Source organism: Lygodium microphyllum, chromosome 10 (genome assembly GCF_053477565.2).
Source record: "Lygodium microphyllum isolate KBCC chromosome 10, Lygodium_microphyllum_v1.1.10, whole genome shotgun sequence".
NCBI classification, from domain to species: Eukaryota; Viridiplantae; Streptophyta; class Polypodiopsida; order Schizaeales; family Lygodiaceae; genus Lygodium; species Lygodium microphyllum.
In genome coordinates this window covers 13,018,834-13,090,922 of record NC_141144.1, presented here as the reverse complement: position 1 = coordinate 13,090,922, position 72,089 = coordinate 13,018,834, and the positions used below count along the sequence as shown (strand labels likewise).

Below are 72,089 nucleotides of genomic sequence, written 5' to 3'. Positions count from 1 at the left end.
ATTTTTGCATATCCACTTGAGGTTTTGCTAGTGGCATTTGTGAGAGGCAATATCACATGCCTACACTACTTCATGAACTGTGTGTAGAACGCTATCGATCCTGATTGCACACCTCTATGGTGCATCTTTAGAACAAGGCCACTTGTGACTCCATGATCACCTTGACCTTCTCACAATCCCTATTTTTCACCTTTAACAAAATAATGCCCAAACAAAAGATAGACACCATAATTCACACTTCTCTCGTTCCTTTTTTTTTTTTGGGCAGAAGTTGAAGCACTATTTATAGATGTTTATTGTGAGGGTTTGATATTGTACATGGACTAAACTTCATAACAAATGCTGGTGATCTATATGATAAAGCGGAAAGGAAAACGGGGATGAAAATGAATAAACCAGCACAAGATTGCAACATCTGGGGAATAAGAACCTGAATGAGATCAGGAACTACAAGTGACATGTCCACTGCCCACCAAATAAAAGTACAATCCTGGTGGTACAACCAAACAGTACAAAAAATAGCCCAAGACTGCTAACAAGTAGTATGTGTGTGTTTGTGTACATGTGTATATATACATATATCTTCCATCCAGATTGCCAAGTACACACTTTTTGCGGCAGTTCTTTCTTTCCATTTGAACATACTCAGTTCTTACACTGGGCTGGATATTGGAAGTTGTTAATGATCCATTTGACCCACAATCATTCCATTTCTAGCATAGCCATTTGCAATTTGCAATCTACAATTTCCTAGAGATCCAATCTACGCTCCCTCCAAGACTTTTATGCTCTTGGAGATGTTCTGTACTCCTGGGTTGATGTATTTATCAGTGCTGTAACCACCTAACCAGTATTGGCCAATGTGCCTTAAAATTCTAGATCAATACAGTGCTCCCACAAACAAAGAGTGCAAGTGTGTGTGAGGACTGAGCTAAGTGTTGTAGAGTCTTAAAATGGTCACGTCACCACCTATCTCTAACGGGAGAAAGACTTCTGAAGAGTATGCAGTCGGTCATACAGCATGTTTGCACTATTTAGCATCATAAGCAGTCCAACCTTAGAATCCAAGGGTTCAATGGATGCATGTGCCCCCAAGTTTGTCTCGAATGAGAGGATGGCTCCCATGGAACTCAGCATATGCCTTCGTCCACATAAATGGCAGGTCATAGCTTTCTCCTCAAGTTGCACCCTTGGCTCACACTCAAAGGTGGAATGCCCATCTGCTCCCAATGTATTATGCACCTGCCAGTAGAAATACCTGTCAGCTAAACCCGGAGCTGCAATTTCGTCAGGGAAAATAAATGGACACAAGCCTGATTCTTAGAACATGAAATGCACTGCCATAAACAGACAATGTGGATGAGAAAAGGCAAGCGGCCACACTTGAAATCAAATCAAAAGACATATTGCCACGCTTTCAAGTTTCAAATGAAAATAATTCGACTGAAATGGTGCCATACAGGACAGTCTGAGACCTAATAATCCAATTGTGGTAAGCTAACCAGCAAAGGGCAAGCAATCACAGTTGACCCGAGATCAAATCAATCGAAACATCACCTGAATCGAGGAAATCAACGGCATCCTGACTCCTGTGAAAGGGTGCCCAACGCGATAATGAATGCCATTGATAGCGGAAACTTCTTCTGCGACCAGAAAGACGCGGTAGAGTTTTGACAGCGCGAGCTAGCGATGAAGACAACAGGGAGTAAAGCAACAGGCGCAAACCTGGGAACTTTCGGTGATGTTGGGTTGTATGCAGACTGGTATGAAAGCAGAGCATCGCAGCCATGGGGTTTCTGAATAACAAAGCAATCTTTTTGTCTGTGATAAAATCACGATAGCACGCGAAAATAGTTTGTGTTAATAAGGAAATACCTTCTGTTACAAAACCTTAGGGCCTTACAAAATATTTTGACCACATCATGAATACTAAGAATCCTAAGATTGCCACATCTTGAATACTACGAATCCTAAGATTGCCAATCAGCTCCCATATACCACTAACTTTAGAGACTATTGCCGTCTAGGAAGGCAAGTTAAAGATGCCCTAGAAGACCATTAGATTTCTAGCAAACCAAATGAGGCCCAAGACCACCAACATGATCGATTATGCAACAAGATGTATGTGCTCCTAGTAGAGTCAAAGAGTCCCAACACGCATGCTTGCAAGTTTTTCTCCCCATCTCTAATTTGGGGAAAGTGACTAAGTACTAGAAACTAGATTTGTTTGGATAGACAACCATCCCAAAAAACATGTTAAAGGGATTCCTCCATTCCATAGATGCAAAGACCATTAGATATGCCTCTCTTTTTCACTCTCCTCCTTCAATGGGAATCTTAAGGCCCACATGTTACCAAGGCACTCTCTGACCTCGTCCACTAGAACTTGATGCCCCAAGCTTCATACAACATGTTGCAGGGCTTGTCATCATTCTTCAAATCTTCACCTTGATGACCCTTATATTAAGTGAATTAGATAGGTCTTTCCCCTTTACCCTTGGGTAGCAAAAAATGGCATTCTTTGCCGAAGTCAACTTTAGATTGCTACTGACTTGGATAGGGCCCCTTGGTTTAATCCCCCAATGCATGCGGGCAACTAGTCCCCCCTCCCCAATCTAATGCTTGAATTTGAGTAGCCCCTTTCTAATCAAATACAAGGCTTTGCACCCTAGAGTAGAGATCAAGGGGGGATTATATCTTCTTGATCAATAAATATTGTCTTCACTATCCACCTCAAGTGAAGTGGTTGATGTCGGCCATGTTAAGGATAAGTTTCCATGACTTTATGATATCCAATATGAGTCCGTAAGCTTTAGTTAAGTGATAGTCCACTTAGCCTTGATATCTTGCTTTTCAAGAAAGAAGAGTTTATTTTTAAAAATTAAAGAAAATGAGCTCTCTCTCTCTCTCTCTCTCTCTCTCTCTCTCTCTCTCTCTCTCTCTCTCTCTCTCTCTCTCTCTCTCTCTCTCTCTCTCTCTCTCTCTCTCTCTCTCTCTCTCTCTCTCTCTCTCTCTCTCTCTCTCTCTCTCTCTCTCTCTCTCTCTCTCTCTCTCTCTCTCTAATAGATAATGCTCTTGCGCACAATTTATTCAATCTCTACAAATGAAGGAGGCTAGGCAACCATGCCTCTCGAGTGAGGACCCCCCTAAGGTGACACATGATTGTGTATATACATTAGCAAACAAGCATTCTTAACATGACATTCCTTTTCTTTAAAATGAAATGTATGTAAATTTGTATTCAAGTAATATATGGAGTATTTACAACATTGGGATGTTGCCCATTCTTCTAGTATTTGATACTTTCATCTACTCCTCAGCTCCTACCATTGTCCAAAAGAGGACTGAAGACAATAGGAAGAGGAATTACAAAAAGGTATTCTTATTACAAAGGAACCCCAAAAGGGAGGGCCCAACTTAGGCTTAGTTTTACTCAAGGTTCCATGGGGGTTCGCTTTAGACCATCACAACTTGAATACGAGCTAATCAATCTCTCCTCTAGGTGCTAAGAAGAGAGCATAGAAAGTATGGAGTGTTTAGGACACAGCTTTTGATCACAAATCACCTTATATCTAGTAGCTTTGGAACTCGATTGTCAAGAGCATGTCATGTATGTGAATTGACATCATGTTGCTCATACCATCTTGAGCCTTTCAAGTATTCGGCCTTATTCAAGAGACGTGATGTTGCCTTCCCCACAATTCAAACCAATCAATTTTGAGAAGAGCCTGAATGAAGAGAAGGACATTGTTTTTGTGGGGTGCACTATTGGGCTTCCCATAATTGAAGACATCATTGACAGAGTACAAACACGTAGGCAAAATAAAAACCTGAACCGTGCCAAGCAAATCTATGTGCACATGTGTGATCATGGTCTTGAACATTATGAAATAGTTGGGAATAGTGTTGTACTTATGTTTCTAGAGTGCAATAGCTTGTTTGATGCCCAAAAGGCCTTCAAAAGGTTGAGCCATCAAATTGAGCATTAATGGATTTCTCTCATACATGGCTATATTGAATGTGACAAGTTGCAGAACACCATGAGGGTCCTACATAAAATGTAAAATGATAGTGGTTTCTTCTCAGGCTTGACATTTATGGGAAATCTGAAATCTTGTACTCTTCTTAGATGCGGTAGCATGGGCTAAATAATACACATAGAGATTGCAAAAGTACATTGTGAGAATGAACCTTCCGTTGGTTGTTGCATCATTGAAATGTATGCCAAATGCAGCTTTATTGCTACTGAAATCCAGGAAGTACATTACTTGCACACTTCCTCCACATGTGGTTTCATGGACTTGGTTGATTATATGGTATTTGAAATGGGGGTTTTGTGAGAAAAGCATTGAATTGTTTGCCAACAATGCACCTAGATGGTGTGGTGCTAGATGCTTTTGCATTCTCATCTGGTTTGAATTGCAAAAAAATATGTAGAGGAGATTAGAAGAGCAAAGAGAAGATGTCAAAAAAATAGTTCAAACTTAGTTTAGGTACCCATACCCTACTGCAAAGTTTAAAATGTCTAATTATTTAACAATTCGCTTCCACAAGTCCAATAGTGGTCTTTGCAATATTTTGCTACACTTCAAGCAAAGTCATAATGTTGCACAACCATTGGTGCAAAGATATCTATATAGAGATACATAATCATAGATGCCCCTTACAAATGCATGTGCATGCACAACCTTAGACACATGAGTCCATGTCCATTGTTTGCAACAAATTGGGGCATAGCACTCACACTACACCCTCCATCTCAAGCAACAGCCATATTACTGGGTTGAGAAAAAATCCTCAATTGAAATAACAACATGTTGTAGAAATCTTGACCAACAATTTCAATGGGAGTCCTAGAAAGGGTAATATTGGGGAGTTGAACATACAACCTCATTGTTATGACTTAGTGCACTACCACTTCAAGGACCATGTGCACTTCTTGCTCAATTTCATGTGTAGAAACAAAAATGAAACAGACCTATGCTTTGCATGCATTTATAAATCATGTACAACTACACACACAAATACAACCATATCTATAGGCATGTCTAGCTTTGCTTTTTCTCACCTGACTAAAATATTGATTGCTGCATGTGAAGCTTTTTCACAACTCCACATGTGCCATAAAAGTATAGTAGATTTGCAATCAACTGCAAAAGGGATTCTTCCAGTTAGTTCATTCAGATGTTCTTGTCTGTAGCATGTTGCACAAGCTCAATGATTACCAACTAACCTTATTGTAGAACCACTCTCTCCAACTTGGATTTCGACATAATGGTGATACAAGGATCAAACTAGCAGGTCACTCTCTATATTTAATCTGCATAGGATGATGCTACAAGTCATTTATTGATTGACTTTGAGATTCCAAAGACTTGAGATGCTAGCTCTTTCTCTATGGTGCTTCTATAGAGCTTATCCATGGACACTTACTACAAACAAAGTTAGGATGTAAGCTCTAGTTGTTACTCCCATGCACAATACTTTATACAAGCTTTTGAAACAGAGGCATAAGATTGCAACTTCAGCATATTCACATGCATAATCTAAACATAGCAAGCTATCCTTTACTAGCAAAAAGCATCAGGGCAACTAGAGCCCCAAGAGGAACACCAAGAAAACAGGGAATCTACTACAAGAAAATCTATCTTGTATCATCAACAAGCATGTTCTTCATATTTTAATCAGCCACAAGAAGAAAAATAACACGAATCTTCTCAAATCTTCATGCAGCATCATATAACAATTCTCCCATGAATTTATCACAACAAAACTTTAACACATTCTTCATATTCTTCATCAAATCCATCAAAAGAACAAGGGAACACAAAGGAATACTCCATTTTGAATGGAAATCATCACATAGTATTCATCTTCAATAGCTTCACAGTCTTCATAATCTCTCTCATGTAGATACAATGTTTCTCATAGAAAATTGACTATCTCTCACTCCCTCTCTCACATATTCTTTCTCACAATAGTACATTGGAATAATGAAGAATAATCATCCATAATCCCTCTTTGGTTGTGTGTCACAACTCTATAGAAACAGAATTTATATCCTTTTTCATTAATTTGTCTATATAATGATTTATTAAATTTATTTCCTTTGCAATAATTAGATATAAAGAAAAGTGCATTGGAGCTATCCACTGATGAGTGGTCATAGGTTATGGTGGACCCACGCTGTGGGTTAGAGAGAAGATAGTTCACACTTCCACCTATATGCCCCGATTGGGCGCCTGTGACTAGAACTCACGCATATCAGGGTTAGACTCGCACACAGAAAGGATTGATGCCTTGAAGTGTGGGCTAGATCCACCAGAATAGACAGTTACAATCAACAAGATGGCATGATCATGAAATGCTTGTATAATGTGCATGTGTGGGCTGAAAGCTTGAAATGCACATTTCTTTGCATAGGAAAGTCATATGAAGATTCGGATACCATTTTTTGCGATGTACACGGAAAAAGCTTTCATATGGCACCCATATTGGGGGCGTCCCTAAATTTTAGGAGATCCCTAAATTTTAGGAGGTCCCTAAATTTTAGAAGCCTCGAATTAGCCTAAAAATGCTAGTCCTAAAAAATAGGGATGTCATTCTAAAAATAGTAAGTTCTGTACTCTGACTGTGCTTATAAATTTGGTTGTTTCTATTCTTGACAGTATTCAATCCAAAAAGAAAGGCCATAGAGAAGAGACAAGTGTCAAGACACTTGTCACACAAGTTTCCAAGTGTCCCACCACTTGTCACATCTCATGACATGTGGCTGGACACTTGTCTTGTGCTACTCCACTTTCCCCTTTTGTACTAGCTCTCCCCTCTCCTATAAATAAGAGCTCGTTTTTCTTCATTCAACATCATTTTTCCTTGCTAAAAACTCATGTATAGCACCCACAGATAGCCAGAAACTGGCCCCATCCATCCCATCATCATCCCCCACTTCTCCATTATCAAATTCCTCCATATTCCCTCTTCTATCACTGCTGTTTTACAGGACAGCAAGCCTGTAAATTCATTACAGCACCTCCTTCTCGAGCTCTTTCTTCCATTTTAGCAACAAGAAGCAAGCCCTATCCATGTACTGCAAATCAACGATGGAGAAAGGCTGATTTTCTCTCTTTCTTCTCTCATACTGTAAAGAAATCAGTTCTTATCATTGCATAATGGATAATGCATGTGTGTTTGTACATCTTTGCATGATCTTGTGAGAGTGAGAATTACTTCTTCTCACTCTCAGGTTGATTGTAACTGAGCTCTTCCCTAAGGGACTTGGGTTGAGCAGAAATACATTCCTTCGAGGGGGGGGGGGGGGGGGTTGCCCATCTTCAACCCTCAATCTTGTCTCCATTACTTTTACATTTTCATGGCTGTAATTTTGTGAGTAATTTTCATTTTCAATTTTAAGTGTTCATTCTCTTTTATATTAAATCTCGAAAACAAGCGAATATCATAATTGTTAAGCATGCTACGTTGTTCGGGGCGTTTACAGTGGTATCAGAGCTTTGGTTCGGTCCTCACCCCCCAACACTGGTAGTGCTTACAATTATAAGTTTGTTTGTTTTCAGCCCTTGCATTGAGTGCTTGAGCATATTTTTTTTTCTTAAGAGTCTCAATGGATCAGCCGAGTGCTATCCTTCAAGCCATTAAAAGTCTTAGAGAGGAGAATCAGCAAATTCGTGAGCAACTTCTCAAACTAGAAAAAGTTGAGAATCCCAAAGAATTCAAGGAAAGAAGCCCATCTACTTCAAGGAGACAAAGCCATACCAATGAAAGGAGCCGATCAAGAAGTCCAACTACTTCCAAGAGGCAGTCCCATTCTACTTCATTGAGCCTAGGTAGCTTCCATACACTGTAGGGCCACTGTGAGTCTCATCCAAACATTCCAAGTGTAGGAGATGGCATTGCAGGGACTCGTTATCGCTTAGGCATTCTTTGATAGCCATGTGCAAAGAGCATAGCTCTACCTCAACAAGGAAGATTGCTTATGTACTATACACCAACTGAAAAGGTATCTATCATGTAATAGTCTTATGGGAGGTTATGTACACCCAGAGGGCCTCTGTATCTAAGGGGGTTTTTGATAGCCACGTCGGGAATGTGGACCGAACCCATTGTGAGAGATCTCTCCGTAGAAACGTTTATTCATAGGAGGATGCTCGAGTGGCAATGGGGGTCTGGCTATAAATCCCTTGCCTCCAAGTCCTACTCAGATGGTCTACATAACTCGAAAAGGAATCTCGAGGGCATGTTACTAGTGCAAGGGCAGAAACTTGGAGGAAAATAAGACGCATCCTTATGGATTGCGGGAATCATCCTATGGATGGGATTTGTATCTCAGTTAAATTTTTAATATAAAGTTTATTTTCAAGGAATTTGTCTGCTTTGGTTTCGTGTCAGTGCATAAAATTACGTAAAGGAACATGTGACTAACAGATTAATTAATGAAGCTGCTTGTATGTGTTACCACTAATGTGCCCTTAGGTAAGTAGGAAACTAAAGCTATCAAGGGAAGCGGGTGGGAGGAACACCTAGTGGGGTGGTCCCAGAGAATTAGGAGGCTTCTTAACATTCAAATCGCAATGACGTATTGACCTTAGATAATGTAGGGTAGAACCCTAGCTCATATTGTTTTAGGGGACCGGAATGGGACTTTACCCTACGAGTAGAGAGGTCGAGTGATGTATCCCTCTCGTTTCCCATTCTCTTTGAACCAAGTTCAATATGAGTCCACCTCTGTTTAGATGCTCTACGCAGAGTAGATCATCTGAAGACTGACGCTAGAAGACCGTAGAATGACTAGACCATTAGAAACCTAGAAAGATTCAGATCCTAATAGGATTGACCAATACGTTTCATTGCGAAGTAGACTCGGGATTCGCTAATCGACAAACCCCGTGACATTCAGTGGGAGTGTCAAGCAACGTCTTTTAGATCAGACTCCCGATGGACTACTAAAACGTGTCACAACCCAGGCATGTTACAGCTCCACATTGAATGGAACATCTTTAATAGCTTCATAGTCTTCATAATCTCTCTTATATAGATACAATGTTTCTCATAGAAAATTGACAATGTCTCACTCTCTATCTCTCTCATATATACTCTCTCACAATAGCACATTGAAATAATAAAGAATAATCATCCATAATCCCTCTTTGGTCATGGATACCTCTCCCAAGAGGTATGTTTGATATGAAGGGTCACCAGAGCCACTCTAGTGTCCTTTCGTAGCTCAACAATGTCACTATCACTTCAGTCTTTACTTGATTCTTCAGTAGCTACTTTTTACATTTCTTTGAGCTATTTTGAACTTATATTCATCTCTTCCAAAGATTAGGAAACTTACTCAAGCTATTCATCGCACGGAATACTTTCAGAGGTATATAGAGCAAAAATAGAACAGAGATAGAGGCTCTACAGAAGCTTTAGAGAGGATCTACAGTACCATATAGAAGGTCATTAGAAAGCATTTAGCTCAACTAAAACCATTTGAAACCATAAAAAATCAATCAATAAGCTTCCAATCACTCTTAAACTCCATCAATTGATATTCCAATCTCTCATATAGAAAGAAATCATAATAAAATAGAAGCTAAACAAAACCAATCAAAACCTATCATGCGTTCAATAGAACCTTTCAACACATCATATCTCCACTGAAAAACATCATGAGCTTCTCAAACCTATTCAACCTTACCCAAAACTCTCTCAAACACTTCTAAACCAATTATTCATAATTCAACTCATATAAAAATCACCCAAAAATCCAACAAAAAACAACCAAAAATACAGTTAGGGGTGTAAATCCCTAGGCCTTGAATTCCAATTATGACCTTAGTCTCTTACTTTCATATAAGGATATAATGGTTTGAGATCAACCTATGTGATTGTGCCTTTAAATGTTATAGGACATGATAGCTGTATTTCAGGTGCTGATTTTGATATGCAGGTAGTTGTATTTTCTTGAAAAGAGTCGCATGATTTCAAGATACAAAGAGAGTTAGCACCAAGTCTTCATGGTTTCTGCAGACTGTTCTCAACGTTTTTTTTGTCATGCTCTTTAAGTATTCGAATCTTTGTTTATGTATTTTGGAACCATAAATGATTTCTGGTTATGGGGTCTAAAGTTTATGTAGATCTTGCCAGATTCAAGGAATTAATCTCTTGATTTAGGCACATATCTAGAATTAATCTTTGGGAAATTCGGTGGCAAGATCAGGCGGTAGGAATGCTAATGGCATTGGCAATATATCAGGTGCAAAGGGAGGCATATTGGCACGACCACAACAAGAGGAAGGTTTTTGTAATCTCTGGGAAAGGTGGCAAGATTAGGCAGCAGGAATGCTAATGGCATTGGCAATGTATCAGGTGCCTCCTATGGGTAGCATTTATGTCAAACAATTATCCTTATCTATCCAATCCCATTGTTACCAGGAGTAGATCATGAGAATTAAGGGAGGCATTGGCACGACCACAACAAGAGGAAGGTTTTTGTAATGATGCACATGTAGTTGCACCATTAGGTAGGTTGGATGAAGAACATGGCTATACCTGATAGTCAAGGAGATCAGGATGTGGGTCCCTTTGGGGTTACAACAATTATTTATAATTCTCCTGTTAGTTTTGAAGAGTCTTTTCCAACTCCTTCAATCTCACCTAATGTTTCAGAAGATGAGTAACCATTACTGCCACCTGAAGATCATGAAACTCCTCCTAAGCAGACATTGGAGAGGCTATAGCATATAGTGCTTGGGAGATTAGTTTTACTAAGAAGTACATCATTTCAAGTTAAGAAGTCTTTTAAATTTAAACCATTACCACCGTTGCAAAGGCCTCATAAGCCAAACATAATGAATCCTAATCAGCTTTAACCCAAAGGTCAAAGCTTCGAAGTTTTCGGGAAAGAAAAAAGAAGACCCTGATTGTCATGTAGCCCAGTTTGAAACTAGGTGGACAGCAAGTGGGTTTAACCAGATGTATGGTGATCAGATTAAGAAGCAACGGTTTATAGCCACATTTCAAGGAAAAGCTATGGATTGGTTTAGTAGTTATGGAATGGGAGCATTCAATACATATGATGCACTAAAAATTGCATTTTTAAGCAGGTTTAGAAAGGATAAAACTCCTATAGACATTTTGAGGAAGATCAAGAAGATTAAGAAAAAGAGTATACTGGTTGAGAATTTTGCTCAAAAGTTTAAAAATCTCCTTAATAGGTTGGATGTTGTTGATGTACCATCCATAGAAATGTAGATTACTTACTTTATCAAGGGTCTTAGAAGTCAGGTGAGGAACCCTATAGTCAATTTGGAACTTGGTCAGAATGATACTTTGGATACTATGATTAGAGCTGCTATGAGAGTGGAAAAGAGGTTGGACACTTCTAGGTCAAAGTCCCGAAAAGATGATGATTCTTCAGATATAGACTCAAATTTAGATTTAGATTTGGATTTAGGAGCAGAGAGTGATACGGGAGAAGAGGAAAGCATTTTTAGTTCAAATTTAGGAGATGATTTTAGTGATTCAGAGGATGATGATTATTCAAAGGAGAAGAAGAAGTATAAGAAAAAGAAGAAAAAGAAGTCCCTTTCAGTCAAAAGTAAAGGCAAGAAAATAAAATACAAAATTAAAGCAAAGGTTGTGGAAAGTAAACTGGATAAGAAGATTATATAGAAGCTTACAAGAATTGGGTCTTTCTAATACTAAGAAGAAAGATAAAGTATTGTGATATCTGCTAGATAAACGGCCATGAGACTTGAAATTGCTCGTATAATCCTAATGTCAGGATAGCACATCAAGTTCCAATGATGCAGCCTAGGCCTACATCTATGTAGCCAACTGTTCCAATTATATCTTATATAGTGCCTCCAGACATTTTAGGGGACCCAGAAGAATGCAGGCAAGACAACCTTGGGGGAAATTTCAAGCACAACAACAACCTACAAAAATGGGAGCATGCCATTATTGTGGTGGTCAAGGGCATTTTGTTGGATCCAACTTTGAACTTTGAGCAAGGCATAGAACTGAGAGAGGAATGCCAGTAGTAAGGTCATGCAATGACGGAAGACCTGCAGGAACACCTCATCCACAACAATCACTTGCCTCGTTGTCGCAGTAGTTTGCCATGGGGAGCTCTTGTGTTGTTTTAGAAGAAGAAGGAAGGAATGCTTTGCATCGACTATAGAGGCTTAAATCAAGTAATCATCAAGAATAAATATCCTATCCCAAGGATAGATGAGTTAGTCAATCGCCTACAAGGGGCAAAAATATTCTCAAAATTTGACTTAAGGTCAAGGTATTACCAAATCCACATCAAGGATGAGGATATTCCAAAGACAGCTTTCAACACCATATATGGTCATTTTGAGTTCACAGTAATGTCCTTTCAATTAACCAATGCTCCTGCTACATTCAATAGACTAATGCAAGATATCTTTAGACCATACCTTGACGAGTTTATACTTGTTTTCTTTGATGACACCCTGGTTTACTTCAAGGAAGAAGAAGACCATGAGCCTCAACTTTGCATTATCCTTGAAATCATGAGGACACACAAGCTTTATGCCAAAAAGAAGAATTGTGCCTTCCTCAAACGATAGATTGAGTATTTAGTCTTCATTGTATCAGAAGAGTGAATCTCCACGGATCTTGCAAAGGTTAAAGATGTACAATAATGGCCCCCACCAACCACTATTAAGGAAGTGCGTAGCTTTCTTGGTCTAACAGGATGGTACACCTCACAAATCTACTAAACAAGCAGGTTGCCATAGTGTGGATAGCCACTGAATAAGCAAGCTTCGACCAACTCAAACATAGCTTAGTGATAGCACCAATTCTGAAGCTCCTAGACTTGAGCGAGGAGTTCAAAGTTGTTACAGATTCCAGGTCACTTGCACTAGGATGTGTACTAATGCAAGAAGGTCATTACGTGGCATATTCCTCACAGAAGTTAAAAACCCATGAGAAAAATTATGCTACCCATGACTTGGAACGGTTGGTTATCATTCATGCCCTCAAACTCTGGAGGCACTACTTGCTCAGTAACAAATTCTCCTTGGTTATAGACCACAAGAGCCTCAAATGGATCTTCACCCAGATTGACCTCAACATGAGGCAACGCCGCCAGATTGAGGTGCTATAAGAGTATGACTTTGAGATCAGATATAGACCTGGCAAGGAAAATGTGGTCGATGATGCCTTAAGTTGTAAAGTGTTCCTCAACTCTCTCATTATGGAGGAACCTTCGATGGCCGGGTCACTAGCCACCATGGTGTCAATGCCAGGAAACACTATCCTTGAATTGGCTAGGGAGGACTCTAAACATGACCCACAATATCAAAAAATGATAAAGGAGATCCTAGAAAAGGACCAAAGTCCCAAACTCAAAGTTAAGTACCAAGAGTACTTCGTCTAAGGCCTAGACTACTTCAGGACAAGACTATGTATTCCTTCGAGCCAAAGACTTAAACAACGAATACTCTGGGAAGCACATGATTCCCCTTTCTTTGGTCATCCAGGATATGCCAAGACCCTCAACATGGTCAGGAAGAGCTATCATTGGGAAAGGCTTAAGGGAGGTGTACTCAAATATGTCACGGAATGTTTGTCTTGCCAACGCATCAAGGTAGAGCATGTCAAGATACCTAGAAAGCTACAACCCCTCGACATCCATCAGATGAAGTGGGAATTTATCAACATGGACTTTGTTGTTTGGTTACCTCTAGTTCCAAGTGGGTACAACTCAATTATGGTTGTGGTAGATATGCTCACCAAGGTTGCACATCTCATCCTAGTATAGACAAATTATAAGGCTTCAGATATCGCCAGATTGTTCATTAAGGAGATATTCAAACTCCATGGTCTACCCAAAAGGATCATTAATGATCAAGACTCCCTTTTCACATCTCATTTTTGGAAAGGGATATTTGAAGCTATTGGGACTCAGCTTTGTTTTAGTACGGCATATCATCCTCAAATTGATGGCTAAACAGAAAGGGTCAATCAAGTGATTGAAGATATGCTTAGTTCCTTCCAGCAAAGCATTCAAATGACACCTTCCAAGCATTGTATGGGCATGATTACCATTCTCCGTTAAATTTTTGGGATCCTACTTTAAGGGTAGAGTCTTCCAAGAAGATGCTGGAAGAAATGGATGAACAGGATAAGGCCATTAGGCAAGACATCAAAGTCGCCAAGGATAGGCAGAAGGCTTATGTGGATTTGAATAGGCAAGAGTGGCTCTTCAAGGAGGGGGATATGGTTTTCATTTGTGTACGACCCAAGAAGAGTTCCTTATCCTTGGGAGAATTTAAAAAGCTTAGCCCAAGGTATTGCGGGCCTTACAAGATCCTCAAAAGCCTAGGACCTAATGCTTACAAACTTCAACTCCCTGAAAATGTAAATGTTCACAATGTATTTCATGTTAGTCTACTAAAGAAATATGTACCTAATCCTAGCCATGTACTGAGTGATCAATGCCTAGCCAAGGAGTCCTTGAGTTGCAGCCAAATAAAACCTAGATACTAGGGAGAGACAATTGAGGAGTAGAACCCTTAGAGAATACCTTGTCCTTGAGCTGCAGCCAAATAAAATCCTGATGATATGGATAAAACTGCTTTTAACACTGAATGGGGAGCCTATGTTAGTATAGTGATGAATTTTGGCTTGAAGAATGGTCCTCTCGAATTTCAAGGAGCTGCTCATAAAGATTTTGAGCCTTATTTGACAACTTTTATGAGTGTCTTTATTGATGATTTTTGTGTGTTTGGCCTAAAAAGTGATCATTTGAAGCATCTTCGACAATGTTTTGAAAGATGTAGGAAATTTGGTATGTCTTTGAATCCTTTTAAATTTGTTTTTGTTGCAAAGTGGGGAGTACTTCTAGGGCATATTCTTTCTGAAGAAGGTATGGCTATAGATCCAATGAAAATTGATGTGATTTAGAGAGCAAAAGCTCCAACTAATGTGCAGGAAGTTATGAGATTTGTGGGCCAAGTGAAATGGCATAGTAGATATTTGAGATATTTGTCTCATGTTTGTTTTCCTCTTACTACATTGACTAGGAAGGGTATGCAATTTGTGTGGAGGTTTGATCAAGACAAGGCTTTTAATGTTCTCAAAAAGATGCTTGTAGTGGCTCCAATATTGCAACCCCCAATATGGGATTTGCCTTTTCATATATTTGTGAATGCTTCTAACATTGCAATGGGAGCAGTGCTTATGCAAGATAAAGTATCAAATTGCTTTAGACCAACTTACTATGCTAGCAAGAGGTTGAGTGTTGTTGAACGAAATCACTCAGCTACGGAAAGAGAAGCACTTGGTATGGTTTTTTCTTTGTAGAAATTTCGGTATTATTTGTTGGTAACCAAGTGATTTTTCATGTGGATCATCAGGAATTGTTGTTCTTGACTAAAAAACCTCAGTTAATTGGAAGGTTAGCTAGATGGATGCTACTGTTACAAGACTTTGATTTTAAGGTTATTCATACTCCTGGGCAAAGAGCATGTACTGGCAGATTATTTGAGTAGATTGGATAATGATGATCCTGAAGTTGGGGTCCCTGATCAACTTCCAGATGCTGAACTGTTTGAAATACATGTTCTTAATCCTGATTCATATTATGATCAATTGTTGCATTTCCTGAAGGAAGGAGTTATGCTTGCACACCTTACTGCAAATCAAAGAAGAAGTTGGCATTAAAAAGTCAATCATTTCAGGTTATTATGAATGTTTTGTATAAAAGAGGAGTAGATAATGTTATGAGAAGATGTGTCCTTGAATATGAATAGCCAACAGTTTTGCATAAAGCCCATTCCAGACTATCAGGCGATCATTTTTCAGGGGAAATAACAGGCACAAAAATATTGCAGGTAGGTCTGTGGTAGCCTACTGTGTTGAAGGATGCTCATCAGTATGCTAAAGAATGTTTGCAATGTTTGAAAGAATGTGGGGTTGATTAAGCCAATAGCTAAGAAAACTAGTAACAGATATATTTTGGTTTGCATGGATTACTATACTAAAGGGGGTGGAAGCTCAAGCATTGAAGGGCAATAAAGCAATTAGTGTGGCCAATTTTCTGTATTCTAACATTATGAACAGGTTTAGTCATCATGTTGAGTTGATAAGTGATCGGGGATAACATTTTTTGAATCAAGTTATCACGGAACTGACTATCAGGCACATGATTTTGCATAAGAAGTCTACTCCTTATCATCCTCAGAATGGTCAATCTAAAAGTTCAAATAAGATTTTACTCTGCATCTTGAAGAAGATTGTTGAGGATAATAGGGATGATTGGGATGCAAAACTTGATTCAGCATTGTGGGCTTTTAGGACAGCATACAAGGTTTCAACAGGGCTTACACCTTTTAGGCTTGTTTATGGTTTGGAAGTTGTAATACCTATGGAGTTTGTAGTACCAAGTCTAAGGATTAGAGTAACACATAAGTTGGATCCTCAGGAATCATGAACCACAAATTAGGACAACTCCTGAAGTTAGAGGAGGATAGGGTTCTTGCTACCTATATTTCAAGAATTACCCAGCAATAACAAAGACAAGCTTGGGTGAATAGGCATATCAGAAAGAAAATCTTTCAGGAAGGTGATTGGGTTGTGGTGTATAATTCTGGACTCCGTAAGTTTTTGGGTAAATTAAAACTCTATTATGCATGTCCATTTGCGATAGTTAAGGATGTCAGGCAAGGCATATTTTTGCTCAAAGATTTGCAGGGCAAGGTGCTACAGTCTGCAATCAATGGATTTAGACTTAAAATATTGATTCAACCATATTATGCATAGGTTAATTTAATCTTATCATGGTTTGTTAACTTAACTGTGACATGCAGTGATTGGGTGGAGTGGTTTAAGGTGTGTCATGCTGAAATGAGAATTGGCACGAAAAGCCTCAAAATTATAGAGAACTTGGACTTCAATTTTGAGATGGAGATGAAGAGTTCTTCTTTTGTTTCCTCTTCTTTCTCTCCATGTTCGTCTGTGTGTCACGATCTGCATTGCCAACTATGACATATACTCCGTGTACATCCACCAAGGCATTGTCTAGGAAGAAAAGAGCTCGTGTGGAGGATGATGATGACACCGAGTATGATTCGCATGAGGAGGAGCGCTCGGAGCAGTTGGAAGCGACACTAAGGTCTTCACCTAAGGTACTTGCTTCGAGTGCTATGTCCACACCATTTGTAGATTCTACTTTGGCACTGGATGTTGAGGATGCATCTACCAAGGCATGGTTGGAAAGAATCGAGTTATATCAGTTTGTATGCCTTCCTTGGGATTCTTGGGCCGCCAATATACATGCTTCAGTTCAGTTGGATATCTTGCAACAATCCCAGGGTAAAATTGCAGGTCGCCTTGAACTTACAACAACTGTTGTAAGCCTTGTTTTTGCATTACCAAAATGAATGTAAACCCGACATTATGGAGATGCTCTGATAAGCATTCAAAGATGTCACGGGTCCACACAAGGTGTATGTTATGAAACACATTGATGCTGATCACAGAATGCATCTTCGGTGGTTTATGGAGAAGTTCATGCTTTTTATTAAGATTGTTTCCATAGCTCAAGAGACTTATGGCTTAATTTATTCTATTGAGAATGTGGATATGCTGAATTGGGATGGCGTTTTGTATGATAGGTTAATGATAGAGATCAAAGTGCTGAAGACTAAGAAGGTTTTTCATAAATCCCAAATGGGTTGTTTCTTGGTAGCCCTATATGAGTATGCTTTTAGGCAATATCATGGTTTGACTATGGAGTCCTTATTGACTTGGACACCTGATTCTATGTCTCGAGATACAAGGCATGTTGATGATGTGACAATGGATTCTATGTCTCGAGATACAAGGCATGTTGATGATGTGACAATGGATACTAGTAATGGGAAAGATAGTGCTAATACTTTTGATCTTTTTGGTGGTGATGAAGAGAGATTAGCTCTTTACAAAGATTTGTTGCAAGCAGGTTATTAGAAGCCTTATGCGAGATAGCTTATTATGGATTTTGTAAAGGATCATGGGAAGTCAATGAATGATGAGACGATGGAGCATTTGGATGCAAGGGTCACATGGGATGTATTAAAATTTACAAGTAATATAGGAAAAAAGAAGGAAAAGATAGGTAAATTTTGGCTGAGGGGTAAATGCAATATGGATGAGCATTGAAAACATGTGTTGGCTTATGCTTTTGATGCTGTTAAAAAGACTTTACATAGAGACTTTGAGTTTGTGCATGTACCTCCTACTCCTTTGGTCTCGGGTGACATGGGTACTGATATTTCTCAACTTACTAGTATGACTGATGTCATAAGGATGATGGAGAAAATCATGGTTTATGTGGGGACATCATGATCAAGATCATTTGTGTATATTGCAGCACAGGTTTTAAGTGTTTGGCATCAACTGAATGCCAAGAGGATGAGGGCTAAGGATTTGGATTAGCAGTTAAAGTAAAAAGTAGTAGATTATGATGCTCTATTTGCTAAACATCATGAGTAGGTGTTAGCATTGCAACAACAGATAGAGCATAACAAAAATTCAATCAATGTCTTTGAAAAATGGACTAAAGAATTGAAATCTCAGTGTTTGGATAGTATGCAAAATTTCATGGATATGTATGTACAATTACAAGTTAATCATAAACTTTTATAGGACAGGTTTGCTCCTTTGAAAATGGTTGAGCAGCAAACTCTTCAAAATTTGAATGTGAATGTAGATGGGGCAGTAGTGCTTAAATCAGAGTATGAAGAACTTCATGATGCTTTGCTTTTGGAAGTAAAACAATCATGGCAGAGGGTGGCTCCGCATTGGGTTCTTGGCCTTATGCCATGTTTAAGGATGTGTTTATCCAGTTGAGGTTTATGAGGATGCAAGATTACATGAGAAGGTGTCTATGCTTGAAGAAAAATTTCATGATTTGGAATGTAGACTGCAAGAGGCTTTGGAAGGTAAAAGACATAATGAAGAGTACATTGCTACTTTGTTGCAACAGAAGCATTTTCATGCTGGTGATAGGGGTGATGTGGTGCAGGAGGTTGTGCATGAAGTGCATGAGGAATTCCAGGAGATGAGAGGAGCTGTACCTACTGGACATGATGGTCCATCTTTTGGAATGTAGATGTCCTCCTATAGGGATATCATTGTTTATGTCCCGATTACTTTCTAGTTGCTCATAGTGTTATGTTGTTACTTCTTTTTTGAGTTTGTACTTCATTCATCTTTTTGATTGGCTTAAGAAATACTTATGCAACTGCACAAGAGGATTATGAGTATCTTAGAGGAGCTCTACTCATGATAGCTCGGTGTGGCTTGTTTAGGGGTGCAAAGCCTCTAGCAAGGTATACATATGTTCTTTATGTCATGCAGTCTCTTACTCTATGCTTGTGGGTTCGGGTCATGCATGTGCAAGTCATCAGGCTGCTGTGCCAAGTGTTACGGGCGTAAATCCCTAGGCCTTGAATTCCAATTATGACCTTAGTCTCTTACTTTCATATAATGATATAATGGTTTGAGATGATTGTTCCTTTAAATGCTATAGGATAGGATACCTGTGTTTCAGGCGTTGATTCTGATATGTAGGCAGTTGTATTTTCTTGAAAAGAGTCGCATGATTTCAAGATACAAAGAGATTCAGTGCTTGCCAAGCCTTCATGGTCGCTGCAAGTTGTTCTCAATGTTTTTTTGTCATGCTCTTTAAGTATTTGAATCTCTATTTATATATTCTGGAACCATAAATGATTTCTAGTTATGGGGGCTGAAGTTTATGCAGAGAATATGTCTATGTTTGTGTTCTTGATTCTAGTGCCATGGCGTGTTTATGTATTCTTTGCTTCCTTCTTGCAAATGCCCAAAACAAATACATTCATATTAACCCTCAATAACAACATACTTGAAGTAATCTAAGACATATGCAACTTGCTCCACCATATCATCCAGAGTCAAAGTGGATGGTTAGGAGGTATCATAGATGCTCCCACTTGAGAATCACCAAAGTATCCACTAATTTTCAAGCACTGCAAAACTCCATGATTCAACACAAATCTTGAGAGTACTACCAATAACCTCATGAACAAGGTCATTGATAGAGGCATTGCCTATAAGCATGTGAAGAAGCCTTCAAAATAGAACATATCTAGAGAACAAAACCATGATTGTGAGTCATCAACTATAAGCATAACTGAACATTTTGATCCAAAAATGATAAGATGAAAGCAAGTACATAAGGAGATGGAGAAACTGAGGCCATAGATTCCCTAAAGATTCCAACCAAGAAAACATGTAAGGCCCAATGTACTCTTTCTTATTTAGAGGCACTTTCAAACACTTACTATATGCATGTTAGAATATTGCCATGAAAAATTAACTATAGCTAGAGGAAGAATTGATGCCATACTAAAGGCATAGAATTGAGCTACTACATTGAAGGCATGTAATTACAATGCCACATTAAGACATGTAAATATGGACACTAGCAATGCCAATTTTGGTCAATTAGCCAATCCCCCCTTGATTGCAGGGGTGCTATCCTTGAAGCCTAATTAGTATAACTGATGCTTGGCTGATACATAGGACATGGTGAGTTCTTACTGAAGATCCAACATCTTGTGAAATGTCTCACTTAACCTTTGTAGGAAATTGTTTCCACTTGGAATGTGATCATGTCAATGGTGGCAAGTTGGTAGAGTGTTGCAATCTTGCAAGGCAGTGGGCAAGAACAGGGGATAATGTAGGCATGCCTTGCTGAAAGTAGCCCTCCCATAAACAAAAACAAACACAAAACCAAGGAAACAACACAAAAAATCTATGTGTATGGCTTTGCCATTGATCTCAAAACTGAAAAGAAACCATAAATCTCTCTCTTAATAATGAAGAAATTTGTCATCTTCATCATCTTCATCCATAGCTTCAACCATTATGCACAAAAGAAAGAGCAAAGGAAAAAGAGGAATTTTTGCACAAAAGACAGAGGAGAGACAAGAGAGAAAGATTGACACCATCCAAAAGGAGAATGTGTGAGTCTTGAAAGAAAGGAGAGAAAGAGGCACATAATCAGCCGTGCACTCCACCCCATCTTTTCCCCAAAAGACACACAACCCTTCATATTTTTATTATTTCTTTGAATTTTTGATATATTTGTATTTGTAAGGCTTCAACCTTTACATTTCAATTCTTTCTAACCTTTTACAAATGCATGCACGTACACTTTTGTGCATACCATTTATTAATGATGGATGTGGACGTGGCCCCCTCATGTGTGAGGGTGTATTTTAGTGATTTTGCAACAATGTAAATATTTTTTCCTTTACAAAAGATGAAAGTGTAATATATGCATGGATATTTTTGCACACTATTTTTATGCTTCTTTTGGTGTCATCATTTCCTCCCACATTGAAATGTGAAGCGTCCTCCTGAACCTTGCCAAAGAAGAACCACTATCTAACACAAAGCACTTCCAAAAGTGTTAGCAAATCGATATCAATGATGAGGACAAGTCCTAGGGTATAAGGACTCCAAATCCATGACCACCAAAGTAAGGGAACTCCTGCCTCCATTATACAAATGTTTGAGTACTCCTCAAAGGATAGGGCTCAATCTTCCACAAGGATCACAAAAGAACAACTTCTCCATCCAATGGAGAAAGGAGAATGACTCCATCCATCACGTAGCTCCAAAGGCACTTGAGAAAATAGGGTTTGGTTGTATATCTTCATGTATCTTCCAATGTAGGGATTTATTCATTTACTTCAATTTGAGAACCAAGCTTCAATAAAAGGTTATACCCTTGGTAAAAGGGTTCTTATTTTGAATGTGAATGATAGATGGTGTGAGTTATTAAGCTTTAGGTTATCTTTTGAGTGTTTGTTTCTTTCTTGTTAGTTGATTTTTTTAAAAATAAAACACTTATTTAGCTTTTGCTATGTTTGTTACCACTCGGTGGAGAATGAGAATGAGAAAGAAAGATGATATTAGTGACCACCACATGGAGGATATGGATGGCATGGGTAGATGGTGGTACTGCTCAAGGTGTTCTTTCTTTTGGGAAAGCCTAATTGTCTTATTTGTGATGATATTGCAAAGGTTGTTCACAATAAAAGGGTGGGAATTCTTGGGTAGAAAGTGGTAGTTGGGGGAAGTGTAAGAGAAAAGGCAAGCAACCTAAAGATAGTGGCTTAGGAGGGCAGACCCAAGAACCAATTTCTTGTTGGAATTATAGTCACCCAAGACACATCTCTTCGCATTGCCCCGAGAGGGAGAAAGATAATCGAGATAAGGCTGATCTCAGATGTGCTGAGTGTGGAATCTCCACCTTTTTGCCAATTGCCCTAGGTGGAAGCCATCCTCTATTTTGGCAATTGTACCATCAGTTCCACAGGGGTTGTTCGCCTTCGAAACATGGGACAGGGAGGCCACACCCATCCTGTTGCATGTCATGACCCATGTGTAGACGAAGCAAGCTGGCATATCATTGCTAGGGCCTAGCAACCTAGTTGCAGCCTCAATCGAAAAGAAAATTTGTAGGTGAAGAAATAAGAGAAGCGAGGCAAAGGTCATGTTGAAAACTGAGAGAGCAATGACACTACTTGTCGAAAATAAAGTCACGAACATTGAGGCAGAAACATCCACCCCAAAGATGACTGAAAAAGGGAGTGTTAAGGTAGGGGAGTACCCCAACCCGAAGTTCCAACTCGAAGCCATAGAAAAGGTCAAGGAATGGGTGAGGGAAGCCCAGGAACACCTAAAGAAGGATGATGAGCCCATCTTGGAGAGGACAAAATCAATGATCTCTCTAGTGTGAGCACACCAGTCTCTGCCAGATGTTGCCTTCATAGTATCCTTGGGCTCGCAACAAATCTTTGGGGATCCATCGCGGGGCTTGATTGTGCACCTACGTCGATAGCATCGGGTCGATCTCTTAGGTTTCGAACGATAGTTGTTAGTCTTGTGGGGCTGTGTTTGCTTGCTATGTGTAGCTCGCTTTTGGTGCATTGGCACCCATTTAAGTGTGGGCTTTGTGGCTTTGGGGATGGCCTTAGTTGGCGGTGGTTTTGTAGTCTAGGTGGGTTGTGATGATTCATGACCCCCCTCCTTAGGCTTGGTCCTAGGTAGCTCTATCGGTGGCATAGTAGGCTTTGGTGGAATCTTGTTGCTTTTGCTGAAAGTTGTTACGATTTGAACATTGCCAATGGAAAGGTGAATACATTGCAGATCGTAGTCCACACTGCAATGTGCTTGCTTCTTGAAAGTGTGTCCTAATAGTGATTCTTGACTTGCATCCTTCGTATTTGACAATACATAAATGATGACTGATAGGCTCTCAGACTTGGTAGAGACTGCGATCTTGCACTTCCCTAGGATTGCATATGACATGTCCCCGAATGGTTGGAATGAGTTTAGTGTTGGTGGGATGTAACTATGGCTGACCAATGAGGGTCCAATGATCGTAAGTCAAGACATTGAAGTCAGCTGCCTCATCGATCAAGGCATCAAATGTGTGCGTGCACCGAGCAGTGGCCGTGATGCGCAGGTATGTTGGTGCTACTACCTCCTCATCCTCATCCTTTAGCTCGATGATGCTGGTTATGCGGACGTTGACAAGGGCTTCTAACATAGGGGGCTCATGGAATGGGTGTGTGGGAGGGTAGTACTTCTTTATGTGACTGCCATTAAAGAAGCCTTTTCCCTCACCTTCAAGGGTTTCAAGTTCTACGTTGCCTGTCCTACTAATGGTGCACACTCGAAAAGGTCCTAACCCTCGGAATTTCATTTTCTACTTATGGCCCTTTACTGAGTAGAGCAAAACAAGGTCTCCCTGCTCAAAGTCGCGTTGTTTGATGTGCTTGTCAAACCACATCTTCTGTCGTGCTTTCTCACAAATTAGGGTGTGGATAGCTATGAGCCAAGTCTCAGAGAGTCGTTCTGATTCCATGAGACACGGTCGGGCCCCAAGCTTCCTTACCTTCCCATCTCTCATGTATTGCTATCCTCATGCTAGGGAGAAAGAATTCTAATGGCAATATTGCCTTAGTCCTGTAGGTCAGCATAAGGGGCTTGTGTCCCACAACCGTTTTATAGGCTGTCCGATAAGCCCATAATGATGCCATAAGTTTGTTTTCCCAGTCACTTCGCGAGGTAGAAACTACCTTTGTAAGGACATTGACTAAGATCTTGTTCATGGATTCTACTTGGCCATTAGCTTGAGGGTAGTAGGGTGAGGATTTCCTGTGGATGACTAAGAGGGTTGAGAGCAAGTGGGCAATCACCTCATTGATGAAGTGAGTGCCTTGGTCGCTTACTAATTCGATAAGGCAACCAAATCGTGAGATAACGTACTCCCACAAGAACTTCACTGTGGTCCTAGCATCGTTCTTCCTGGTGGCTCGTGCCTCGACCCATTTCGTAAGATAGTCAGTTGCTAGGATGATGTATCTAGCCTGTGAATATTGTGTTACAAGACTGATGGGTCCAATGAAGTCCATTCTCCATTTCTCAAAGGGTTGTCGTGCAATGACAAGGGTCAACTCCATCTTATCCTTTCGTGCAGGAACTTTAGTCCTTTGGCACTCATTACAATGCTTTATGGACTTAGCAGCATCGCGGAATAGGGTGGGTCACCACAGCTGAGATTGTAGCACCTTGTGGGTGTCGTATTCCCACTAAAGTGCCCTCCAGCAATCCCACCATGTGCTTCACTCCACATGTGCATCTTGTGCTTGCATACGCATTGTCATAGCAACCCATCTTGCCCTAACCAATAAAGTTGGTTGGCTATCAACTGGTAAGGTTGGATTTTCAGAATAAGTCTCCTAATCTTGGCCTTCTCGATAGGTCTCTTAGGTAGACCGTGCTCTAGCACTTGGACTATATCATCCGCCTAGTACGGCGTTAGATCGGCTTTAAACAAATCTTTCTCACTAGATATGCTGAAAAGTTGAGCGTTTGGCAACAAATTGTTAGCTAAGCCATCCATTGGCTTCTCATGTGGTTATTTGGGACAGGTGATCAACCATGTAGTGCTGCTTGCCCTTGCATACCACAACAAAGAAATCAAATTCCATAAGAAGAAGCAACCATCTAGCGATGTGTCCAATACTCCAAGGTTTATCTACAAGAAATAGCAAGACTTGATGGTCTACAAACAAGGTGAAAGGTGTGGCGAGGAGGTAGTGTCAAAACTTCTTTATGGCAAATACCATGGCCAACCCCTCCCTTTCTATGGTGGAGTAATTCATCTTCGTGTTACTGAGCTACCTACTAGCAAAACTCACAAAGTAATCCAAGTTATGTTCACCAGGCAGGCACAAGACAGCTCCAATAGCAAATTTAGGCGCGTCTATATGCACGTGGAACATGATGCTCTAGTCTGGGGCTTGTAAGATTGGTGCAGTTGTGAGAGCCTTTTTCAATTTCTCATATCCCTGCTTGCACTCGCCAGTCCACTCAAACACGATCAACAACTTTTACAATGGTCTTGCAATCAATGCGTAATTCAACACGAAGCATCGATAGTATCCAATGTGACCTAAGAAACATTGAAGTCCATAATAATCCTTGGGTGGCAGTGACCCTGACTTTTGAAAAGTCAATGGCTATCCCATTCTTGGATACCATGTGCCCTAGTATGCATCCATGTTTGACCCAAATTTGGCACTTCAAGGGGTTCAAAGACCGCTCGCAGCTTCTCCAAGTGTTTTGCCCAACTAGAGTGCACGCATAGGTCATCTATAAACACTTCTAGCGGTCTAAGCATATGTTTGAAGATGGTGCACATTAGATGTTGAAAGGTTACAGGTGCGTTCATTAACTTGAAGGGCATTACAATATAAGGGAAGACACCCCACTCAATGGCAAACATAGTCTTGTGCCTATCATCGGGATGTACTTGCACTTGGTTGTATCTTGAGAAGCCATCTAGAAAGCTGCAGGCCTCTTTACTTGCTACCCTTTCGAGCATGTGCTTTGTGTATGGTAATGGGTAATTATCCCTTTTTGTCGCAGCATTAACCTTCTTATAGTTCACACACACTCAGATCTTCCCATTCTTCTTCATGACTATCAAGATCATTGATACGCAGTCTGTGTGCTCTATTTCATAGATGAATCCTGCCCTCATTAGCTTATCAATTTCCTCCTTCATGGCTTGGGGCATGTTTTGGATTCATAGGATCTGGTCGTTGTTTTATAGGCACCACATCAAGGGCCATTGGTATGTTGTGCATCACCACTCTAGGATCCACTCCTTTGAGCTCCAAGCAAACACGTCCATGTACTCTTGCAAGAGCGCAATGAGACTGGCCTCTTCTCCCTCGGTCAGGTTGTTAGCTATAAACACAGGTCGAGGCTTCTTGCCTTCCCTTGCTAGGTTGACTTCCTTGACCTTGGTGGGTCCCTTGATCAGCTCACTTGTCAGTCCTTATCTTTTTGCCCCCAGCAAGATCACTATCTTGTCACCTTTCTTAAACTTCGTAAAGCATTTCGATAGGTCTTGTGGTTTCTTCTATTGTTCTACTTTTGACTTCTTCATTTGTCCTCTCCTTCCTTCCTTCACTCATTTGTGCCTTAGGTGGATTGGTAGGTCCCCCTTGGTGCATTTGGTCCTAGGAGATTGGGGTATCTCTGGGTCACTCTCCGTGTACTGACCTCCGATTCGGAATTAAACTCACAATCCTCACTAGAGGAGGGAGTCTCCCTTGGTGGTCATATCTTGGTGGGTGCGTCCATCCTAAGCAAGGGTGTTGTGGGTGGTTGGGCTATCCCTACTTGTTCCTAATCTATTGCTCCTATGTGCTACCAGGAGTGATCACACTCCATTCTCATGAATCCTCTCTCAATCTTGTAAGCACTCCCTTTCTGAGGCTTGGAGTCCACTCTTATCTGCTTTATCACTCTTCCCTCATTGTCGTACTCTATGGTGTCTATCTCTTCTTTGCTTTCCTTACTAACAAAGAGGCAATCCTCATACTCATTGTTGGAACCGTCACCTTCTGATTGCTCATCATCTCTAGAATCTCATCTCTAGCTTCTCCCTCGTTAGTGACTAAGGCCTGATTATACATTAAGTTCAGGTCATGCACCTTAGTCCATCTCCACACTCATCCAGGAGGTCTCTGAGGGGCTTGAGATTAGCAGTGGGATTAACAGTCAATTTTCCTATCAGATACTCGAGGATCTTGTAAAGTTCTAGCCTGTTGCTAGGAACATGGAAAGAGATAGGCCTTGGTTGTCGACTATTTGAGCTCTTGGCCATCATGCAAAGTGGCATCGTGGGCTCCTTCGACACACTTGTAGTTTTTGCAGCCTATTTGTACGTCTCCTCTTCGTCTGTTGATAATGGGAGATTGATGGTCACTAGGGCATGCATCCAATCTCACTCATCCTCAGGACAAGGGATGTACTTGGTTAATGGCCCGTACGATTTCTTTACTAGCACATCACCCTTGAGCATGGCAGAGATGGCATCTAGGTCAATAGGGGTCGTCTTTCAAGTGTCCATCTCGACTCTTACTGCTTCCATTTGGTTTTCTAAAAAGATTAGATCGTTGCCCCAGTCTTCGACAACTCGAGCGTTCCTCATCCAGGATCAGCCTAGCAGAATGTTGTAGTCCACTCCCTTCACATGACAATGAAGTTCACAGAGAACTAGACACCCACGATCTTCACTAGCCAATTCTTTAAGACTCCAAATGGCCTTACTTTCATTCCGTTAGCTAGAGTGACGTTGAACCTAGCGGTTTCAATAGGTGGATTTTCCCAAGCCTGGAGTATAGTATGGCTCAACATACTCATTCCTACCCCAGTATCTACAATTCTCTTCTGTGTTACGTCTCCTAGGGCTAGGATAGGCAATACTGTGTGCATCTCAATGCCTTTCCAAAAGGCATTGATGTATAGTGACTTTGGCACTAAGTGCAGAGTCAACCTGGGATGCATAACTGCATCATGATCCTGCAAGTCAGCAGTACCATGCTCCATCAGTTCTTCCACCTAGTGTTTCAACTCCTGCCATAGTGTGGGGTGCTGCCTGAGTAGGTCTCCTAAACTTAGAGTCATTAGGGTGGTTACTAATGTCGTGAGGAGGTTGCTGGTTGCCTGCCTCTCTCCTAGGTTTGTGCTTCTTGGCCATTGGTCTTGACTGACTGGCTGGCCCGTAGTATCTAAACTTGACCCCTAGGTGGCATCGCCTATGGCATGGGTGCGTCTCTCTGGTCATGGAGGTGAGACTAGCATGCTCACGCTAGAGAGATCCCCGATCTCATCCTTTAAGATAGGCTTAGCGTCCTTGAGGTGTTCCTAGGCTTCCCTTACCCACTCCTTGACTTTGGCTATTGCCTCGAGTTGGCGCCTAGGGTGAGGATCCTCCCCTACCTTGGCACTCCCTTTCTTTGTTGTCTTTAGGGCAGTGGTCTTTGCCTCTGCATCCGTGACCTTCTTGCCAATTACTAGTGTTTTTACATCCTTAGTCTTAAGCATGACCTTTGAGTTAGTCTTTTTTTTTCTTCTTCTCCAACTCTTTTTTCTATTGAGGCTGTATCTAAATTACTGGGCCCTGGCAGTGATATGCCTGCCTGCTCTAGTCATGACATGCAACGAGATGGGTGTGTCCTCGCCGCGAATGTTTCAACTCCAAACAACCCCAAAGGCACTAATGGCATGATTGCCAAGCTAGAGGATGGCTTCGGTTTAGGACAATCAGTGAAGAGATAAATGGTGCCACATTTGACACATCTAAGGTTGGCTTTCTCCGTATTCTCTTGTTCTCTCTCTTGACATCGTGATGAGATATGGCTTGGGTGACTGCAAGTCCAACAAGAAATTGGATATTGGGTCGGCCCTGTGATTCCCCTGCCCCCTACCTCTACCTAATGCCATCACCCGGTACTGATCGATAGTCCATTAGTACTAAATTGCCCTCATTGTCGAGATGTAAGGGTTCACATTGGCTTCGTCTTCATTAGGCTCCTTTACGTAATGGATTGGAGCATTGCTTGGTGGATGGGTTATTTAGGGTCCTGGTGGCCTAGGTATGCCTATCGAGTTGATCTCCATCCTAGGGACAGTCGGTTTTGCGTAGTTTGGTGCTAGGAGACCAGTTGGGCTCCTCTTCCAAAGAAATTTGGTAGCATGTTCCCTAGCTATGGTGGATTGTACTGCTGCACATAGGGGAATCTCCTAGGCAACCTACAGTGCGTTGCATTATGACCAAACCTACCACAATTTGTGCAAGGCCTAGATTTAGGATCCTGGCATTCGGCTAGGAGATGGTTACCACAATGCACACATTGGACGTGTGGTCGCATTGGTTTCCTCACCAATTCCTGCAGTTGTGCTAGCTCCATTCTCACCTTGGCTAGCTGCTAGCCTTGATCTACACTCTTCCCCTTGTCCTGCGTGCTAGGGGTTAATCCCTCACTAGAGATTGTGTTCCTCTTTGAGGTCCTCTCGCTGGAGTTGTTGCGGTTTGAACTTTGAGAGCTTCTCTCTCTCAGCTGGTCATCCACCCTAATTGCTTTGTCAAAGACCCTAGCTAACACACCTCGCTGTAAGCTAGAGTTACTCGCTAAAGCCTTGTACAACTCCTCGCTGCGGATTTCATTTATCAACACAGTGGAGATAGCTCTTTCATTGGGTGGCTCGTTCGCGGGGATTCTCTTGAAGAGGCTGCGCACATGAGTGATGTAGTCTTTTTATGTCCTCCTTGTCCTTTTAACTAACGTTCATCAGTTGGATTATGAGGTTATTGGAGTACCCTGCTTTCGAGAATCTCTTTATAAAAAGGTCCTTTAGGCGGGTAAAGTTTGCTCGTTCAACTACGTCTAAGTTGGTGTACCATGTCCTACCTTTGTCGCCTAAGTAGAGCCCAAAAGCCTAGGAGTGTTGTGCAAGGTCCGTTAGACCCTTGGCCTCGCAAACTTGCTTGAACTGCTCTATGAAGCTGTATGGGTTGCTACTAGGTTGTTACTTGTCCAACTACTTAGCTATTGCATGGATTTTTGTTTAGCTCTTCACCCCCTGAGAAATTCCTAGGCCTGAGAGTAGCAAGGTCACTAGTGCTGCTGCACTCTGTTCGGTAGCCATGTTGTCCATAAGATGCTTGGTCACAAGCTCACTCAACATGAGGTCTGCCTCTAGCGCTCTCTCTCTCTCCACGTTTGGTCCTGCCTTGCTTTTGTTGGCTAAGGCTAGCATGCGTCGAGTTTCGTGCACATCTATGTCTTGCCTCTAGCGCTCTCTCTCTCTCCACATTTGGTCCTGTCTTGCTTTTGCCGGCTAAGGCTAGCACGTGTCGAGCTTCGTGCACATCTATGTCTTGCTGCACTTCCTAGCTCTCTGCTCATGGTTGTAGGCAGTTATGCCCTACAGTGCTTTCCTAACCACTTTCCTCTCTTCCTCTAGGCTTGCCACTACTTCCTCTACTGGCCACCATCCTGGTTAGCAGGTCATACTCATTGACCATGTCTTGGACCACGACTGGGATTTCACCCAAGTCCAGCTTCCCGGGTTTGTGTTTGCTCCTAACATCGTCTCTACTTCCCACTCCACGAGGTTATCGATCAGTCCAAGTAGCTCTGATAGCACTTTGCCCTCAATCTTGCTGTCCTTTTAGTCATCCTACTGTCTTTAAAGGTCCTATCAATGGGGATCCATAGCACCCAACTATCTTTTGGGGTCTCCTCCTATTGGTGGGTTCCTTCAAGTTATTAAGTATGACTATATTCCTTGTTATTGAAAATAGTCGTCAACTTATGTACGCTCAATGCTGGGTGCTCTGTTGTGCATGGTGCAAAATCAGGCTTTCCATTCTTTTGGTGCACTTGTGTGAAAGAAATCACTCTGGGGTGCGCAAGCAAAATAAAACAACCATACAGGTATGGCTACACCCTTGGCTTGTCTACGACCTAGTATGGCTCTAAGCGCGGTCTCTGCTCACTCCTAAGGATTGTCCGGGGTCTATGCCACTCCCTCTACACTCTATCAAGACCGGGTTACCATATAAAGGTCGGTTTTTGGCTCTAAGTCAGGTTTATCTCTTAGCCAAACTACTAGAGGTCACTTTTAGAATGTACAGTTACAGTTTTCTCTGGTTTTCAACTTCGGCGAGTCGGATTGGGCATCTAAGGATGTTTGAGAATGTGCCCCAATTGGTCCTAACCTAGGGAGGTGGTCCTATTCCTAGTTTTTTGGCTTTTATCCAACTGGTCCGATTCCTAGAATCAAACTGGTGGTCTGCTGACTCTAGGAGTCAGACAGTCCGACTAGAGCGTCCGATCGGATCGAGCTAGTCCGTGACTCAAAGTTTGGTCTGATTTTTCGTGTGGTACGATTGTTCACTGGTCTAATTGATGGGCTGGAGTTGACTGGCAATTGGATGTCTGACTAGACGAGTGGTTCAATTGAGGTGGGTGTCCGATTGGATGCGGGGTCTAGGCCCGATCGAACCACGTGGTAACTGGACCAGTCAAATGGTCCAACTTTGATAATCGAATGGTCCGACTCTCCAATTCTGGGAATCAAACCAGGACACAGTGGTCGAATGGTCCGACTCTCCAATTCTGGGAGTCCGACCAGGACACAATGGTCGACTGCGAGCCAGACGGTGTGGTGCGATGCATTTTGGCTGATTTCTCCACACATTGGTTGTGGCTGCCTACAGGTCTTTCCAAATCGAGCAAATACATAGCAAGGAAAGTTTGCATCTACCTAGGGTGGTTGGAAAACTCTGAATCAATGGGCGGGATCTCTTCTTTGACTTGCAACTCTCTCTCTCCCTCAAGCTCTCTCTTTCACTCTCAGTGTGCAGAAATGAGCTCTTACTTAGTCATTAGGCCTGGAAGCCCATCTTTTTTGAGCTCTTTTCTTGGTTGTGCCCTGTTTACAGCAGCAAAGCCCTACCGTTTTCTCACAATCTTTTGGTCTTATCCTACCTTAATGCAAAAAAAATCACAAGACAATGCTAGGGCTGAATCAACCTACTCGTCTACACTTCAGAAACCCAAAATATTTGCTTGTTTCAAAGATTAACACTCCTAAATCTCCTATCTACCTCAAGCACTGGTTCGGGGATGAAACCCTACTTCAAAGATTAACACACCTAAATCTCCTATCTACCTCAAGCACTTGTTCGGGGATGAAACCCTACTTCCAAAGATTAACACTCCTAAATCTCCTATCTACCTCAAGCACTGGTTCGGGGATGAAACCCTACTTCCATGCTCGATTTGAAGCACGTGGCACTCAAGGCTCGAATCCGTTGGTCCCGACAATGGAACCAAAATGAAGGGAGCTCTCTCGCTCAACCCCTGAGACCTATGAATCGCTTATTGGTCAAGCGTTTCAAGTTGAGCAGTAATGGCTACCACTCACATAGCCGATCTGCTCTCCCTACCTATGGGGTGTAGTGAGCTTACATTAATGCTCAATCAATTACCCTCCTCTTTCTTGCACTCTGGTAGCTCCACGATCCTTGAGACAAGCTCAAGCAACCTCAATCCCTCTCCGTCAAGCTCCATCCTCCATAGTTGTGCGAGACAAGAGAAGAGAAGAGAAGAGAAGAAGATGAAGAGAGAAGATGGGGAGCTTCTTCTCCTCGATCCCTCACTCTCTCACACTCCCTCACTTAAGCACACACAAGACGGCAAGAAGAAGAGAAGAAGAAGAAGAAGCTTTTTGCCACACACCAAGAATGAGAGTTTCCATTAACTTTTTGACTTATATACATGTCCTCTTTCCCTTGGGCAATCATCCCCTTTTTACATGGCCGGCCATGGTCTAGGCCCTTTTACATGGTCGACCATGGTCTTAGGCCCTTTTGTCCATTGTCCTCCTATCTTCTTAGCTTCCTTCCTACTGCCCATCTACCTTTACAATTTGCACAGGAGGGAGCCTGGCACTCTTTTACAACAGTTTTAGGGGCGCCTTGTATTTTAAAATGCACTACAGAAATTGGAAAGTTTTATATTGAGACAAGCTTTATCTTTTACTTTGCCTTACTTTCAACCCAAAAAGCATGTGATCTATAATATCCTCCCACAATTTATTCTTTGATTTACTTTATTTATTTGTAAGACTCATTTGCTTGGTTTAGGCTTACCACTTCAAATTTTCTTAGAATGATTCTAGAGTGTTTAATTTTTTAAGCCAATTAATATTCTACAACTCATTTCTCTCAGTTAATTGAGTCCCAAGCCTCATAAGTCATTCTTGATTTTGCCATCTTTACACATAGCTTGATATTTTTAAAACCATTTCAAGTTATAGTTTTCAAATTTAGAGAATGACTAAGTAAATTTCCCTACTTTGAGCTTATTTCTCTAATTCTTGAACTTAATTTGCTTAGATTTTTCACTAACTCCGTAATATTGTCCTCTAGGGCATATGCTATTATAATGATACAATGACAAGGTGACCTTCTTTGAAATATTGCTCCTAGTTAACTTGAATTAAGTGGCCCACTTTTAGAAAACAATGCTAGTGATGAAAGCATAATGCTCTTGCATATGCTTGTGCGCCCTTGTTACTTTAAAGGGGTAGAATGGTTAGTTGAAGAGTTCCAAGTTTTCAAGTTTGAGTCCACCAAGGTTGAAGTCTTTCATTGTGAGAATAGCTTTAAGGCATTTTGAGATCCTTCTAGTTCAATTCTTGATTGTGGGATATGCCTTGCACCTTAGAATTGTTCCTACCACATTTAAACCTCTCTCTCTCTCTCTCTCTCTCTCTCTCTCTCTCTCTCTCTCTCTCTCTCTCTCTCTCTCTCTCTCTCTCTCTCTCTCTCTCTCTCTCTCTCTCTCTCTCTCACCTTAGAATTGTTCCTACCACATTTAAACCTCTCTCTCTCTCTCTCTCTCTCTCTCTCTCTCTCTCTCTCTCTCTCTCTCTCTCTCTCTCTCCCTCTCCCTCTCCCTCTCCCTCTCCCTCTCCCTCTCCCTCCCCCTCCCTCTCCCTCTCCCTCTCTCTCTCTCTCTCTCTCTCTCTCTCTCTCTCTCTCTCTCTCTCTCTCTCTCTCTCTCTCTCTCTCTCTCTCTCTCTCTCTCTCTCTCTCTCTCCACACACACGTAAAGCGAGAAAACCTTCTAATAATGTATGGTACCTTATATCCCATAGCATCAATGTAACCACGATAGAAAGAATATTGCCAAAAGGATGCTAGCCCATTTCCTAGGTTAGGTTTGTGAGCCTATGGTTTTGATCTCTTGGTGAGAAAGCTTTTTGATATATCTTAGACTTTGGCTTGTGCTACTTTTTAAGAGGGAAAATTTGGGTTTGACCTTTAGGTTGTGCACCCTATAAGGTGAAGAACGAGGATGAAATCCAATGAATTGATTGCAAACACAATCATGGTTTTGTCCAAATAATTTAAGAGGGAAAATTTGGGGTTGACCTTTAGGTTGTGCACCCTATAAGGTGAAGAACGAGGATGAAATCCAATGAATTGATTGCAAACACAATCATGGTTTTGTCCAAATAAGAAAGGATATCTTGGTGTTCTCCTAACATTCCTAATGGTTCATGCTTTGCAACTTTTTCACTTTTTTCATGGTCAAGATCAAACTTTTTAAATATCTTGAATGTATAACAATGGACCTTAGGGTCAAATTCCATCAAAAATCCTTTTCTAGTTTTACAAAAGTCAATGAATATCATTGAAACTCTTTTCTTCCCCATAGGTTAATATCAAGGTTAGCTAAAATCAATTGGACAAGAAAAATAGATTCTAGGCAATACAAAGAGTAACTCTTTATTATGATTATTTCTTTTTTTCCCACTAGGAGCCCAATAGAAAGTAAAACCCACTAATACAATTCTATGAAGTACATCTCTTCACTAAGGTGATAACAATAATTCCTTAGATATGATGAATTTCCTTGAGTATTGAACTCCCCCTCAAAGATCTTGAAATTGAAAACCATGGTATTTTCTTAGCTATAATAAGCCTATTAAACAAAAGCCTAAACTTGGGGACCTTTGTTGAATCTCTTTATAAGGAGTCATGGTGGTTCTATTAGTTCTTTCCAAAATAGAGGATATTATTGTACTATTTCTATATAAAAGTGAATTTTAAAATATTCTATTATGTATAAATAGATTATTATTTGGTTGCAAACATATGATACAACCAAGCATAAGTTCTTCTTTTATATGCTTATTAAATGTGCATGTTTTAAAATTTCAAATTTTTGTTAGACTTTTAGGTTGAACATTGATACAAAGTACCACATGATGTTATTCACCTATCCACCCTTGTAAAACATATTTTGTCCTAAATGTTTTTTTTAAAATGCTGGTTGGCAAATGGGCTTTGTGGATTTAAGGCTCAAAACTATTTATGATAAGGAAGATGTGTTAAAAACACATATACTTAAGCTCGCATATTTTCAAGAACTTAATGATGTTCGTATACCTTCAAATTCATCACTTCCTTCTGACCGTAGCCATCAAGTAAGGCCAAGTTTTTTCTTGGTTAGCCCTTTCTTATTTAGTGACACACATTATTTTTTTAAAAGGCAAATAATTTGATTTTTCTATCAAAAGTGTTTACAAGCATCGCTTGGAATGCATTGGGCATTTTACCCTAAAGAAAAAGTCACTTCCTAAGCAACTTGAACCCTATCTCATATCCATATCCTTTCTTCTTCAAAGGTGTAAGGACCAACAAAACCTCCCTTACAACTTGGCTAAACAAAAGATCTATTTTGATTCAATTTTCCTTATTTAAAGCCATTCTATTCCTACTCTTTGAGATAGTCATAGTTGTAATAGCTCCATTATCCTTGTGTTGCTATATAATGGCACAATGCATGGAGGAAATTTTCCTTCTTTTGGAGACACATTGGGCACCATGGTGATACTCACATGAACCTAGACAAATGATCCTTTGAACTCACCTTCCTTGTAAATTACCTTTCACAAATGCAAAACCAACTTCAATGAAGGAGTGTTGCACGAAGCTCTTCTCATCCTATATTTCCACGTTCTCGATTGGGTATTGGGATATAGGCTTCCACTTCTAACTTGATCCTAGAAAATATATGATCTTTCCTAGGCTTAAAATCTTTCTACCCTTTTAGTGTTAGGGCCTTCTTGACTTTGTGGTTGTGTAAGTGGGCTTGTGATCAGCTTGGTCCCACAAGATCGTATAGCCATTTGCAATGTGATGTCTAGTTATTATTGATTATGCCTCCATCCACTCAACCTTTTGGGAGTCCCACACATTCACCCATCACTCATTTCCTTTTGCAGCCAACACCTTAGAAAACTTTCATTCTTTGGTAATAGAGGGAGTATTATCTTGGATTGCAAAGGGTGACATCCAAATATTCATTGCTAGCAAGGCATCGCCACCCCTAACTTTCCCATAGGATATCTCATGCTATTGCATGCTAGTTCTTAGTGTCCACATACTTGAGATGAATTGTCTAACTGTCCTCTCTAAAGCACGCCATTTGGCCTTGGTAAACGAACACATCCCAATAATAGATATACTTGATGGGCTAATGATGGTATTCAACATGACAATCTTGCCATTTAGGCATGTTGACAACCCATTGTACTTCTTTAGCTTGAGTTCTACTTTGTCCATTGGGAATCTTTGCTTGGAGGTTAAAGTGATGCCCATAAGGCATACAATATATCAGAATAACGGCCCAAGTTCTATAATCATAAATCCTTATTGTTGGCCTCTCATAGTTTCCAACCAAGGAGATTTGTGAGGGCAAGGTTGCTCATTGGCCATGCTACTTCTTCCTACATCATTGACCCATTTCTTAGAATGATTGACTCTAAGATGTAGTAAGGAGTCCTTAAGGGACTACCTGTACTTGATGGTTCCTCCTTTTGTGCACCACAAATGTTTGTTGATGATATTACAAACATCCTTGTTGCTAAAAATACAACTTGACTACCTACTGAGAATTGTTGAGGTTTTCTCTTATGTGTCGAGCTCAATCATTAGCGATCAAAAGATAGGAGTGCTACCCCTTGCCTTTAACAATGAGAAATGTGGATCATGCAATATGGAACACACACTCTTATAGATATCCACCTTAAGAGATAATCCTAAAAAGGAATGGCATGACCAATATTTTAGGTAGCTTCTTCTAAAGATTTACCTCCTTTGAATCATTATTCTAAGGCTTAGTGCTCCTATAGGCAAATACCTTCTTCCATTGAGTTATTTTTCTTGCTTATGGTCTAAAGGCTTAGATATTTCCTTTTAAAAATGATTCTTAGTCCAATGTGCTATCAAGAAAACCTTTTAGAGGAGTTATACATGGCACCTGCCAATGGTTTAGCAATTTGGCAAATGCTTAGGCACAAGGAAAACTATGGCCTCTTCTTCCTTTCTCTCATTTGACATGCATGCACACATTGTCACTTGCATATTTATATATGAACATATTTGTTGTATGTAGATATAGATGGATTAACCATAGTTAATAATAGTTTCCCTTCCTCCTCACATGATACCTACAATTTTTGTAATTCAAGCTTATGTGTAACTTTTCTATAGAATTATAATCAATATTGAAGATATGTTCCAATAATGTTGTTGGTTCCATGTCTATCTCAATCATCCTATATAACGTGTTTCTTAAGCACTCAAACCTTACAATTGTTGAAATGTGAATAGTGTCCACATTTACTCTTGCATTATGATATGCCCTTAATAACTTTTCTTCATGCCTTTTGGAGAGAGAGAGAGAAAGAGAGAGAGAGAGAGAGAGAGAGAGAGAGAGAGAGAGAGCACCCTTTTTAATATTTTTTAAAAAATAAACTTTTATTTCTTTAAAAAATTTCTAAAATAAACTTTTCTTTCTTAAAAAGCAAGATATCTACACATTTCAAGGCTAAGCGAACCACTCGACTGAAGTTAATAGAGGGTAAAATTTTTGGGACTTGCATCACCTTGTCAATGCACCATTGTATAAGCATATGCCCTAAAGGGCAATGTTAACAAAGGGTTACTTCAAAGCAATATAGATTTGTGCCTTACTACAACCTATGTTGTGCATATTTTGATGAACTCAAGCAACTTTGTGAGCTGCAATATTCTCAGTGTTGTTTGAAGCATGCAAATGTTCAATGGATCTAGAAGTGGATAGGTATTTGTCATGCCCTTACTATAATGTGGTGTTCATGAAAATTGGGATACATGCTTTAAACAAATTGCAAAGGGTGGACAAAGAACCTTTAAGTTTTAGGAGGAGGTTTTAAATTAGTAAAGATAAGGGCATACCTTTTAATCATATATTTGAAAAGTGTGATTTATGGGCTTAAAAGATACACAAACTTTTAAGTTTGAAGTTTTGGCATTAGTTCCTAGTACTATGGTTCTTAAATGTGGCCCAATTGCCGAGATGTGTGAAAAAGGCCATATGTTTTGGTCACATTTGTAGGTTGGTGTTGACAATTGGATGATATGGCGACCACCATGGATGGTTAGGCTGGTGGGTAGCTAGTGGTGCAACCCTCCCTGGGTGGCCACTACAACCCATCCTTAGGGGGCATAACTAGAATGGTTGAGAACAGGATATGGCCACACTACTCCCTTTAGTGTCTATCCTCTTTCCTCGTGATCATACAAAGGCATGAAGAGACCAAGTGAAAGGTTTGGTTCATATGTTCCAAATTCTTCTAAAAGTACAAATGGATCGCTACCAAACCTTCCCTCCAATGATATCTTTTAGGTTGTCTACACTTAAGATCCATTCCTCTCCCGGAGCATTTTGAAATTGTATATTTTTCTGTATATAACCTTTTTCTAAGATCTTAAAAATATTTATTGAGGGCCTCACCTCTCTTCATGTGATCATTCAATGGTTGGGCCTTTGAGGTTCCGGTTAGTGGCCATCTCCACCATTGCGTGACCAGACGCATAGATGATGCCCCCCCCACCCAAGCGAAGGAGAACCAATTACTAAATACCCATTGGCCACTATGACAGGAGCGGTGTTGTAGTGCCACGTCAGGAGCAGTGTTGTAGTGCCACGTGAGCTCATTGGCCAGTATGACAAGAACGGTGTTGTATTTCCATGTCAGCTCCTCCTGTCCGCCATAGATTCACTTTCCTTCTCTCGCGCCCTGAGTTTTCTCTCGCCCACGTGATGAAAAGCCTCTCGGGTCTGTCCTCCAATCCCGGCGCGAGCCACCCCCCCCCCCCCCGCCGGCCGCACCCGCGCTCCCCCTCCCCTCTCTCTCTCTGTGCGTGTGTCTGTGTCTGTGTCTCACCATTGCTACAGCTTCCCTGCTAGCGTCTCGAAGTGAATAAGAAGCTTCCAGCTTGTGCTTCAGCTTCGTCCAATCTGGTGCTGCCACTCAGCGCCCCCCATTTACACATCAATTCGTGAGACATATGAGTACCCCAGCGGCTTCTTGGGTGAAATGCAATGGGATCTCCGCATTGCAGAGCAAAGACACCCCTCCTTGGACATGGCTACTCTTGTTGCAGTTTACACAGGGGCTTTATGCAACAGGCAGATGAACAGCCACTTCCCTGAATCCATCTGATCTGGTTCCTTAGAGGGGACATGGCACTATTCACAGCAGAAAATTCCTATCCAGTTCAAGAGCCTCTTCGTCGTATCACGGTCTAGTCTTTCATTTCTCCTTTGTGATGGCATTCGACATGGATTGATGCAACTGAAATGCGCTTTCTGTACCGAAAAACTTGACCGATGGCACAGGTGAGGGTTGAAAAATCCACTTGTGTGCAGTAACAGGAGAGAGAAGGTTTGTGTAAACTTCAACTGTTGTCCACTCCATGCCATCCACTGGCATCCTGCCCAATTAAAGTATATCTGTGGGCCGGATGAAGTCAAGTCAAGAAGGAAGATTGGAGGCCATTGCTGTGGAGAGCAGTCGAGGGGCTGAGGCAGGAGCTCTTTTCCCTCGGGTGCACGTCAATGAAACGAAAACTTCAGGAGTAAGGGGCCCCCCTCGCAACAAGATGGCTCTGTTTGAGCAGTTGACAATACCACCTCACCGGTTCAAACCCGTTTTGAGCTCAAAGTTACCTTGTGAAACTCCTTGTTCCACAGCTCAGGTGTGCACCTTACTTTGCAAATGTGACTTTTATATGCTGCTATGTTGATTGTGGCTGACCTGAGCTGTGCACCTCACTTTGCAAATGCTACTTCTGTATGCTGCTAGGTTGATTGTGGGTGACATCTCTGTTTACATAAGTTTTGCTCACTTAAAATATTTGTTTCTTTTTTTGTGTTTGGGAGTCGGTTTTGTTAATAGACGTGTGTTTTCTTCTTTGTGTTTGGGAGTCACTTATGTTAATAGACATGCATTTTTTGATGAATCACTTGCACCTGCTCGAATATGAACATTATTGGATTCTATTGGTAAGTGTTTTAGGAAGCAGGTCATGTATGAGGCTGCTATTCATGGCTCCCCTACTTGGGGATCAAAGGTCTTTCCCCCTTGCAAGTGGTCTAGTATGACAAAAGTGCTTTTTGTGGATAGCCTCATTGTAAGAAGCATGCAAAGGTTCAAGTATGTAAGGTTTCTTCAGCTAATATTTAGGTTAATTGGCCCTAAATATTGGAGACCATGCTCACAGTTTCAAAGATTGATATCGGAGAGTGCAGGCTTGCTTGGAGGAGGTGATTGGTTATGACTATGGATTTTAATAGGTGACTGTTTTGATTGGAGAGCTCTCTCCTAGAGTGCTTTGGAGCAGAGAGGAGAGTGAGCATTCCATGGTTGGTGTCTAGGGTGATGGGATCCTTGCTCTCTTTGCCCCTTTTTTTGAGTAGAGGGCCAAACTCTTAGCACAGCTAACTTTGCCTAAGGCACAAGGTCATTGATCAATAGACTCATGCTGTCATCCTTGACATGTAAATATGATTTTCTAGGACATCTTTACTTTTTTTGAGGAACAGAGTTCATATATATGCTAGTCCTTCTCTTGGACAATTATGAGAGTCCATAAGGACTAGAGGGGACCATAGCTTGTCTAGGATTCTTGTAGTAGTAGACAATGGGGTGCTACCCTCATATCATTCAGCTAGTGCAAAAGTGACCATTATTGCTGTAAAAGGAGTTCTGATTGGAAAGCTAAATTGACAAGTGTCATGAGGGCCTTGGATGTCCATGGCTAAGAAGAAGTCCTTAAAGACCAACTATTGGGGGGGGGACTGCTTTTCAATGGTTGAAGTGCCTTCTAGATTTACTTGAATACTTTATTCATGGTGGAAGAGAATGGTAGGTTGATCTTGGATAGAGAGCATCAAGGACAATCTTACCAAGGAGTGCCTTGGAAGAGGATTAGAGTGGTTCATGTGAGAGGAAAATTTTTGATGGTTGATCTTGATATCATTTGGCAAGAATTACATGAATGCCTTGTGGATTTGGGAGAGAGCCTTGATTGGGATCTAGGTGATTGGCAATGTCCGGCCTCCTTGATATTTGCAATCACTAGTGAACTTCTTCTTGTACATAGCCAAGTGATCTTGATGTGTGGTGATGACCTTGGACTTTGAAGGCCTACTAGGAGCATGAGACCATCTTCATCATTACAGATGGGTCTTCTAGCTTGGCAAGATTGGAGGCACTCTTGGAAGAAAAGTTATGTCATCTTGTTTAATGGTTTGGGAGATTATTAAGGCATCATAAGGTGGCACATTTGGAAGGCTCAATGTTAGCTTTGGGAGACTATCATGGTCTCACAAGATGGTGCATTTGGAGGGCCCAAAGTTGGCTGATTTTGTGTGGAGATCACAGGTTGATGTTGACCACTCTTGTTGTGCCATTGTGTTCTATCATACACACCTGCACGCATTCATTAGTAGGAACTTAGATGACACTTTTCTAGATACAAGGATAAGATAGTGGGAAATAGCCATATAAATCCAACCTATGTACAACATGGCACAAGCGATACAAACATATTCAAGAAACATAGAAATGTGGACAAAAGCTCACCTCCTAGCCATAGAGCCAATATGTGTTCACCCTTCAGCTTGGGGTCAACAAAATATCTGCCCAACATCCCATTGCAAGCGTTTTTAACCCATACCATCAGCCTGTACCATCCTAGTGTGTTGATGAGATTGCCAAGGGGGACCTAGAGTCCAAGTTTGGTGATCACATGAGGTGTTGTGTAAGTGAGTCCTTTCATAGGACTCCTCAGTTATAGCATCAAGGCATGTTCTCACCTAGTTACTAAATGACCCATGGTTAGTGGCCAATGCTATGGGTGCTCAACTTGAATATCCCAAGCTGCAACAATTCCTCCCTCATGAATGAAGTGTCCTCATATCCTTAAGGATAGAAGTGACTTCTGTGTGAGCAAATTGACTCCAATGTTGCCTTCACCTCCATTATGTTCTTATGCTTGACTAAGTATTTTGAATAAACATGTAGGCTATCTCATGGGCTCTGCATTGATGCCCTTGGTCCATCGGTTTGGGCTTCTCAGCCAGCCTAAACTGTCACTTATGATAGCTAGGACTCCTAGTACTAGCTCTGTTATGACAAGTAAGACATTTAGCCCTAGGGTTTTCTATAGAAGCCTTTTTTTGTATATTTTAGCACATCAATGTGTCCATTATTCATTGTGATTGGCTGATCACTGTACTTCCATTCCATGGTTTGTCTCTTGCTAGCAGGAGGCATGCCCATCTGCTCTACTATGAGTCTTATTTGATGTTCAAATCCCATGTCAGCTTCATCAAGTGCAAGATATTTGACATTGGACGTGGCTATGGTCCCTCTTTGCAAAAGGTCCTTAAAATGTCCAGGAGGGCCACAAGGATGTCAACCCCCCTTTCAATATCCCTAAGCTTAGTTTCACCTTTGCAGCTTCCCAATAGTGATTTTTCCCTGAAGTGCACTGCCCGTTTTCTGCACCATAACTGCCCTATAGGCTGTAGGCCAACTTCATCGACCTCTAAACTACCCACCTTGACATTGTCCTCATGATTCTCCACCCTCGGCTAGCCAAAGTTTGGGGCTTTTACTTGGAATCCTCTTTTTCGGCCTCCACACGTTGATGATATCATCTCTGGGCCTTTTATTGCTGATTTAAGGTGATATTGAAGAAAAATCACCGCATTTGGAGATATTTATTTGGCATTTCTCATTGACACCTGCTGTTATGTATTATCTTTGGGGATGATTCCAGCATTGAATCACTAGATTCAACTTCTCTTTTTTTGCTGATAACACTAGGTAAAAATATATACATTTGAACTTCTGTTCTTGACATACTTTCTCTCTCCTCACTGCTCTATCAATGAAGAGAGTTGTTATTTCCCACATCTGATCGTGCAAGACAACAATGCAAGCTTAGTATCAACTTGCTTCACTCTATCAGGTGCACAATGAAGCATGTATTGCTTATCTTCAAAAGCAACTAAAAGATCTTCCCATGGACGGAAGAGGTACCCTAGATTCTCATTTAATTAGCATTAAAGATCTTCAAGAGCAGTTAGTTAACATTGACGAAGTGGTTCTTGATAATCAGCTTGTGACTGTTACTCTTATTGGATTGTCTGAGTCTTATCAAGGCTTTGCGACTACCCTAAGGTGGTTGTGGTGATGAGGAACCAAGTCACTTATACCCTCCATAGGGTCCTCCTCTGAGGCAATGTGCTTACAACAGTCAATGATGTCCTGCCCTGGCTTTTTGCACAAGTTGCATCTCTTTGCATTGTTAGAAGTAAATTTTTGGGAGTTGGTTGAAGATGAACCAACAATGGAAGAGGTCGATTGAGGCAGTATCTGAGAAAGAAGTGTTATGACCAGCATGTGTGGCTGCTAGTTTTGGGCCAGCATACTTGGATTTGCTGTGAGATTTCCTTCTCTGCAATGTCAAGTGAAAAAGGCCTGATCAATGCCATGGTAGTATTGCAATTAAGACTACTTTGCTCTCCTACTTGCTATCACCAATGAGACCATTAACTTTTCTGAACTCACAAATTATACTTTCTTCATTTAGTGTTAGTATAACCCCTTTGTTTATGATGAATGTCTTTCTATCTCTGATGGTGTTTCTACTTGGGTACTTTGATAGTGATAGTGGTGCTTCTAAGTACATCCCTTCCTGCAGAGAATGATGCACATCTATTTCTTATGTACCTAAGGGGGCACAATTATGTGTGCCAAAAATGCCTCATGTCATCAAAGACATTTCCATGTGCAGGTGGTTACAAATTTTGGCAATCCTATGATGTCCCATGATGTTCTCTAAGTGCCAAGCATTAAGAAGAATCTTATATCTATCTCAGCCATTTCTACCTCCAGCTTTTGAGTTGTCTTCAATAGCCCTTGATGTGCCTTGTACGATGATAGTAGTCTTCTTCCATTGTAATGAACGGTACTCTAAGTTAAGGCCTTCATAGGCTTCACTCTTATGATTAGCAACTTGTTGAAAATTACACTGATCATACTCTTTCAGCAAGTGATTCTCTTATGGCACATGTGAAGGTATGCTAGGGTTTGCATTGAGAAAACATAGAATGTACAAACATGACTAACACAAAATAATTCAGACAAAAATACAAAAATGCAAAATCAAGAAGAAGATAACTCGGAAGAAAGCAAGTGAATGCTGTAAATGAATGAATGTTTGTACAAAGTGCTTAAAGTAGAGCTATCCAAGGGCCGATGGCTCTTGTAGGAGTGGGATGAGGGAGAAGTTGGAGTGTGATGTCCACTAGAGACGGACCCCGAGTGCTGTAACGACCAATCGAAGCTGTAGGAGTGCACAAACAGTGAAAACACAGCTTGTAGGAGTGTGTTGGAGTAGACTGTGAAGTAAGTGTATGACAGCATTCCAGCTGATCAGGCTGGAAATGCAGCAGCCTGCCAAGGCTGAATGGGCAATGCGGCAGCTGGGAACAGCCAGTCAAGAGATGGGATAGTTGAGGAAGCTGTCCAACATGTGGAGTCTGATCAGCACAGACAGCAAAAACACAGGCTGATCAGGTTGTGAACAAGGGGTGTTGACATCAGCTAACAGGAGAAAAATGCAGCAGGGAGGTGCCTTAAGTAGGTTGGGCAACAGCTGAAGATGAAGGTGGCAAGGGCTGGAGAGGGTGGCAACAGTTGGTGATGGGGTGGGCTGGAACTGAATGAACTGGGATGCCAAGAAACCAAGCACACCATCTATTTATAGATGAGAAACCGACCAGATTGTGGGAGTTTGCTTATGGAACACACAAACTCTTTTTAGCATTAAAGTTTGAGTTTTGGGGCTGTTTAAATGATCTAATGAAGGCTTAATGTGATGGTTATTTTCCATAGGGAGTTCAAAGGGCCACCCTAGAGAGGCCAAGGCATCATACAAAGGGTGCTTGTCAGCTGCCTAGTGGCCTACTAAGACGTGCAAAGGTGATGTAAAACCATTTTGAACCTTTTTAAAAAAATTTTGGTGAATGAATTTGTTCCCAAAGGGAATAAGGGATGGTTGGCTCACAAATTACAAAATAGAAAGTATGTTCACAGCCACTCGAAAGGGTGTTGATGATGAAGGAAAAGGGTGTAGAGGTATGTACTGTTGGTGGAGACTGATTGGGATCCAAAGACGACAATGTGCTGAAGGGTGCTTTCCACAGAGAGATGCCTAGATGAATACTACATGATGAGAATGCACATACAATTGTTAGTGATGTACATTTCATGGGTGTTAAGCCATTTATTAGTGTAGCAACATGGAACTTGACAAAATGGACCCTTGGAATGCTGAAATGCTGTTTGGAAATGCGCAGGAATGGGAAAGGTGTTCTCAGTATGTTCCCAACAATGTTCCAACCTTGGAACATTTTCGAGCCAAGGAACATTGCTAGGAATGTGGCATTCTTGGCAGTGTTGCATGTTGCGTCTTCATTTTTTTCTTGTCTAAGCACATTCATCTCCACCTTTGCCTCCCATTCTGCCTACTGCAGTTTGCTTTCCTTGCCATCCTATCTCTCTCTCTCTCTCTCGTCCCCCCCCACCAAGAAAAAAAAAAACCAAGATTTGAAATAGTCAATGGTTGTTGTGTCGACTGGTATTAATATATCATGCACCGGTAATTTTGTTTTTAGTAGTGCACTATGATGTTTAAAGTATGGTTTTAGAGTGACTTTGAATACTTGTGAAGTTATTTATTATAGAATATGAAAAAATCTTATATTTACTGATTTTTAAATTCTTGTTCCTGAAGTGGAATGTCGCCATTTCAATCCCGTTCCCCATTTTTGTTACCACTCCCTGTTACGTGTTCCGTGTGTGAAGAAAACTACTAGGGTTTGCACTGAGGACACACAGGGTGTACGACCACGACAGAAACACAAAGAGATAGACGTAGACATAAAGACCAAAACTCAAACCCTAAACGCAAAACTCAAAACTCAAACACAGAAAGTGAAACACAAACAGAGGAAGGGAGAGAGAGAACACAACTCTGAAGTGAATGAATGCTGTAAATGAATGCAAGAGTGTACAGTGTGCTCAAGGGCAGAGCAATGTCGGAGAGTGACGTCCACCTAAGACGGATCCCAAGCTTGTGACCACTAGTCGGAGTGTCTGAGGAGGTAGATGCTGTAAACGGCAAGTGGCAGCAAATGCTGATCAGCAAACGCAAATAGTAGGAGTGTGTGTGATGGCTAGTGGTTGTCCCAGACAGTAAACGCAGATTTGAAATTGCCACAGGATGATGAACAACTGACGCCTAGCCTGCACATGTGCAAATGCAGGTTGAAACAGTGTCTGATGTGGCTGGCGATGATTGGATGATGAGATCGCAGTAGATGATGATGTCGCCAGCAGCTGATGTCAGCATGGATGAAGGCGCTAGCAGCAGGAGTAAACATGGATGGAGTGGCAGCAATCATGAGGGCTGGATAGCCACGTGGGAGGAGGTTGATGGCTAAAATCTGCACGTGGAGTGAGAAACCTGCACAGACGGAATGAGGCTGAATGGGGGCAGCTTGTCTGTTTATAGATGTGGAAGGGTGCCCAAAAAATTAGGGTTTGTGGGAGGCCACTGAAACTCTCTTGGACTGCTTCCCTTTTTAGGATTTTTCATTAATTAAGTGTGCTCTGGGGCTGTTTAAGAATGCTAATCAGCTGAAAAGCGTGTTCTAGCTCAACACCCCCTCTCAGGTCCAAAACTGAGCCGAAAGGTTAGGCCAGCCATTGTGATGTTTATTGACCCCAAGGCATCCCACCCTAAAGCAGCTTAGGCATCGGACAAAGGGTACACATCGGCTGCCCAGTGGCCTACCAAGACTACAGAGGCGATGGTTATCTTACCAAGGGAATCCAAGTATTTATCCTAGAGAGGACAGGGCATCGAACAAAGGGTGCATGTCGGCTGCCCAGTGGCCTACCAAGCCCTACAAAGGCAGATGGAACCACATGGAACTTTTTTAAAAAAATGAATAAGTGAGGTAAATTTTATGGGATGCGGCAGATTGAGTAATAGTGACCCAGAAGACGGGAGTAAGTAGGGTACACCCAGCACATCACAAAACAAAACAAGCTAACCCATCCACTTGAGGGTGTTGATGACGAGGGAAAAAACAGGTGATGAGGTATCCATATGATAAAGAAGGATGGTGGTGTGGTAACAACAACCGCCGGTGGAAACAGCTTAGGATTTGCTCAAGTGGTGGTCTGCACAATGAGATGCAAAGTATGCTACATGCTGAAGAATGCTCATGTAGCAGGTGTCACTTCGACAGTGTCCCTCATGGGAAAATTGTTCACTTGCCTAAGCGCCCTAGTACAAAGATGTTGAAATCATGCAATGCAAAGGGTAAGGTACAATAGGGGGAAGAAACCGATGTTGAAGACAAAGTGCTGAAGCTTGTAGAATACCAAGAAGGGTAGGAACCCCCTCTCAACCTGGATGTAGATGCGGAAGAAGGAAGAGGAGCTTGATGTTGGTCTTCATATGGTGCCGAGAACCATAAGGAATGAAAGAAGATGAAGTGGATGAAGCACCCCACTAGAAGAGCAAGATAGAAGTCACTGCCATGATAGCATTGAGAGAGATGTTGCATGATCCGCCTCGGGAGGAGAAACCGCCACACTGGAAGAAGAGCAAGCACTCCGAGGATGATGAAACCATGAAAGAAATGGTGTGCATCCCCACGTCTCTAGTCTAGGTAGGATCAAAGCAATCTGCAAGTTAGCCCTACATGAAAGACAAAACCTTACAAAAGAGATGAGAATTTGCAAACACAGAGGTTAATGTTGAGATGCTTCAAAGCAAAATATAACAGAAAGAAAATCTAACGCAAAATAAATGCAATGAATGTGTATGTGTGTGAGTAAATGTAACGGAAGACAAAAGAATGGAAAAGCTAAGGACAATGACTCCTATGGGCTCGACTCTAAGAGTGCGAAAAATGAATGCTAGATTGACCCAGGATATCCGAAAGGACCTAGAGACATGCTAGTCTAAGAAGGTGGCCACCGTCGCGTATGTCTAGTAGCAGGGCTTTGCCAAGGGAACGCTTGATGAGGTGGGGAGGAAGGTGAGATAGATGCATGAAGTGCAATGGGATCGGAACTTGTAGACTAATCAGCTAGTCCCTTAGGGGTAGTGAAAGAGATGGGCTCCTAAGGTTGTACTCGAGCCACATGTCTAGCAACAACGGGTGTTGAAGGAGCAGAAGAAGCAAGAGTGGAAGGCGTAGCCCCACTGGATTGTGCAGTCGCAGTGGTTTGCTGAGGCTTTTTAGGTGGAAGACCTTGGGGCTTGGAGCGACACTCCTCTTCCACATGGCCTGCTCTCTGGCAGTGTGTGCAAAACCGGTTTTTCTCAGGGAGTTGTTGCCAGATAGGTCTAGATTCTTTGGTTCCATTTGAGAAAGAGGAGTCACCCTTTGATTGGCTTTCCTTCGCATCTTGCGAGTTCTTGCCACTTGTGGTTTTCCCTCCTGAAGAAGAGGCAACCAACCCCCTTTGCTTTGAATAAGGTTGTGATGAGGATTTCTTGCGGACTTGATCATGTAGTCTCGCGTAAGGCAAGAATTGACACTCGAACTTGTAGAAGGTTGGCAATCTAGATTGGGAGATGATGTGTTGAATGAAATTGAAGTACTTTTCAGGCAACTTATTCAAAAAGAATGTAACTTGATCGTCATCTAACTTTGGAGAGCCAGTAGTGGCGAACTTGGTAAGTAATCGCTGATAGTCAGTCAGCTTGACTTTCAGATCATCCCGTTCCTTAATAGAGAACTCTTGAAGCTCAAAGTCGAGATTGATGCACCGAGTATGATCACTAGCCGCATAGCGGTCGAGAAGGTGACTCCAACGCTTTGACACGAGCGGGAAGTGTTGCAACTAAGAGTGAAACTCAGGAAGCAATCCCTGCATTAGCTTAACATTGGCTGTGGCATTGTGGGCTCTCCATTGACGGATGTAGTCAAGGTGAGCTAGTCGAGGGTCCGGCATAGGCTCTAGACCGATGATGAGGTGCCAAAGACCTTGAGACTCAAGCACTTGTTGCATGAAATTAGACCAAGTGGTGAAATTTGACCCGTTAAAACATGTCTTATCTGTGAAGCCATTCTTGGCCGTTGCAACAGGAGTGATAGTGCTCAGAGATGGATAGTGTGAAAAAGTGTAGTGTGGGTAGGATGGGGGAGTGGAGTACACTTGGGAAGGGGCCCCAGAGTGCCCACCAGGCATGCGGGTAGTGTGCAAAGTGGATCCATAGGTAGGGATGGGCTGACTAGGCATGGGCATGGTAGCCATGAGGAACCCAAGGAGGTGGAATGGGAACACAGGGAGTAGAAGATGGGAATCCTTGCGCAGGTGTAACCCAAGGAGAGTGTGAAGACGCACCATAAGCTGAGGATGGAAACCCTTGCGTTTGAGTGGTCATGTGAGATGTGAAGCTGAGGATAGTGAGGTGGATGCCCATCACAGTTGACCCAGGAGTTATGGGTATGCTCATTTGCTGAAAGGTGAGAGGCACTGTGTTAAAGGGTGGCATTCCCCCTAACGAAGTACCATGGTGCAAAGAGGTTGAGAATGGGGTGGGGAAGGAAAAGATGCTAGGAGCGGAGACGGAAGATCCAACCCCTAGGGTGTGTGATGTAGATGTGGAGTGTAATCCAAGGTTTTGGAAAGATGATGAGAGTTAATCAAGGTGTGATATAGAAGAGGGTGGGATGGGAGGGAAGTGAGAAGTTTGTGTGACATGCTCAAACGAAACAGAAGCTGTAGATGTACTTGAATTCTGTCTGCTTTGTGAGCCCCCTTTATTGAAGTTCACATACGCAAAGCCATCCGGATCTTGTACCTCAAAAGAAGAAATAGGCGAGGGTTTTGATTCATGCAACACAAAAGAATTGTACAAACCTGACATTGGACGTGATTGAGATGATGAAGATGGATCGCCAGACGTTCCGAAGGCCGTATATCCTCCATGATTAGAGAGGTGGCCAGCCTCACCAACCGGTTCGAATGTGGTACCAAAACTAGTAGGAGGGGTGTAAACAGCACCGTACTTGTTGCGATAGTACTCCTCAAAGTCCTTCTTTGTCATGTTAGTGAAATCTGAAATGGGAGTAGAAGAAGAAGGTGAAAGTGGAGTGTCGTCCTCCTCATCAAGTCCATAATGCCGTCTCAGGGCCTCCAATGATGGAGAAGCTTGATAGGACATCATAGGAATTGGAGAAGAAGGTGTCTGGGATATTGTGATTCGGTTATGAGTCGTATTGTGTGCCTCGCACAAAGACTAGCTCTCCACAATATCCATAGGATACTCTTTACAAGAGCACCGGCTCTGATACCATGTGAAGAAAACTCCTAGGGTTTGCACTGAGGACACAGAGTGTATGACCATGACAGAAACACAAAGAGACAGACGTAGACATAGAGAGCAAAACTCAAACCCTAAACGCAAAACTCAAAACTCAAACACAGAAACTGAAACACAAACAGAAGAAGGGAGATCGAACACAACTTTGAAGTGAATGAATGCTGTAAATGAATGTAAGAGTGTACAATGTGCTTAAGGGCAGAGCAATGTCGGAGAGTGACGTCCACCGGAGACGGATCCCAAGTTTGTGACCACTAGTCGGAGTGTTTGAGGAGGTAGATGCTGTAAACGCAAGTAATAGCAGATGCCGATCAGCAAACCGCAAACAGTAGGAGTGTGTGTGATTGCTGGCAGCTGTCCCAGATAGCAAACACATTTGAAATTGCCACAAGATGATGAACAGCTGACGCCTAGGCTGCACAGGAGCAAACGCAGGCTGAAATAGTGTCTGATGTGGCTGGCGATGACTGGATGATGAGATCGCAGTAGATGATGATGTCGCCAGAAGCTGACGTCAGCATGGATGAAGGCGCCAGCAGCAGGAGCTAACACGGATGGAGTGGCAGTAGTCATGAGGGCTGGACAGCCACATGGGAGGAGGCTGATGGCTGAAATCTGCATGTGGAGTGAGAAACCTTGCTCCTACTCCTTCTGTTACCTAGACACCTCAATGGCGCTCACTAGACATGTGGCATATGGACGTTCCCTCTCCACCTCCGCCTTTCAAGTCACCTGATGGTTTGGGTGATTGGTGTGCCAACCCCACTACATTAGATTTCTCACCACAAGCTCTTCTAGCTACTATTCCACAATCTCCTCATGCACCACCACTCAGAACTACTTCACCTCACCTCAAGTTTCATTGACAAAGACCTAATGGGCATGCGGATGGTGGCCACATTCTTAGGCTAGCACTTTCGAGGTCCCTTAGACTAAACTAGTATTACTTAGTACTCTTAGTTCATTAGGCTACTAAGTCGAGTCCATAGGCTAACCTATCATTTAAGCTACTTAGCCTCAAGTTTTCCATTTCTCTTTTGCCTGCAAACATTTATTTACTCAAATACTCATTCATTTTCATCTTAACTTTGTGTTGCTTTAGCACCAAAGCATCTCGATATGAAACACTAGTATACAAGTTCCAATCTTTTGATACTTACACGTTGGGTTTTATATTTAAGTTAAAAACTAAATAAAGGTTTGCTCTAGCTCTTACTCGGCTGAAGACATGGGTTGCTAGCCATTCCTTTGTGGTTTCATCTTCTTATGAGCCTTGTTCTTCTACCACCATGAAGGCTTTATCTCCTAAAGTGGATCTTCAAGCATCTCTTGATGCTACGTCAGCAAATGCTTCTCCCTTGCTCTTCCAACTAAGATGCTTATTCATACTTCTTCATGGTTCTCAGCACTACACAAAGGCGAATATCAAGCTTCTCCTTCGGCATTGGCATCCATGCTTGAAAGGGGTTTTCTACCCTTCATCAATATCTTCAAGTTTTCAGCATTATCTTCTTGTCTTTGACATCAACATCAAGGCCCTTTTGTACCTTCCCTTTGCATTGCATGATCATCATCATCTTTGTAAAAGGGTGCTTGGACAAGTGAATAGTTTTCCCACAAGGAACATTGTCCGAGTGGCACCTTGTTGCTATTAGAATAGGGGCAACAATGGAAGCAAGAGAAACTACTTTCATAGATTGCATAAACACAAAGGACAGTGAAGAACAGTGCAAAGAACATAGGAATTCAAACAATGAGCAAACAACAATGGAATTAATAACACAATATAAGAGATGTACCGTATAAACCACACATGCGAATGGCACGTGTGGTGACTAGTAGTACCTCCAGACTCCCTCTCTCCGAATGGATGTGATTTGATACTATAGGAATGGAGTGGAGTATAAATAGATACTAGGGAGAGCTAGCCCCAAAATGGACTATCCAACAACCCATAAGGCACCCAGAGCAAAGCCTAATAAAGTAGCCACCACATGGTGTTGAGCTAAAACACGCTTTTCAGCTCATGAGCATTCTTAAACAGCCCCAAAACACACTTAATTAACGAAAAACACTAAAAAGGGGAGCGGTCCAAGAGAGTTTCAGTGGCCTCCCAAAAACCCTAATTTTTGGGGCACCCTTCCACATCTATAAATAGATAGGCTGCCCCCATTCAGCCTCATTCCGTTTGCTTGTTGTGAAGATGATTTCGGTGGGAAACCTTGGGCCTTGGTACAACACTCTTGGTCCAAATAACCTGACATTGGTAGTGTGCAAAATGTGTTCTTTTTTGGAAGTTGTTGCCAGATGTTTAATTTCATTAGTTTTGTTTGAGAAAGGGGTATCGGCCTTATTAGGGGTGGCCTTCCCCTCTTGAGAGTCTTGCCACCTCTAGATTTCCCCTTTGAAAAAGAGAATACCATAGCCTCCTTTGTATATGAGAATGTGGGAGAGGCCTTATTGTAGACATCATGTAGCCTTTGATAATGCAAAAACTGACTTCCAACTTTAATAGAAGGTTGATAGTTGAAGTAATGAAATGACTTGCTGCATAAAATAGAAGTATTTAGAGAGCAACTTCTTAAAAACTAATGTAACTTATCATCATTTGACTTTGGCACACTCAGTGAGTAGCTGCCTATACTCGGCCAACTTGACTTTCAGGTCCCCTTCTTTAATGGAAAACTCTTGTAGCTCATGATTGAGGTTGATGCTTTGAGTTGGATCTCTCACCGCATGGTAGTTAATGAGATGATTCCAATGATTAGATGCTAGGGGAAAGTGCTTCTTAGGAAGTAACCCTTGCATTAACTCAATATTCACTGTGTTGAGAAACCCTTCACCCGTAGTTTGCGTTTTGCATTTTGCGTTTAGGGTTTGCAGCCCCAAAAAGGGCGCCATCCTAGACTGACTGTGCCTATTTATAGGCCACTCTCTCACTCATTCTTCACGACTAATTCATTTAGTCCGTCACCTCTTCTCTCCAACCTCTTCACTATCCTCACACCCCTTCAGGAGGACATTGCGGTTTGTGGTTTGTGGCTGTCATCATCATCTTCCTTGTGCTATGGCACCCTTGTTCCCTTGTATCACATTCATTCCATGATTCAGAACTTCATCCTTCCATTCATCAGAGTTTCTTCTCTCTTCTCTTCTCTTCTCCATGTTTGCCAAGTTCACTTTGTGTTCCTCCCCGCAAACCCTACTATCTCGCTGGTATGTCATCTTTTGACATGGTATCAGAGCTGGATCTGCTCACCTACCAGCGAAGATCCTCCACCCTAGTGAAGGCAAAGACCGGTGGTGGGCTCGGCATCCACTTCTCTTCTTCTTCCACTGCATCAAAATCTCATTTTTGCAGATTTCAGGTGTTTCAGCTTGCTGCCCTCACTCCGTTTGCGGAGGACATCTCAGCCGAAGCTGTCCATTGCTGTCTCCATTAGTTGGCGTTTGATTTCGAGCCCTCTTCACGTAGTTTGGAGCTGATTTCTGTCAGGTGACTGCTGTTTTTGTGCAGACTCGCTGCCGTACATCTTGCCATGTCATCATAGTCCTGCTGCCTGTGTTTTCGGTCTTTCTCTCTCTTGTAGGCTGTCTTGCCTATGTTTTTAGTCTTTCTCTCCTTTGTTGCCTGCGTTTTTAGTCTTTCTCTCTCCTCACTTGCGTTTTTCTACTGGTTGCAGACTCTTACTGCTGGCTTACGGATCTGCAGTCCGCTCCATGAGAGACAGTGATTGTTTGATACCGTCTCCTCATCAGTCTGCTCCTTTGAGAGACAGTGGCTGCTCGACTCCTTCCTCCTCTTCTCTTCTTGCCTTGGTCACTTGGTTAGCATGGAGCCACCTCCTGAGATCAAGTACGGGCATATTCTTATAGTTCTCGGCACCACACAAAGTCCGACATTCCTCCTATGCATTGCATGTTTTCATCATCTTTGTACTAGGGCACTTGGGCAAGTGAACAATTTTCCCACGAGGGACACTGTCCAAGTGGCACCTACTGCATGAGCATTCTTCAGCATGTAGCATTGCATCTCCACCTCACTCTTCTCTTGTTCCCCTTTCTGGGCCTGAGAGGGGGTGTTGAGAAACCCTTCACCCGCAGTTTGTGTTTCTGCGTTTTGCGTTTAGGGTTTGCAGCCCCAAAAAGGGGCGCCATCCTAGATTGACTGTGCGTATTTATAGGCCACTCTCTCACTCATTCTTTACGACTGATTCATTCAGTCCGTCACCTCCTCTCCAGCCTCTCCACTACCCTCACACTCCTTCAGGAGGACATTGCGGTTCGTGGTTCGTGGCTATCATCATCATCTTCCTTGTGCTATGGCACCCTCGTTCCCTTGTATCACATTCACTCCATGATTCAGAACTTCATCCTTCCATTCATTAGAGTTTCTTCTCTCTTCTCTTCTCCATGTTTGCCGAGTTCACTTTGTGTTTCTCCCCGCAAACCCTACTGTCTCGTTGGTACATCATCTTTGAGCCCTCCATCGATAGATATGGTTAGGATGGTCAAGTCAAGGGTTCGACATAGCCTCTAGAAAGCACTTGTTGCATTAGAGTTGACAAAGTCATGAAACTCAATTGGTTAAAATGAGTCTTATTAGTGCATGCATTCTTGGCTGTAGCAATTGGAGTATGCATGCTTAGTGGTGAGTAGGCTGGGGAATTGGAGGCCACTTGGGGATTGACCCCAAAGTGCCCACCATGCAGCCGAAATGTATGCACACACAAAGACATTTGCATTGACAACCCACATGACCACTATTTGGTTGGTGCTCACTCTTGCATCCCATTGTAGATGGCCCATTTATTAGGTGGATATGAAGAGTGTCTTCCTGAACGGTGAGATCAAAAGAAGGTTTATGTGGAGTGGCTTGAAGCAAGCCCTTTGAGGTTGGAATGAAAGAACAGATGCATTTTTTCTTTCATGGGATTCATCTGTAGCCTGTTGCTAATATCTATTTTGCATTCAGTTGATGCTCTTTTGTTCTTTATCATTTTTCACGTAGATCACTTGATTACTAGACGATCTCAACAGCCAAGCTGTGTTGCATACCTTTGAGATGTCGGACATATGTTAGTCACATTATTTCTTAGTAGTTGTCTATCACAACTTAAGTAACTAAAGTATTGTCAAAAGATCCTTTCTACTTGTTTGTGAGCAAATCGACCATGGACTCTTTGTTGTTCCTTCATGGGACAATGTTATAGGTGCCTTCACTTGGGCTTCACCCATCAACAGCATTGGGTATCTTTTGCACTGAGTTGGGATTGAACCTTTGTGATTTATTATTTCATTGGTTAGAGGGGGATCATGTTTTTGGCTGCTCATTTCTTTGCATATATTTTGTATGTGCCCCTTAGCGCTATTTAGATTCTTCTTTCCTGATGTGTTGCTGAGAGGGGGTGCTGAGTTTTTGGTTTCTAGCTCGATATCAGGCACCCGCTGCATTTGCACGACCCACCCTTGGGCATTTCAGTGCCACTTATGCCACATGTGCTGGTTGGTCATATTTCTGGTGCCCATAGGTGTAGGTCAGACATACTCATCAGTTGGGCCTATTGATGGCCTCCCCATTGTACATCATTCAACTCACTCATTCATTCTGCATGCATGGGGTCTTATCAGTCTTGGGTGTTTGTTCTCATCTCTGCCTTCATTGCATTCATGTCTTGTGCATCTGTTTCCATCAGTTGTAATGGTGCTAAAAGAATTTATATTTCTGTGTCTTTCATAGTACAAACTTGCTAGCTATAATGATGTTTATCCTCATGGCTCAGGAATAAATTTGATTCTGATCAATAGAAATGTGCAGACAGAGAATTTTGGGGTGGGTGTGGGACCGACAATCGGCTGCAAGTATTCTAAAGTGCACGGATCATCTGATTCAGGGTTCTCCAAAGGTGGTCTGAAGTCAGTTATCAAGAACACTGACTCTCCTCGGAAAGTTTTTCCAAAGGATGTGATTGGCCTAATTGGCCAACGCAAGTTTTGGGAGGTTCGCAATACAATTGTTCAGTGAGTGGCTTGCTTGACCATACAAGTCCCTGTCATTTTTGACATGTTATCTTTTGCATATCTTTTATAGTCGAGCTCATGTGTGCGCGTGCGTGCAGGTGGAAGGGGGTGTGTGGCTGTGTGTGTGTGTGTGTGTGTAAGGAGGTATGTCTGGTTTGTTTGTGCATGCGTTTGTTAAAAGACTCCTTTGATCTTGGATATCCTGCTAGAATTGTTTAGGCCTGTTTTACAACTCCTTTAGAGTAGTCGATGCCTTGTCCTAGATGTCTCAGCTTGAGTTTCCCTGTCAGTATAATATGACATTGCAAAAAGAAGTGTGTACCTTAAGCATGTGTGTAATCATCTAGGAATCACTCCAACCATCTTTCTTGATGCACAACTGTTCTGCACATACAAGAGCCTCCCTCGATATATGTTTGAGCATGTATATGCATGGGTGAGCACAAAATGTACATGTACACACGCATGTGCACGTGTGCATGAAATCCCCCCCCCCCCCCCCCGCCCCCCCAACACACACGCACACACACACACGTGAATGCACTTGATTTGCTTATGATTGTTCCGTTGCAGGTTACAGGGCATCTCTAACATCAAAAAGTTTTCACAAGCAAGGCAAATCAATCCACTTATGAGAGCCACTTCATTTTTGAAATAATTTTTTTTGTTATTTCACAAAGGTGGAGCCTAATCGTCCTGTGGTGGTGAATTACAACTGGAGCCCAACAACTACAATTATCTCATTGCAGCCTGGAGATTGGATCAATCAAAGATTTCTTCCAAGAATGAAGAGGGCTTCCACTGGTGGATTTTGACTTGCCTCACCTGCAAGTTTGCCTGTTGGAGAGCTGCATGCAACTCACATGCCGCTTTTTGATATTGGAGATGCGCCTGTAACATGCAAGTAACAAACTATGAGACGAAAAGTGTGCGCAATGGTGCACTCATGCATATGCTCACCAGGAAGCTCCTATACTTTTTGATATTGGAGATGCACCTGTAACATGCAAGTAAGAAACTATGAGACAAAAAGTGTGTGCAATGCTGCACACATGCATATGCTCACTGGGAAGCTCCTATATGTTCAGATATTTCTGGGTCAACTGTGAGAGGGAAATTATTCTTGGGATACGTGTGATGCATATTGAAAGCTTGCTGAATGTGAATTGGCTAGATGATTACAAGTCAAAGCTCTAATTGTAAGACTCTTTTGGTGAAGAGAAAATAGGTACATGCTCTAAGCATTCTCGACAATGATGTGCAGGCAGCAGAGAACAATTTCATCACAAGTATTTGAGCTTCACCGGTTGATCAAGGTGTGAACTTCAATCTGTTAAGTCTATTCCACTTCCTTGAGGTTCTTGACACTTAACACATGCATTGGCCTATTGGCAGGTTCAGCAACTGGTTGCCCAAATGCCAAGTTTGTTGGGTGACCAAGACATCCAGTGTCTCCATATGCCAAAAAATTCCTCCCTTCAAGAACATGCTGATGCTTCTAAAAGGCTACCTGACCAAATGTCAGTACAATCTGATAAGGAAATCCTCCATCCAGGTAGATTTACACAAGGGAACCTACCAGAGAAGTCAAGCAAAGGCAATCAGAGTCATGAAATGGTTCAGCCCTACTTTGAGCAGGTTCAACAGCCTGGTCCTTGTAGACCGTGGCCTTATGGTTCTAAAGTAATGACTTGGGGTTACCCATGCACTTTGCCTGCAAATGCATCAATTACTGGTACATCCCACCATCTAAAAAACAAATCAATGCCAGCAAATGCATCAACCTTAATGCCATATATGTTGCCTATGTATAAGAGCATGTGCAACAATGATCAAATTTGGCCTTCTCAACCTAACTCACTCATAGCCTGGCAAACAGCATTCAATGTCCCAATCGATGTTCGAAGTTCTACTGTACAACCCAAAGAAATATTACCTGATTCCATTGTTTATCACCCAAAGGCTGTACAATCCAAGCATGGTGGTGCTCAACCGGTCAAAGGGACATTACAGTACAAGCCTGGTGCTACTTCAAGACATCCCTCTGTTGACCTGAGGCAGTCATCATCCAGTGAAGCTAACACATCCATAAATGATCCTCAATGCGTGCCCCTGCCAGAAGTTGCTCAAGTTATGAACAGTAGAGCTCCAGCTTCACCATCACTGAGTTCTGGAAATCATGGACTGGAGAGTTCGAAGCATTGCGTGTTACAAAGAGCTCGGGTGAAGGAAGACGAAAGAAGTCGACATTGGGATGGTAGCAGACACATGAACAGAGATTCGGTCTATCTGGAAGGTCAAGAATCCAGGGATGATGAGGATGCCAGTGGCTTGTGCCAAAAGGGCAAAGGGGGAGGTAATGGCAATGATGCATTAGCACTTTTTCCTTTGGCACCTACATGCACTACCAGTGAGGATGCTGGTGAGCCTTCCATTTCTGGATATCAGCAAACTTCGAAAGTTATCAGAGCTGTACCTCGGCCAGCAATAGCTGCAGTGGAATCAGCTGCAGGAATCTTAAAATCTCTTCAGCAAGAAAGAAGACTGTAAACAATACCGGGCACTTCCACCATTATAATGGAATGAAACATGCCCTTCAATAGATTTATGTTTGTATAGCAAAGTGTCTCTTTAAATACAAAGATTCAAATTGTCATTTCTGCTTTATTTTCTCTTACTTATCCAGACAAAATTTGAATGTGGCTGTGATTAGAATGTTCACCAGACGCAACCCTATTTGAAGGTTAGTAGTGTAATTAGCAAAACAGGCATGAGTACATGACTGGAAGACATGGTAATTCTACTTCAAGAGGTTTCATTGTCGATAGGCTAATGTGACATTTGTTGTCTTCAGGCATGGATTTGTAGAAAGTTTCTGGCAGTTGAGTGCAAATAGATGAGTGAATATTTGACCGACTCCTATACATAAGGGGAATGCAAATTCTTTTGGAATAGCACACAATGCAAAAAAGCCTGAGAAAGTCTCTAGGAGACAGCAATGACTTCAACAGAAATTAAACTGAAGGTGTCTTATTGGTCTTAGGCTGATTTCAAGTACATTCAGCTGATGATTAAGAAGCTGTTGTCTAATGGTCTAAGTTTAATGTCTCTTGGTATCTTCAATCTAGTGGTAAGGATGCAAGTTAGAGGGGTATGATTACTTGTTCTTACTTAGTAGCTACTTGGCCAGGAAAAGACACTAGCACAAGGAAAATTATTATCTTTTTAAGAACATTTGTGGATATATGACATGAACATTAAAATTCTATATTATTGTAATTTGTTCACGAGTGTAACAATAAGTGGCATGATTGGGACAATCCGCCTTTGGATGTGGAGAAGTTATGATAGAACTTGTGAGGATGCACGCCAGAGTTTGCTAAGAAATCAGAGTGTACTCAACATGACTAACAAATGAACTCAAACAAGAACCCAAATGAAGAGGAAAGAGAGTGAATGATGAATGGAACTCAATAAGCAAGTGGAGTATGCTAGTTGTGATACAATGGATGCTCAAGGAGTAGAGGGCTGCCCAACAGCTGTCATCTCTCATGGGAGTGGGTTGCAAACCAGCAATGCTTGATGCCGATTTTGATGAGGAATGGATGCAAAGATAGCATCATGCCCACCTAACCCAACTCTGTTCCCTTTGTCGGTTGGGTCCTTGTACACCTGGACTGCTTTCATTTTTGATACTCCATTTTCTTTGTTCTTTGGGATATTTGAACATTTGGATAACATGGGATGCTTTCACCTTTGATTCTCCTTCAAGACATCCATGGCCATTATGCTAGGATTCATAACAGCTTTCCAACATGGAGACAATAAGGGACATGATACAAATAAAATCGTCACTTGGGTGAGGATAATAACATGGGGTGTATATGCTGGGCAGGATGCCTGGCTGGTTTTTGAAGCTTATTCTATTTGTCCATTTAAGTGTTATGATGAGAGCTGTCATGAGGTTCAGCACCTTCATGGACTCCTCATCAAAGTCGGTAGGAGACGGTTATGTGTGTCTCTACAGACGGTATCTTGACTCTCAAAGATGATCTCATAGCTATGTTCAAGAAGTTCAGAACCAAAGCTTATGTCTACAAGGTTATGTAAGCTTTGGTAAGTGCCTGATGCATTACAAGTATGCAATTCGTTTCGTATCTTTACTCCATTATGAAATAAGCACTGTTTTAAAAACACTTTCAAGAAAAACACACAGTATTTGTAAAACATATAAGTGGGGAAGACTGCTTCCATTAAGACTGGTTTTGAAGATTGGATGCCATGGATGAACATTATTTTGTAAGAAAAGAGAATGCAAGAGTCTATATGAAATTTGTAAGCAAGTGACGAACAAAGGATTTGTAGAATAAAATACTTTGATCATTACAGATGATTACAACAGATAACTGATGCTTGCTAACCTTATGCATCCATTAGGAAGCTTTGATAGCACACAAGAGACAAGAGAGACCAAAGGTTGTGTCCATAAAAAAAGTGTGGCTGAAGCTTATAAAATGAGCCACAAATTGATATGCTAAGCAGGGCATTGCATGCATGCATCTTTGGGTATATGATCAAAATTGACCATCAAACATATATTTGGTAGTTCCATGAATTCATGCATGGTATTTAGAACAAGGCCCTTGGGGTTAGGGGGAGACATGTTCCCCTTTGCACTTTCCCCCAAGACATCTGGTGGAAAAGGCATGCCACAATAGGCCCTCCAAATAAGGACCAAGTGTAGTAATACTCTACACATGCATATAGCCAACCAAGTTGGCAACTTGCCAAACCTTCTAGTGCTTGTTTACAGCTATTTGGCCACACTCGGCCACCATTCAGTGTTAAAACTGAGACTTACTACATGAATCTACTACTTATAAATGCCTTCTCCTCATCAGGGGGACTCACAAATACAGAGTCGGCAATTACCATGAGGGGCAAAGCATTGATCTCCAACCTATTCTTGGATGCGTACAAGGGCATGATGAGTAAATTGGCTAGTGTCAAATGAGCCATCCATCAGTGTGAGAGGACCTTGAAAAATGCCTCAAAAGTCTACTTTTAGTCGTGTTAAAAGTCAACATATAGGCCTCAAAAGTCTATGAGAAATGGTATATCCCCCTTCTATTCTATTTGTCCTCTGCCTTCACCCCTCTTCTGTCTGTCCCATGCATGTGTCTCTTCAAGTTGAGTGCATTTCAAGACAAATTTTCTAAATGCAATCCATTTGAATTTTATAGGTGAATGTTGGGTACACTCTAGATTCTAATGTTTCGCAGTACACATGTATGAGGAGATGGCCATGTAGTGGGCTTTGATGAGCAATTTTGAAAGACCATTAGGTTGAGAGAAGAAGGCAGCATGGTCACTAGTGAGGTTAAAAGTAATGGCTTTAGGGTTCCTCTCTAAGTTTAAGTCTCACCAATCTAAAGTCACTGACATATCCATTAAGGTCCTCACATAGAAACGCTTGATCCTCCCATACCTTTCCTTTGTCAAACTTATTGTCTCTAGTAAAGGCCTAAAAGGCACTGGTCTTATAAGCATTGAAGAAAGCTTGACATCTTGCATGAAAAATTATGGAGATGTTATACTACACGCTTAACTTTTTGAAAATTTTATTGAGAACAAGATCTTCCAATATCTGAAAAGTAAATATCATGCTAATCTAAAATGCCACAAATACAAACAAGGCATTTTAGAGCCATATAGTGCTTGTAAAAGGTCAAAGACAACACACGCTCACCTCCATTGGGCTTAGATTCATCAAGATTGGTTGTAGCTTGTCCTTTCTTAGATATCCAGAGGTGGGTGTTTTAGACTTTGTATCTCCATACACTAGCAATACATCATCATTTATATGGACATTTGCACACACACAAGTAATTGTTGAGATTTATTGAGCTCAATGATTAAGTTACACTCCCATATTTTGATTGTAGTTGTGATCATGCCTACAAGACTATTTTGGCAACATAAATGGAGTCCAATGTGGTGTGTGTTGGACTATGAGACTCCTTGGAACACAACATAGTCTACAAAAGGGAGATTTGATAGTGAGCTCCAATTTGGCCCCAACAAAAAAGAGAAGATTTCATAACAAAGGGAATTTGGTAGTGAGCTCCAATTTGGCCTCAATAGGAAAGAGAAGATGTCATATTTGGTTCCATTTTAACTCTATCATACTTTAAGAAAACAATTTTAATAGACCAAGAACATAGAGGGCATGCAATCCTCATTCTATCGTATATACAGTTCTCATGCCACACTAAGTAATCTTCACGTTTTAATGAGATCACAAATTTTGCTACAATTGGAGCATGTTTCATAACCACAGTGTGTGTGTGTGTGTGTTTTTTTTTTTTTTCCCCCAAATGAAAATAAAGCAATTTTCCTAGCACACAAATAACTTTAACATAGACCATCCAAAGCTTTGAATATTGTAGGTTGACTCGTTTCATGGCATATCTTCTTTGAACACCTTTATATGTGAAGTCATGATTTATTCATGTATTCAGATGACAATAGTTGATTGTGTCATCTTAACAGGTAAGTAGGAGACTATAGTTCATCGAAGAAAAGTAATGAACAAAAGACTAATAGACCATGGATCTGTCATAGAGTGCTAAGGAAGTCAATAAAGTTTGACATGAATGTTTATAACCTTTCCAATCAAGACCTCTAACCTTCTTAACTAATGTGAAAATTAGAGAAAGTAATTTGTAAAGTGGGTCTTTGTAAAAAGTGATGCCCCTCACTGAGACTTTTACTTTTTCAAGAAACCATGATGAATAGCCACACGTACACTTGATGGGATGGTTGACAAGTAGTTGTCTCCATTGATTGCGGCTACTTGAGATCTTTTCTAAGACAGCCTCCATTGCGATAGATATAAAAACTGGAGCTCCACTCGAATCATCGATGTATACGAGATGATTTCTTACCTTTCCTACTCCAGTAAAGTCTCTTAATATGAACTTCAGTACGGGTTTACCCATCTCTATTTAAATGCCTTCTTCACCGCTCTTCTGGGTTCCGTTTGTCACATGCGTGTGTCTCTCTTCATCATTCTTCTGCTCTTCCTTCCTATGCACTTGTACACGCCTTACCCTCACTCCACCACCCAAAGCTATCCATTCAGAGGTCCATCAAATGCAGCTTCTTGAAGCCAATTCAAACCTACTTGGGATTTCACATCCCTAAAGTCTTTCCCCCTAAATTGATACTTTTGGAGATTCATGTGACACTTCCAAATCTTCAAGATACAAGTTAGTCGGCATTCTATCATGAAAACAAATCTAACTTAATGCTAATGCTGAACCTTAGTTTAGTGTTATTGATTCATATCACCATGTTATTACTTTGTTGTGGTTTGACATTGACAGCCACTCAATCACTTACACAAGATGTTCCCGAACTTTATTTGTGGTATAATGCTCTAAGGAGTAGTTGAAAATAGAATTAAGAAAGCATTCAATGTCTAATAAAGACAAATTGACACACACACACACACACGCGCGCGCGCGCACACACACACGCACGCACGTACACACGCACACGCACACGCACACGCACATGCACGCACGCACGCATGCACGCACGCGTGCACGCACAACCGATATAATCCACCCTAAGGTGCAAATCTCACCAAGTTTCCTACCCTTAACCAGTAATAGGGCCTTTTAGGGAGACCATCTTGGGCTTGTAGGGGTTAGGCAATCCCTAAGCACGTAGGAATTTATGGCCATAGCCCCCCATTGGCACCCTTATCACCTCATTATCTAACATCCTCAATATGGAGAAACCTCTTGCAAGCCGGTCCTAGCTCGCGATGTAATCGAGAAAAACCCCCTTGGTGTAGGGTTTCTACTACTAGCCTTGGGGAGGTCTAGTGCGATCCATATCATCTTGTTCATAATAGAATTTTAGTCAAAATCCTAAATCTTACAAACACAAACAAATCATTTCTAATGCATCAATCAATCCTTAGAATGTGCAATTGCAAAATAGAAATTACCCTAGCAAGCAATCGTACAACATCTTTGGGGTCATTTTTTCCCTTGTGCTTATCTTAGGGTTTCCAAGCAATGGGTTTCATAGCTTCACTCTTAGAGAGCTAAGGTTCTCTTTAAGTTTCATCGTGCTTTTCCTTGGAATGTCAGCAAGTGGTTTTTCTCTCCTCGATCTTAGCTTAAGGCTAACCCCTTTGAGGAGTAATTCAATCCTCTTATTGTAGAATTTCCTTGTGTCAACGCTAGTTTTAAAGCAAGACGCAATCTCACTTTGACTAAGCACATCATAAGCTCTTGACTAATTTACCTAAGACCTTTGAAGATTTTTCCTTGATGCAAGGGCCTTTTAGAAATCTCATTAAATAAATTCTCTAATGTTTAACCACAGATCTTTCCCTAAAGAATTCCTATCTAAAATCCTTGGTGTTTCGATAGGAAGGTCAAATAGATCCTTCATCCAATTCTTTCAGTGATGATCATGTGATTATGGTTGTCGTTAAGTTTAACCTATTTAAATTAGATCTTTACGATGAGCTTTTAAGTTAACAAGATATCATACCTAAGTATCTAGACTCTTTTTATGAAGATATCTAAGTTCTTTTCCACTAAATACAAAGCAATTTAAAAGTTTATGTAACTCAATCTCAAAAAAAAAGTTTTATTTATTTCTAAGCTTAAAGTTACACTTACTTAGCTAAGATAAGTTTTTCTTTCCTTGATTTTGATGATGTATTTCTAAGAAACTTTCTTTCAATCAAATGATCCTAGATATAAGAGTTATCTATTATTTCATTTCTATGAAAATATAAAGTGCCTTTAACATGTTTTAAGGCTACAGTCCTAACTAACATTCCCTATTATCAACTTAGCATTGAATTAACCTAAGTTTTGCAACCTTTTCAATGATGAAAATACATTTTTTAAAAATCAACTTAATCAAGGGAAAGGGAACATGGGATTGATTCTTTGGAGTCGGAGCATTGCCAACCCTGACCACTCCATTTCCTACTCTAGCACTTATGGTTCCCGAGCTCCTTCTCTCTGGGGCCTTTGCGAAGTGATATATCCTTCGCACGATGCTCTTTGTCTTTGGCAATCTTGAGAATTTGCCAATTAAGTTCAAATATGGACAAGGTGGGGATGGAGTTTGTGATGAATGGGAGGAGGGCCTTAAACGAAGGGCTCGTCTTCTTATCCTTTAGCTTCCTTCTTCACCTTCTCTCTCTTTGCTCTCTTAGCCTCAACTCTCCTTCTCCCTCTATATCCATATCCTCTCTCACTCGCTCCCTCTCTCTCGCTCTCTCTCTCTCTCTCTCTCTCTGTATGTGTGTGTGTGTGCGCGTGCGTGTAATGTTTTTGGATTATGCTCCCCTCTAGTGTAATTGACAAAAGACTTTTATAGTACCCCCCTCCCTCCCTTCACACATCTCCATCCATTTTGTAGCTGTTCGAGATATAGACTACATGGAGGCCATGTTTTTATTTTTGGAGGAGATGAGGGTGATGAATGAGATAGAGGAGAGACTAATGTGTCACAGTAGTGTGATGGTGATGATGATCGTTGTGATGGTGGGGGATGACAATTGTGTTGATGATGTGCTGGTGGTTGGTGATGAGACATGTGGAGAGGTGGCAACAGAAGCTCGACATGTAAGTTTTAAAGTTTATAGCTTTAAAATTTTTATTGAAAAAATCTTTTCAAATTATAAACCCCCTCCCCTAAGCCCCCTTGCACATGTAGGAAGGGTGAGAAGTGAGACATGACATCATAAATTTTTCAAAATTTTTTCTTTTTAAATTGTAAGTAATGTACCAAGACCACAAATAGGAACATGATGAAATGTCACCATTATCCTCTTGTGAAAAGAGAGGTCTTGGAGTATTCAAATCATGTCTTCAACAATATATCCAGAGTCTTATCTTACAACCTCTCAATCTCTCTCACGTATGCAATGTTTTGTATCAAATATGCCTGTCTTACTCTCAAGATCACTCTCTCACATGATCTTTCTCAAAGATACAATTGAATAATGATCCATAACCATCTCTTGCTTGTGGAGCTACCCTCTAAGGGGTATGTCCCATCTAAAGAGGCACTAAGGTCACTACAATGTCCTATCACGGTAAGCTGCTATCACTATCACTATTCAACTTCAAGCTTCAACTACTACTTTCTTTGCTTAAATCAACTAAATAGAGCTTCTATTTCCATCTTTCCAAAGAAGGAAAACATCCCCAAGCTTTCTAACCCATCATAAAGGACCTGTACAAACACATATAGAAAGCTATAGAAGCTTGCAAAAGCTATAGAAGGCAGTCATTAGCAAGAGTTTGAGGTCACATTTTGGCCTTTTAGCATGTAGAGAGAGAGTGTACTCCACCAATGAGGAGAATAATTTTATTATATAATTTATTTTCTAAAAATAATTTTGGTATTTTTATAAAATAATTTTGGCATTTTTGAAATGGTTGATTTTATTGAAATGGCTAGAGTAATTATCACTTTCTAGTAGTAAAGTGGAGTAATTGTTAGTTTGATTGAGATGGATTGGAATAATAATCATTTTAATGTTTTGCCATATCATTTTAGCCCTTTCTCTTATTAAGAGGAAAAAAAGGTGGTGGAACAATCTTGTTTGAAATCTTTCAATATTCATTTCCTCCTTTCTTTCCTTGTTTTCTCTCCACTTTGCCACACGTTTCTACTCTCCATCTTCCTACTCTATGGAGGCAACTTCTTAATGTAGAAGACCTAGTACTTCCATTGAGTTCATAGTCATTTACAATATGCTCGATGAGTAAGACATGCGGTTTCCTTGATTATAGCAACGGGAAGTTGGATAATCATGTAGCAATGAAAGCCAAAAAGATCCTTGACAGTCAATGCTTTCTTATCATGCTGTGGAAGGATAGGGTAATGGATTTTAGGATTGGTAGTTCCAAGAAGAAAATCAAAGAACTGTGTGTGTAGCATGTTTTTATACATAAGGAGCTTCACCTTGAGCCCAATTCCTCTAATCTCTCTCTCCATAGACCCAATTGTTAGTACATTTTGGTTGCGTCTACTCTCTCATATGAATGGTCCATGTTTCTTACTCTATTAACTGATAAGATCATTTGATGTAAACAGGATTGTATCCATCAAGCATCAAGAAATGGTAGCCAATGGAATGTGTGGTAGATATTCTAGATGTCATCCATGCCTCTCGCTGAAGAGATTTATAAGGGGATTACCAAAGAGGTACTAACTAAGAGGAAAATATTTTTTTTACATGAATTTTTACATAGCATCTCCCTCTATGACCAATGGAGAACCTTTTCTAGCATTCTCCTTCTAGATTTCAAGAGCAAAGAGTGGTCCTTGCCAGATTCAAGAATAGACAAGAGTTACAAGTGCAATTTTTTTCACAAGGGGTAGAAATACCTAAAGCCCAACATTTCAAGTAGGCAATGCAAAATATCTACTTTTATGCCTATAGCTATTTTTGTGGAGTTCTTCTCCAATACTAAAGTTTGGACCTCAAGAACCATGTTCCCAGTGAAGTGCCTAGGTGTAGACAATATCCTAGAGTTTGTAGATACAAAGGTGTAAGATGGAATCACATGCAAGTGTAACTAGATTTTGTTTCTTGCAAGCATATGAGTGCCACTTAAAGCTTTATCATGACATTTTTGTACAGAAGATGGCAGCATATTTGTGGGAAGTTGGTGCCACTAGACCAAGACATGAGAAAGTTTTTTGAAAATTCAATACAAGATATTGATGTTTGGCTTCACAATGAACTTTTGATCATTATATGAAGACATCCAACTTCCTACTTTATTTAACTTCTATGTTGATGATTTAAATATGCATTATTATTTTCATTATTTATCTTGCTTTATATTCATCAAATGATTTGTTTGCATCACATTATCTGTAATTATTCTCTCTTAATGTTTGTCAAGTCACAATGAGAAAAAACAAACAATGATGTGCATCTATGTTACAAAGCCGTTGGTTTAACTACATAACTATTGTAGAGGCCATTATATCAATATGAATGAGAATCATTTTTTTACAGGACTTCTGTACTCAATAAAAAAATTACTACCAAATAAATATAATAGCAACAAGTTTAACAATATGAATGAGAACCATTTTTTATATTTTCATTTTCTCAAAGTGATGAATGAGCTATTACAAAGTTACATAATGTAAATGCCTTGAAGGCTAGGGTCCGCAGAGTGTTAGTAGTTTCCTCGAGAGAAGGGACCAAAATCTTGAGAGTAGGGGCAATTGCATGGGTGATGAGGTGGCCATTGGTAGCAAGGTTATTGTTGGGATTGGTAACAAGGTTGTGGTTGGGATTGGGAGGATTGATATGCCACCTCCATATCATACCATAACACTTCCAATCTCTACATCCCCTCTCCACCCCTTGCAACTTGCTATCCATCGCTTGTGATCCACTTTCCAAAGCCACCCTCGATTGAACTCATTCATCCACATCTACCATATTGGCATCCAATAGTCATATGGCCTCTACTTGTGCTCACATAGCCCTTACCTAGGCTTCTTTCTCCTCGTGTCTTCTCTATGCTCTCTCTCTCTCTCTCTCTCTCTCTCTCTCTCTCTCTCTCCTATTCATCTTTTCATCCTACCTCCTCCCTATGGCATTTAGCAATTGAAGATACCAAAGGTTGAAAGGTGGTAATTTTGAATTTTTAAACTTCAAAATTGGAGTACCTTTGTATATCAATATCTTGCATACAAAACAAAGTTACAAAATGCGAGTTTTGATTGGAAAAATAAGCTTGCATTATAAAAATCACTCACATTTGGATGCTCATACATAACATTCAGGAGAAAAAATGTGTTAAGGCATGTTCTCCACCCATAGCTAATATGTAGGTCGGGTTGTTATGGGAATTGCACAATCCATGTAGTCATGGTGCTTATAAAGTTGTCTTGATGAACTACAAATCCTCCATGTAGCTTACAAGTTTGTATGTAGCTCTAGAGACATTGGCCAAGTTAGTTCTCTTGACAACATCTTCAAAGAGCACAAACTAACCTAAAAGGAGAGAGGTAGCTACTTACTATTGGGCTCTTCTATGGTAGCCCCTACCTGTAGTATTTGTAAAATAGAATGTGTTTGTAAGAATATTATATATTATTAGACTCCAGAGATTCCTATTTGATCATCAAAATAGATAATAATTCCAAAGCACTAGCACCAAAACTAGGATAGAAGGAGTCAATGTATAGAAACAAGCAACACTATTGATCAAGCACTTACTCTACTAATGACATGAATTGAAAAAAATTCACATATAATCAATCTTCATGTAAGGAAATATCCTCAAAACTTTGGGATATGAGGTGTTATCATCTTATAGAGGTCTTGCCAGTAGTAGGTCAAGAGAATTTACAGCACTTTGTAGCTCGTGTGGCAACAAGGATATTACTACATAACTATAAAAAAAGGGGGATTAAAAAAGATGATTAAAGCAACATACCTAATGAGATAAAGGATTAAGATGCCTAGAGAACAAACAATAAAACTTACTATTGAAGGGCAAGAATAATGGAGTTGATCAACTCCTCTTGATTAGGGAGAGACATCACTTGAATGTCAATATCATTGAATTGTACCACTTGCCACTACCCTCTCATGGCTAAAACAACCTCGAGGGGGGGGGGGGGACACATGCTAGCTCAACCACATACTCCTTGAGGATGTTGTCGAGTTCGCTATTAAGAGCATGCTCCTCCTCCATCAAAAGTAGTGGTTGATGATGTCTAGAACAAGCTAAAGTAGAGGTGGAGGAGAAAGAAAGTGTGGAAGAGATGGGGGTTGGCACACATTAGAGCTTGATTTATGGTTGTTGGGACTCCGTAGTAGGCCTAGATCTCCAATCGATTGGGCTCTAGCGGGGTTTGCTTTGGGGCTAGGTTTGGTGGGGCTTCGTTGGGGGCTCATGGAGCCCCATACTCAATTTGGTGGGGTTGGATTTTGGGTCAATGGGGGTTGGACTTAGTCTGATGGGGCTCACGGTCTAGGACTCAGTGTTGGAAGGATGCACATGTAGGTTGAAAAGATGCAGGGTTTTTGATAAGAGAGTCAAAAAAGAGGAGAGAGAAGATCAGATTTGATGAAAAACAATAAGAAATGCTTTGAATATTATGCACAACAATAGGAAAAACCCAGTTTACAATCCCTATAAATAGCTTTGAATCCAAGACACAATTTTATATGAGAGTATCTTGGATGTTAGTCATCTACTTCATCCAAGCACTTCCATGGCTTAGGAGTGGTTGACACTAACTCCAAACTCTACTTAGCCCTCCACTTCATCCAAGCATAATGTCACTCAGGAGTGATTGAAATTAAGCCCCTAAAGTTAACCCTCATCAAATTACTTCAAAACATCAAGAATGTTTGCTGACATGAGATAGAACTCATATATACTCATAGCTTTCTTTCCATTGTCAATAATATAACTCCACAAGGGGGGGGGGAGGGGGGAACTAGCCCATCTTCCAATCCCTAGTGTGTTTTTAATTTCTATATATATATATATATATATATATATATATATATATATATATATATATATATATCTCTCTCTCTCTCTCTCTCTCTCTCTCTCTCTCTCTCTCTCTCTCTCTCTCTCTTTTCTCTCATCTGTTCTCTATCTGTGCCAGCATAATATTCACCATATAAATTGAACACCTCTAATGAACAAGCACTATGTAAAAGCTTGGTAGTTTAAACCCAATTCTCAATATCTCAAGATGATAAAACCCAAAATCATTTGCTTAAAAACCGTGATGGAATCTTTTCAATTAGCTAATATCATTTTGTATTTGGAGGGAAACTGGACTTGAGTTTAGTGAGAGCATGGATCGCCTGTGGTGCATGCAAATCATGAAGCCCGCCATGATCTCTAAAAACATAGAGTGGAAGAAGTTGATGAGGAAGCATATGCCCTACTAGCAGGACTGAACCTATCTCTACTTAGGCTGCAAAAGTGTCATCTATTCCCTTTGAATATGTAGGCCTTCTCAGAGTCATTGCCATGTCTTCTTGATCACATTGCAATCCTAGCAATTTCCATCATTAGCTTCACCTGAGAGTCATTCTCATAGCCATAGTAGAAGACATCCTGTCGGCTAAAATCAAGCCCGCCATAATTTCTCCTAATAAGCAAGTGACACCATAGCCAATCACAAAGCATGATGTTCATTGTGTAGATTCACGATGTCAACCATAACTGGCTCC

General features: G+C 41.2%; 2 protein-coding genes across 6 annotated transcripts in view; one reads left to right on the top strand and one right to left on the bottom strand.

Annotated features, from left to right (window-relative positions):
- Window positions 1-1,878, bottom strand: part of LOC148029721 (uncharacterized) — a 19,061-nt gene extending 17,183 nt beyond the window's left edge. For all 3 annotated transcript variants that reach the window (XR_015692086.1, XR_015692085.1, XM_087686038.1), the window contains exons 1-3: window positions 1,726-1,878; window positions 1,558-1,643; window positions 1,057-1,242 (exon numbers count right to left, since the gene is read on the bottom strand). Coding sequence is in view for 1 of the 3 variants with exons in the window: in XM_087686038.1 (XP_087542164.1) it covers window positions 1,057-1,242; window positions 1,558-1,643; window positions 1,726-1,789 (336 nt within the window). In the remaining 2 variants the exon portion in view is untranslated. The remainder of the gene's footprint in view (window positions 1-1,056; window positions 1,243-1,557; window positions 1,644-1,725) is intronic.
- A 37,191-nt stretch (window positions 1,879-39,069) lies between these two features.
- Window positions 39,070-59,455, top strand: LOC148029720 (uncharacterized). 3 transcript variants are annotated; one of them, XM_087686037.1, is made up of 6 exons: window positions 39,070-39,695; window positions 39,805-40,054; window positions 56,604-56,806; window positions 58,071-58,122; window positions 58,202-58,541; window positions 58,686-59,455. In XM_087686037.1, exons 1-6 carry the CDS (start codon window positions 39,646-39,648, stop codon window positions 59,354-59,356), a joined length of 1,566 nt encoding a protein of 521 aa, XP_087542163.1. In that variant the 5' UTR covers window positions 39,070-39,645; the 3' UTR covers window positions 59,357-59,455. The 3 variants fall into 3 exon arrangements, with proteins under 3 accessions (XP_087542163.1, XP_087542161.1, XP_087542162.1); XM_087686035.1 differs by having other exon boundaries at window positions 39,074-39,695; window positions 58,202-59,455; XM_087686036.1 differs by having other exon boundaries at window positions 39,074-40,054; window positions 58,202-59,455.
- Window positions 59,456-72,089: the final 12,634 nt, after the last annotated feature.

Bases quoted from the DNA above. Each gene is read 5' to 3' on its own strand.
- LOC148029720 (XM_087686035.1), top strand. From the start codon at position 39,646: ATGCAACTGAAATGCGCTTTCTGTACCGAAAAACTTGACCGATGGCAC. The intron at 40,055-56,603 runs GTGTGCACCTTA...AGAAATGTGCAG, and splicing joins CTCCTTGTTCCACAGCTCAG to ACAGAGAATTTTGGGGTGGG. The intron at 56,807-58,070 runs GTGAGTGGCTTG...AATGATGTGCAG, and splicing joins GTTCGCAATACAATTGTTCA to GCAGCAGAGAACAATTTCAT.